This window comes from Urtica dioica, chromosome 3 (genome assembly GCF_054948205.1).
Source record: "Urtica dioica subsp. dioica isolate 48M chromosome 3, U.dioica_male_clone48M_v1_H2, whole genome shotgun sequence".
Classification (NCBI taxonomy): Eukaryota; Viridiplantae; Streptophyta; class Magnoliopsida; order Rosales; family Urticaceae; genus Urtica; species Urtica dioica.
In genome coordinates this window covers 3,798,156-3,862,024 of record NC_142758.1, presented here as the reverse complement: position 1 = coordinate 3,862,024, position 63,869 = coordinate 3,798,156, and the positions used below count along the sequence as shown (strand labels likewise).

The 63,869-nt window shown below is 37.8% G+C and overlaps 4 protein-coding genes across 5 annotated transcripts in view; 1 reads left to right on the top strand and 3 right to left on the bottom strand.

The window, feature by feature from the left end:
- Positions 1 to 9,095: 9,095 nt before the first annotated feature.
- LOC149402124 (putative calcium-binding protein CML25) lies at positions 9,096 to 9,919 on the bottom strand. Its single transcript, XM_089609790.1, has one exon. The coding sequence runs from the start codon at positions 9,797 to 9,799 to the stop codon at positions 9,197 to 9,199; it is 603 nt and encodes a 200-aa protein (XP_089465916.1). The 5' UTR covers positions 9,800 to 9,919; the 3' UTR covers positions 9,096 to 9,196.
- A 10,654-nt stretch (positions 9,920 to 20,573) lies between these two features.
- Positions 20,574 to 23,685, top strand: LOC149402123 (Ankyrin repeat family protein). Its single transcript, XM_089610132.1, has 3 exons — positions 20,574 to 21,126; positions 21,618 to 22,027; positions 22,598 to 23,685. Exons 1-3 carry the CDS (start codon positions 20,820 to 20,822, stop codon positions 23,474 to 23,476), a joined length of 1,596 nt encoding a protein of 531 aa, XP_089466258.1. The 5' UTR covers positions 20,574 to 20,819; the 3' UTR covers positions 23,477 to 23,685.
- A 3,983-nt stretch (positions 23,686 to 27,668) lies between these two features.
- On the bottom strand, positions 27,669 to 38,736 carry LOC149402122 (ARM repeat superfamily protein). Of its 2 annotated transcripts, none has more exons than XM_089610130.1 (20): positions 38,249 to 38,736; positions 38,044 to 38,157; positions 37,878 to 37,943; positions 36,948 to 37,037; positions 36,738 to 36,857; positions 36,613 to 36,644; positions 36,359 to 36,501; positions 36,168 to 36,262; positions 35,734 to 35,820; positions 35,539 to 35,646; positions 35,329 to 35,420; positions 35,127 to 35,208; positions 34,333 to 34,398; positions 33,415 to 33,530; positions 33,142 to 33,262; positions 32,736 to 32,897; positions 32,523 to 32,651; positions 31,868 to 31,936; positions 28,706 to 29,002; positions 27,669 to 28,376 (listed from the first exon to the last, which is right to left on the bottom strand). In XM_089610130.1, exons 1-20 carry the CDS (start codon positions 38,336 to 38,338, stop codon positions 28,275 to 28,277), a joined length of 2,181 nt encoding a protein of 726 aa, XP_089466256.1. In that variant the 5' UTR covers positions 38,339 to 38,736; the 3' UTR covers positions 27,669 to 28,274. The 2 variants fall into 2 exon arrangements, with proteins under 2 accessions (XP_089466256.1, XP_089466257.1); XM_089610131.1 differs by having other exon boundaries at positions 36,613 to 36,641.
- Positions 38,737 to 55,278: 16,542 nt separating this feature from the next.
- The window catches only part of NUP155 (nucleoporin 155), a 13,973-nt gene continuing 5,382 nt past the window's right edge, over positions 55,279 to 63,869 (bottom strand). Inside the window, exons 5-13 of the mRNA XM_089608987.1 lie at positions 59,850 to 61,491; positions 59,545 to 59,757; positions 59,131 to 59,378; positions 58,628 to 59,042; positions 58,253 to 58,452; positions 57,314 to 57,671; positions 56,818 to 57,036; positions 56,378 to 56,706; positions 55,279 to 55,570 (exon numbers count right to left, since the gene is read on the bottom strand). Of these exons, the coding sequence (XP_089465113.1) occupies positions 55,453 to 55,570; positions 56,378 to 56,706; positions 56,818 to 57,036; positions 57,314 to 57,671; positions 58,253 to 58,452; positions 58,628 to 59,042; positions 59,131 to 59,378; positions 59,545 to 59,757; positions 59,850 to 61,491 (3,742 nt within the window). The 3' untranslated portion in view covers positions 55,279 to 55,452. The remainder of the gene's footprint in view (positions 55,571 to 56,377; positions 56,707 to 56,817; positions 57,037 to 57,313; positions 57,672 to 58,252; positions 58,453 to 58,627; positions 59,043 to 59,130; positions 59,379 to 59,544; positions 59,758 to 59,849; positions 61,492 to 63,869) is intronic.

Below are 63,869 nucleotides of genomic sequence, written 5' to 3'. Positions count from 1 at the left end.
GCTTAAATCCATCCGCATAATCCTATCCATAGCTGCAGCTCTCGACTATGAGATCTGGCAAATGGATGTCAAGACAGCCTTTCTGAATGGCAATCTTGACGAGCGCATTTACCTGGCTCAACCAGACGGTTTCGTGGAAGAAGGTCAAGAGACCAAGGTTTGTGAGTTGCTTAAGTCCATTTATGGATTAATGCAAGCATCTAGGTCATGGAATATTAGATTCGATGAAACTGTAAAGAGCTTTGGCTTTGAACAGTCAATAGATGAGCCTTGTGTTTACAAGTTAATACACGAAGGCAAAGTTGTGTTTCTGGTACTATATGTCGATGATATACTACTCATTGGTAATGACGTGGGTAAGTTATCTGAGGTTAAGGTCTGGCTGGCAAAGCAATTAGATATGAAGGATCTAGGAGAAGCCGCGTACATTCTAAGAATCCAAATCTTGCGAGATAGGAAAAACCGGACCCTGTCGCTCTCTCAAGCATCTTATATTGATAAGGTAATGGATCGCTTCTCGATGCAAGACTCCAAGAAGGGCCAAACACCCTTTAGGCATGGAGTTTCACTCTCTAAGGACCAGTCTCCCAAGACTGCACAAGAGATTGAAGACATGAGGAAAATTCCTTACGCCTCTGCCGTAGGAATCCTCATGTATGCCATGCTTTGCACTAGACCTAATATATGTTTCGCCGTTGGCGTAGTTAGCCGTTTCCAATCGAACCCTGGACCCGAGCACTGGATTGCTGTTAAGCATGTTCTTAAGTATCTTCGAAGAACTAGGAACTTGATGCTTACATACTCAGGTACTGACCTGACTATGACGGGATATACCGACTCCGATTTTCAAGCGGATAAGGATTCCAGGAAATCCACTACGGGATCTATGTTCATCCTTAATGGTGGAGCTGTTGTGTGGAGAAGTATTAAGCAATCTTGCATTGCTGACTCCACAATGGAAGCAGAATATGTGGCTGCTTGTGAAGCATCCAAAGAGGCTGTATGGCTTAGAAAATTCATTAAGTATTTGGAAGTTGTTCCAAACGTCGACGAGCCCATGACACTTTATTGTGATAAAAGTGGGGCTGTCGCTAACTCAAAGGAACCTAGAAGCCATAAGCCCATCAAATTAAAGCTCTGTCTGTTCTCTGTCCAATGCCACCGGTTTCGGCTCAAAAGGACATTGGAGCCGCCAGATATGGCGATTTTACTCCGAGGTGCGCGGCTGTCTGAAACTGCAGTTTTTTAGAAATCCGGATTTTCAAACCCCACTACCATGAGTTATCGAACTCTAATGAGAAAATTTTCTTGAGCAAAAATGTTTTTCATATGATTATAAACATGATGTGTAAGATTAAAAGTTTTGATTTTTGAAAGATTAATTGAAATGAGTTTTTACAAAACTAGTTTGAATTTTGAAAAACCGTTTTCACTTTCAAACTTGAAAATATTTTGTCATCCAAATCAAATAAGTTTTCAAAATTTTTTCAAAACTATATCTATCGTGGTTGCTCGAGGTGCCGAGGAAAGAAAGAGAGACGTGCTGCGAGGAGACGAGCGTTGCAAACTTTTCAAAAGCTTCTACAAAGTTCAAGCTTCAAGAAAGGTTAGTAAACTTCTATACTCATAATAGTTTTTAATTACATGTACTTGCTCTTTGTCTAGGTTAGTAAAAACTGTTTTTACTTGAAAAGAAATTTTTTAAAATTCCGCCGCTTCCCGAAGCGTTTAATCCTTTTCTTAAACCCTAGATCAATTCCAACAACAACATCCACCACCCGACCCAAATCAAGGTTGTCTCGAAAATTGGTTTAACTTTGACACAAATTAACCAACTTTCTTACCAAAACACCAAAGGTTTCACGGAATTTGATCCAAGTCCTCAACCTCAATCGCCTTACGAACCGCCCACTTTTCAACCATCGCGCTCCCCCGACCCGATGACGCAGCCCGGCGCACGGCCGGGTGGACACTCCTCACGCGGGCCCGGCCCTCCAACCCATAGGGTTTAGATGGGTTGTGTCTCTAATGCCGTCCCTCGGTCGGCGCCGCCCAGCCGGCGTGCCTCACCTCCGACGCCGGCGCCTACCCGGTAGTCCTTGTCCGGCACCGGCACATCACGCCCGGCCCGCTCCCGGCCGAACGCGGCACCGCTTGGTGCGTGCGGGTCCCCTAGGCCGCCAGCGCCCAACCAAACAGGCCCCGCCGGTCGGTGCGACGCCTCTCCCATGCCGGTGCTGGTCCAATCGGTGCCGCCCAAAGCCTGCGCGCTCGCTTCGCCGAAAGAACCTCCGCCGGGAGCGCGTGTCCCTCCAGATCCGTTGGGGCCCTGCCAAACAGCCCCTCGGCGCGGGTGTCATCCGGGCCGGTGGCGTGCGGGTCTTTATCCCCATATAATGTTTTCCCACACCATTTTCCACCACCCTTCCAAATCCCACCACCACCTGACCATTTTTCACACGAAGGCTATGTCCATGTTGCGTAATTCTTGCACACGCAAGTGCACATGGTCGCAAAAGTAATATATCGTAAGAACGAATCGAATCCCTTGAGGACTAAGTTTAATTAGTAATTCAAATTAACTAGAACGAATTGAACTTAGAAGAGAGAAGAAAATATGTCGCAAAACGTTTTTACAAGAAAAAATGAATTAATAAAGCAATTGAAGATGGTTGTACGGTTATGCGAAGGTAAGGACTATGGTTTCACGAGCATATCTAACGGTTTGGATCCACGGAAATTACGAACGATTTATTTCATTCATACTTTGCTAATCACGTTCACAATACTAATATCACTAAATCTCTCTCGAGCATCTAGCAACCTATACCTATGCCGGAATATCATCTCTCGATCTCAACTCCTAAAAAGATGGTAAGCATTAAATTCAAGAGCGTATACATGATTCTATAACAGCCTAGCTATGTCTAGCCTAGGAATGTATTATGGTAATTCAATCCAAGCATTAAGCAAAGCAATAGAATTGAATTAAGCAAAGCAATAGAGAATGAAAATAAATACTTCAATATATTAATCGTATCCAAGACTCGCTACACCATATAGCCCTTAAGGGGATTAGTGCATGGCATCGAGGAGAACAAAAAAGAAAAATAAATAAAAGTAAAGCATAAAAACCATAATTAAAACAATTACAAGAGTTCCATAATTAAGGAGAAGAAATAAAAACGCTGAATTGATGGTGGTGAGTGGTGGTGATGAACGGTGGTTCTTCTCCGGATTTCCTTCTTTCCTAAAGAGCCAAACAGAAAATAAAACTAAGATAAAACTTAGAAAAAGGAAACTAAAAAAAGAGAAGTAAAGATTGTGTTTTTAGGTTACAAGAGCCCTTTTTATAAGCTTAGGGGTTATTTTCGGAGCTATATGAGCCATTGGATGGGATCGAAAGGCTAAAAAATGCTTAAAATCGAGTAATTAGGAGGTCAGCGGGCCGCGATGCATGCCTTTGTTTACCGCGCTCTGTTTTTGGGTTTCACCGCGGTGCGCTCAAAGTTGTTACGACGCGGTGAAACTTAATCGGCCGTAACTTCTTGCTCTAATGTCCGATTTTTTTTTTCATAAAAACATGCGTTGGAAAGATAAGAAAAAGCTCTATCCAATGGTGGAAAGAATTAATCGAAAATAGTCACTTCAGAATCTCAAATCATGCAGAAGAGGAGTCGTGCTTCATGTTCCGCTCTAACTTATTCGAAAAGTCTTTGAATCACCTCAAAATTACTATGTTACTTCACGTGCTGCGCTATTAACCTTCTTAACACCCAATTGGCTTCTCAAACCTGAAAATCACTTATAAACACACAAAAACTATCAAAAACACCCGATGACTCGCTAGATTTAAGCCTATAAATTGGAGTTTTACGCGTGATAAACGCACCTATTAGTTCCACAAATGACACACCAATTTAAAGATCCACAAAATTATCGAGATGATGATGAAGACGACGATGACGCAACTCAATCTCCATCCAACGATGAAGAGGTGGATGAAGAGATGAATGGCGTGGATGAAGAAGAGAAACCTCACATCAACAAAATCCAACCGCGACGAAAATCCACCACCAACACTCAACATACGCAAGAAGAGGATGACGTCTGACCACAAACAAAGTTTCACATTAGGAATCGATCCGAAATGTTGAAATATTTTGAACGTTGCCTCGGCCCGATTCACCACAGTTTGGAAAGTGTAACATTAGTGAAATGGTCTCCACCGACAGTGAAAAGCATGGGACAAAAATATTGATCTCCCACCACCGCAAGTGTTCAAAAGCTCATGACATCACGGATCAAAATCATGTAAGAAATTTCAATTCCCCCTAGACCAGAGAAGAAAATTTATCAGATATGCAATGGGGTCGGATTTACCTTTGAGTCATATCCAATCAGTTTCTTATCTAGACTATATTAGTCATTTTATTCCAAATGAGCATATGGTTTCCAAGCATACACTAAGGCGTGACATTTTAAAATATTTTGAAAAAGAAAAAAATAAATTAATTGAAATTATATGTTCGGGGTCTTTTCTGTAGCCTTAACATAGATATATGGACGAAGAGGTCTAACGTTGACTGTGTTAGCATTGTTGTTCATAACATATGTGATGGTTGGTTTTTTTAACAGAAGAATTATTGCTTTCAAGTGTATTGATGGAAACCATAGTGCCGAAAATATTTTGAAAATTATTTTTGATGTTATACAAGATTGGAAAATAACTAGAAGAATTATTTCCGTCACATTAGATAACGTCAATCCAAATACTAGAATGATTCATCTATAAGCCGAAAAAATTGAATCTCATGAAAATCTTTTGCACCAAAGATGTGCCACTGATATTATAATATTAATTGTTCAGACGAGAGTTACAAAGTTCTCTCCCACTATTTTAAAAATTAGAGGTTATATTGGGTGCATAGTTACTTCAAATACTACAGTCAAAGAACTAAAAAAAAAGACAATTACATAATGGCCTCCAAGAAAGAATTTTTCAATTAGACAATAACACAAATTGGAATTTCACTTTTTTAATGCTCGCTCATTTCTTGGAGGAAAATTATGTTGTTATTACCGTTGCAACGGCGACTACTTTTCCTCGGCAAAAACGCTCATCTACTAGAGGAGCCACCGCTTTCTGACTAATACGACACCTTACCGGTCAACCTTCTCCGCAATCATCTCCGAATGCAAGAAGCTCATCCTCGAATGCCGAGATCGACCTCTACAACTCAACCTGATGGGTGACAATGGACGATGATAACATAGAGCTCTTGAAGTGGTGGAAAGAACATGAAAATGTGTTTCCGATATTGTCCAAGATGACCCGTGACATCCTAACCTTCTCCGTCTCCACCGTGTCTTCCAAAGCTGCTTTTAGTAGCACGGGGGCGAATTCTTGAAGACTGACGTGCAAGCTTATGTCCCGAATGGTCGAGGCACTCACAATTGAAAAAAAAATGGTCAAGCGGAGAAGTGAATACAAGAAGAATTTGAGATTGCCAAATTCATCGAGCTATTTTCAAACGTCGACGTCAATTTGAATGAGAAAATTTAAACTTGGTCCTTTGTAATTTTCATTTGGATGATTGTAATTTTCATTTGAAACTTTGTCTTTTCTATTTTTCATTTGAAACATTGTCCTTTTCATTTTTCATTTGAACTTTGTATTTCTCATTTGTTATTCATATTATTTCACATTTGAAACTTTTTATTTTAATTTTTCATTTAATTTCTTAATTTTTGTCATTGTTTTCAAAATTACCCAAAACTACAAAATCTTTTCAAAAAAAGTCTCTTAATATAAGATAAAAAAAACAATTGTTTTTTTAAAAAAAATATGGAAATATGGACTTCCATATTCCAATCCAACTTTTTTCTAGAAAATAAAATTTGGATTCAATACAAAGTTGGAAATGGAATCTTCCATCCCATAAAAAGTTGGGGAACTATTTAATGGAATTTGGACAATTTGGATGTCCAAATGCTCAACATTGCCAAAGTCCATGTAACGTCATATTTGAAAACCAAGGTTCGTGTTCGATCAGTGTTGCCGACATAATTCGTCAGAATTCGGCAACGGCGTCGTTGTCGGAGCATAAATGGCTAGCGAAGTACAAAATTTTTGTTTTGCCATCGTTTTTTTTTGTCGAAAGTTATCGTTTTCGCGTAAAGATTTAAGGTGAGAATTGCAGCTCCAGGGATTCATACTCCAGGCGTCCGCATGGGGCGTTCAAACACTAGCACTCAACTACGTTTTCATTTTGTTATACTATGTATAAGTTTAATATAAAATTTGTAAATAAAAAATCTTATACTATCATAAACTTAAGGAGATTTCTAAGTAACTAGCCTATTGTTAAGGGAACAATAAAATATTAGCCTAACTATCCAGTTATTTAAGAGAATAGCCAATTTTATTTTATATTCCAAAATTACCCTTATTTTATCTTCTATCACGAACCCAAACCACACAGCAGAGATTTAATATCGTCATCCTCGCCGCCGAGTCGCCGGACAGCATGTCCGCCGCCGCCAGCGTGGCCGACGACCACCGCCGGTTCGACACTGCGCCGAACGAGAGGCTCATCGGCACAGACGAGGCCGCCGAAGATTTGACAAATGCTCTGTTGGTGGGAGAGACGAGGCGGTCGGGCATCGCGGTGTTTGGCGGCGGCGGGATCGGAAAAACCGCTCTGGTGGCAAGGAATTACAACAGCGACGGGGTGAAGGATTACTTTGAGATCCGTGCTTGGTGTTAGATTTCTGTTCGCAATCGCTCCGAGCTCGCGGGAAACAGTCGCTCCATCCATGGCAGAGAACGGCGGCAAAAACGGCGTCGTTTTGGGGCTCAACGGTGGAGCAACGTCGACGATATGCGTCTGTATTCCTCTGCTTCGACCGTCCGATCCGAATCTCTCCGTCGTTGTCTTATCTCGCGCCGAGGGAGGTTGCTCCAACTACAACAGTGTCGGAGGTTCGAAATCGTTTTCTTTTTCTTCTCATTAAATACTATAATTTGGAGGTGAAATTTATTTTTATTACGGCGGTTGTTTATCAAGTTCGGGGTTTTTTCGTCAAAAGCTTTTATTTATTTGTTTTAAAGTAACAAATGCTGAAGACTGATCAACGTTGAGATGTTGTTGAAGGTTGTGAGTTTTGAATTAAGTTTTCTTGCTTTTGAACTTTCAGATTGGTTCCATTTTTTATCTTCTGTATTTATATAGATACTATATATTTCCGATTGTATTAGGATAATAAATAAACAGATAATAAATAAACTTTTGTGAAGGTTTTAAACACAAAGCTTACACTTTGTTTAATCTTGGCTGTGATTTGCAGATGTTACGTGGAGTAAAGTTTAAGTGAAAATAAGGTGGTAAATAAGATTTACTATTGTTCTTATTACGGTAAATAAGATTTATTGTTGTTCTTGTTACGGTAAATAAGATTTACTATTGTTCTTGTTATGGTAAATAAGATTTACTATTGTTCTTGTTACAGTAAATAAGATTTACTTTTGTTCTTACTACGGTAAATAAGATTTACTATTGTTCTTGTTACGGTAAATAAGATTTACGTATGTTCTTGTTACGGTAAATAAGATTTACTATTGTTCTTGTTACGATAAATAATATTTACTATTGTCCTTGTTAAGATTTATTGTTGTTCTTGTTACGGTAAATAAGATTTACTGTTGTTCTTGTTACGGTAAATAAGATTTACTGTTGTTCTTGTTACGGTAAATAAGATTTAATGTTGTTCTTGTTACGGTAAATAAGATTTACCGTTGTTCTTGTTACGGTAAATAAGATTTACCGTTGTTCTTGTTACGGTAAATAAGATTTACTGTTGTTCTTGTTACGGTAAATAAGATTTGTTTTCTTGTTACGGTAAATAATATTTACTATTGTTCTTGTTACGGTAATTAAGATTTACTGTTATTCTTGTTACGGTAAATAAGATTTGTTGTTTTCTTGTTACGGTAAATAATATTTACTATTGTTCTTGTTATGGTAAATAAGATTTACTGTTATTCTTGTTACGACAAATAAGATTTACTGTAGTTTTTGTTATTGTTAATTAGATTTTACTAATTTTTTTTGTTATGGATAATATTATTTACTATGATAGTTAATAATATTAACCTAGGGGTATTATTGGAATATTAGAATGTTGTTATGATAAATGGGCTATTTTCCTAAATATGTTAATAGTTGGGCTATAATTTTAAAGTAGAGATGTTGTTTTGGCTAGTTGTTTAGCCGACCCTAAACTTAATATAAAAAATAATAAAAATAATAATTAATTCATAAAACATTATAAATTAAGTTCTAAAATAAATATGACATTAAAACTTTAAAATCGCATCTAGATTTCATAAATAAAATATATATATATATATATATATATATATATATATATATAAATAATGCATAGATATATACACACAAGTATATATATATATATATATATATTTGGTTCATGAATAGCTGAATTTAACTATTTTGAAAACTAGTTATACCATTTTATATATAGTAATAATTTTACATATATAATATTAATCGTGTTTAAATTGAGTCGTAATCGTGCTATTACTCGTAATTATTTTAGTTGGGTCATATTCGTGCGAGTCGTAATCGTGTTTCGTGTCGACAATTTAATAATCATGTTAAGAATGACTCATTTATTGAGATCTCAATTTGCTTTAAATCGTGTTGTAACCGTTTCGTGTTTCGTATTTGCACCAAATTGTCATCCCTAGTTTTTAGGGTCATGTGGCTTCCCCCGGGTTTATTTTCGTGTGTAATTTGAGTATTTAAGGAGAGAGAGAGAGAGAGAGAGAGAGAGAGAGAGAGAGTTTATAAATAGGAGGGAACGGTTTGTAAATGAGGAAGGTGGTCAAATGTTTGATTGATTTTGATATTTATTAGCTACGTGGTTCGTTCGACTACATCAAACTTTTAAATCCAAGAAGAAAATAAAGAATCAATTAACAATTGATATCTTGAAAGCATTCGAAAAATATACACAATTCGCAAGCCACCACCGTTCGAAAATGAGAAAAGAAAAAAAAAAATTATAGGTTGAACGAAATCGCAAATCATCAATATAATTGCGTGGTCCTAAAATTAGAAATAACAATAACAATGATAGTAATAAAGAAATGAATTGAATCGGAAGGATCTCAGTTGTCCCTGGGCCTCTGAGTCTCGAGCGCATCGAATCTCGAGCCCGTAATCATCATAACCTTGAATTCGTCGAAGCTGATCATCCCGTCACCGTCGCTGTCAACGCCGCCGATCATCCTTCTGCACTCGCCGATCGAGCAGTCCTCGCCGAGGCTCTTCATGACGGCGTGGAGCTCCTCCGCCGTGATCGCGCCGTTTCCGTCCATGTCGTACACAGAGAACGCATCTTTCAGGTTATTCATCGCCTCGTCGGAGTCCACGCCCTTTGTGTTCAGCTCCACGAACTCCCTCAGATCGATGAACCCGTCGCCATCGGAATCCACTTCGCCGATCATATTCCGAAGCTCCTCCTCGCTCGACGGCTGTCCGAGGCTCTCCATGATCGAGCCGAGCTCCGCCGCCGAGATCTTCCCGTCTCCATTTACGTCGAACCTCCGAAACACCTGTTCGAGCTCCGCTGTCTGAGCGCGACAGTTCGTCGATGGCGATCGCAGAGGCGGTCCCAGGGTCGGCGGAGCCGTCTCGACCGTTGGATTAGGGCTCGGTGATTCCGGTTTCTTTTTCCGACTGAACAGAGATTTGAAACCCATTGATGTCATGAGAATGAGAGAGAGAGAGAGAGAGAGATTGATAGATTGATTGATTTTGAGGGAAATTTGGTTCTGTTGTAACCGACTCTAATTGAACGCTCTGTTCTTTTATTTGTTATTTTTCTTTTGGAAAAGATACAAGTATATGATAAACCAGATATAAATATTTTGCTTATTTTTCTCAGAAAATTCTAAATTTAGAAAGTATACTAAAATTGAGTTTAAAAATAAAAAGAAAAAGGAAAGCGATATAATGCACGCCACGTTTTTTTTATGATAAGTTATGTTCTCTCCTGGTCTCTCGGTGTCAAATCTCCCACAATCCTTTTATTTAATTTATTTATTAATATCTTTATGGGAAAGCTAGCCCAATACTAAACTTGGGCCGATGAAGGAAATGCATTTTCATTTCTATTTTTATGAGACACGAAATTCTGTGTTTAACTGAAATGAGTGTTGATTGAAATTTCACTCACTATGAAAGATAAATTTTCATTCAATTGGTGAAGATTTTCATTTCTATGCATAAAAAAAAAATTAAATAAATATTTGTTCAAATGATTAAAATGTAGTGTTTTTTTAAATAAGGACTAGAATGTAAAAATGAGAAAATGAAGAATAATATAATGAAAACGACATTCTTAATACCTCTCCGAGGGTCTATAGAGGAAATAGTACATTAACCAGCGTCTCTTGAGCTCATCTATCATGGAGAAGCCAATATTTTTCAACAGTTGTTGCCTTCACCATTTCAGGAGCTAGACTACATCTTCTATAATCGATAATGCGACCAGAGCTACTAAATGCGACCTCGGATAAAACAATTGAGACATATATTGAGACTATGTCACTAACTATTCTTGACAAGATGGAAAACATGTTTTCGGGTTGCCTTCACCACACTAGGACGTCAAAGTGTATCTTATTGCATGGAAACGAACCGGGACGTGTTGTATAGTGCGATCTTCTCGTTCCTGACCGAATCTTGAGATGTTCTCGAGAAATTTGGCAATAGACTTGGAGATCTATGCACACCTCGTACGTGTTGATAGAGTTGTTGAAACATGTATGTGCTTCTTGATTGGTTGCGTGGTGGGCTTGGCTCGGATCATGCTCCGATCCTCGATCAATAGGTCATGATAAAAGAATAAAATCCTTCCACAACCTTGGCGTGATTGCTTAAAACGTAATCCTCACCAGTCATATCCACTAAATATTGTAAAAAGTTCATAAACTCTTTAAATTTGATTTGGGGGTCTAAAATGCACCGGAAATAGTATAGAAAAGGAATTTTGCATGGACTCCACTATTTTTTATATTTTTCTTTCATGGCTATAATGCATGGATGAAAAATGGGGAAAGTGGTTGACATCATGAAGATGTTGTACTATTTTTGTTATGCTATGAATTGCTAAATGTGAAGTACGTATATACACAACAATAATGCATAAGTTTCATCATAGAAAAGGTGAAGGAAGTGACAAAAAACTTTAGCCATAGCGATGTTGTTCTCGTCTATGTTAGCATTATCCGTGTCGTTGACAAATGATACTATGACCTCGTAATAACCCGGAGACAAGAAGTTCCTCAGCATTAAGTACGTTGAATTTCACATATTTTTTTTTGTCAAGATGGAAGGTCCTCTTATTGATTTTGAGAATTCGAGATGCAGAGAAAAGGAAAATGAAGAAGAAGAGAAAGAAAGGAAAAAGAATCTAATGATTTCATTAATTGATTTGACGGAAACAATTCGCTATTAAATACAAACATAAAAGACTACAGTTAGTCAAAACGACAGCCGCAAAAGAAAACAAAAAAAAAACTACAAGTCGTTTTGTTCAAACGAAAAATAACTCTATGAAAACTTGTAAAACAAGCAAGTGACAAAAACACTAATAAATAACCAAAAAGCTTCTTCATCAGCTTCAATACTCCTCCTCAAGGTGAACTGAAGATGTTCTTCAAGTTCATCTTGGATGTTAGGCGAAGTAGATCTGGTGAAGCTAATGGCTTAGTGAAAATGCCTGCAACTTGATGCTGAGTCCGGATAGGAAGCAGCTTTACAAAGCCTTGTTGGAGATAATCACGAACAAAGTGTAAGTCAATCTCGATGTGCTTCGTGCGCTTGTGAAATATTGGATTCGAGGCTATGTGCAAGGCAGCCTGATTGTCACAATAAATCACAGAAGTGGTCTCTGATTTGATCTGAAAATCCTTCATCATCTATTGCAGCCATAACACTTCACTCATTGCAGCTGCTAGTGCTCAATACTCATCTTCTGTAGACCTTCTTGAAACTGTGGTTTGCTTCTTGGATTTCAAGGCCACAAGTGACTCACCTATAAAAACACAATAACCAGTCACTGATCTCCAAGTGTCTGAACAAGTAGCCCAATCAGCATCAGAGAAAGCTCTCAATTGAGTCGAGGAATCAGAAGGATAGAATAAACCAAGACTAGGATTTGCTTTTATGTATCTAAGCAAATGATGAACTGCCTGTAAATATGTAGTCCTTGGAGTCTGAACAAATTGACTCAAGCAATGCACCACATAAGAAAGATCAGGATGAGTAATCGTTAAGTATAAGAGACGACCTATCAGTTTTCTATACATAGTAGAGTCAGGGAGAAGAACACCATCATCAAGGGACAAAGAGATCTTAAGATCCATAGGAGTTTTCACAGGTTTAGACTCAATGAAACCTGCAAAGCATATTATCTTTGACAAATAACAATCCCAGTTTTGGACCTAGCAATCTCAAGACCTAAAAAGTACTTCAAATCACCTAGATCTTTTAACTTGAAATTGTTACTTAACATGATTTTGACCTAAGAAATAAGAGTAGCATTAGGACTAGCTACTATGATATCATCAACATAGAGAAGAATATCAACAAAAGAACTACCAGACCCTCTAGTATAAATGGAATAATCACACCTGGATTGTTTGAAACCAGCCTGAATAATAGATTCAGTGAACTTCAAGTTCCACTGTCTTGAAGCCTGTTTTAGTCCATAAATTGACTTATGTAACCTGCAAACTAACTTGACAGTGGGATCTTTGAGCTCCTCCTGTTTCATATATCCCATAGGTAAGTCCATATAGACTTCCTCATACAGATCCCCATTGAGAAAAGCATTACTAATATCTGTTAGAAAATTCTTCGAAATTGAACTAACGGTCACGTCGCTTCGAAACGAGCTATCGTTTGGCCAACGATCGTGTCGTTTGCGACTATAACCGTAGTTCGACCGAAACAGTGCGTCTGTTCGTCGAACCTCTTCGCGAACAGGTACGATTGCTTATATAATCTGATTTCAGAATCAGTAATCAACACAGGTTTTCGAACCAACTTTCTCAACTCCCGAAACACTAATCCAGAAACACAGTTCTTGCTTATTTTCGGATTTTCACTCTGTCTTGGTGCAGTCCGAACCAGGCTTGTCGTATCCTGCGGTATTCTTGTACAAAAAAAAACCTTAAGACACTCTGCTGTACTCGAAATACTATAAGGAAAGCGTTCCTATGCGTGATTCAAGCCTCGAAGTCTTCAATTTCGAAGAATTTTCTAACAATCTTATAGTAACTTGTGCTATGGCTACCGATGCGTCTGTTTCGAGTCTGACAGTGATGAGCCAGGACTTCGTCAAGTTGGACCATTTCGACGGCACCAATTTCACCCGCTGGCAGGACAAGATGCGTTTCTTCCTCACCGCCATGAAGATCTTCTACGTGCTCGACCCGACGTTGGTGCCCATCCCAGAGCCGACGAACGAAGATGATGACGAACTCAAGGCGGACCGGAAGAAGCGTCAAGAGGACGAGCTGCTGTGCCGGGGTCACATTCTGAACACATTGTCAGACCGACTCTACGATCTCTACACCGACAATCCATCGGCGGTCGAGATATGGAAGGCTCTCGAGTACAAGTTCAAGGCCGAAGAAGAAGGTACCAAAAAGTTCCTTGTCTCGAGTTACTTTGATTTCAAGATGTTTGATGACAAGCCTATACTTGCTCAAGTTCATGAATTGCAAGTTATAGTCAACAAATTGAGGGTTGTGAAGATAGATATTCCGGAGTCTTTCCAAGTTGGTGCAATTATTGCGAAGTTGCCCAATTCGTGGAAAGGCTATCGGAAGAAACTTCTTCACAATACCAAGGACTTCTCTTTGGAGCAAATCCAGAAACATCTTCGAATCGAGGATGAATCGAAGATGAGAGAGAAGACGACGGATGCCGGTACTTCCAAGGCCAATGCGGTGAGCACTAAAGGCAAGAGGAAGTGGAATGAAAAGGAAGGAATTTCGGGTTCCAAAAAGGACTCAAAGAAATTCAAGCATTCCGGCAAATCCAAGTCCGGTAACAAGCCGGATCCAAGGGGTCCAAAGGGGGCTGCTATGTGTGTGGCAAACCCGGTCACTATGCTAGAGATTGTCGACACCGCAAGACGGATGTGAAAGAGGTCGACGCCACTATGACCGATACTAACATAGTCGCTACGTTGAGCGAACTCATGGCTGTCAAAGGCAAGGTTCAAGGGTGGTGGTACGACACTTGTGCTACCGTTCACGTCGCCTATGATAGGGCTGCCTTCAAAACCTATTCTGAAGTCAACGATGGACAAGTGGTTCAGATGGGAAACGAGCATCGCTCTCAAGTTGTCGGCATCGGGAACGTGGATCTCAACTTCACCTCCGGGAAGACGGTCACTTTGACCAATGTTCTCCATGTTCCGGATATGTGTAGGAACCTAGTTAGTGGCGATCTCCTAGGCAAACCGAGGATCAAATCTGTGTATGAGTCGGGCAAGCTTATCTTGACCCGTAATGGTGTATTTGTTGGCAAAGGCTATTCCAGTGAAGGGATGGTCAAACTTTGTATCATTGACAATGATATTAATGAAATTTCTCCTTCTGCTTATATGGTTGATTCCGTTTCTTTATGGCATAGTAGATTAGCACATATTGGTTTTAGCACTATGAAAAGATTAATTAAATGTGGTTTAATTTCGTGCAAATCTGATAAATTAGATAAATGTGAAATATGTGTGAAATCTAAAATGATAAAGAAACCATTTTATAGTGTAGAGAGAAATTCTAAGGTGTTAGATCTTATACACTCTGATATATGTGAATTTAATGGCATGTTAACCCGTGGGGGAAATAGGTATTTTATTACCTTTATTGATGATTGCTCTAGATTTACATATGTGTATCTTTTGAAACATAAAGATGATGCTTTTAATGTTTTTAAGGTGTATAAGGCTGAAGTAGAAAACCAATTAGGAATTAATATTAAAGTCCTTAGAAGTGATAGGGGCGGTGAATATTTTCCTAGTGATTTTAATGCTTTTTGTGAAGAAAATGGTATTGTTCATGAATGTTCCGCACCTAGAACACCACAACAAAACGGTTTAGCCGAACGTAAAAATAGGACACTTCAAGAGATGATAAATGTCATGTTAATGCATTCTGAATTACATTTTAGTTTGTGGGGTGAAGCTTTACTTTCCGCATGTCATATTTTAAACCGTATTCCTTTAAAGAAAACCCAAATATCTCTGTACGAGGTATGGAAAGGGCGAAAGCCTTATATTGGGTATTTCAAAGTGTGGGGATGTCTAGCCTACTACAAAAACATGGATCCTAAAAGGACCAAGTTGGGTCCTCGAGGGATACGAAGTGCTTTTATTGGCTATGCTACGAATAGCAAGGCATATAGACTTCTAAACTTAGAGTCTAATGTCATATTAGAATCCCGAGATGTGGAATTCTTTGAGAATCTTAACTCGAAAGGAAAAGAATCTCAAAATTCCACTAATGAAGAACCTCGACTAGGCGAGCTCGATCTTCAGGGAGGATCGACCTCAAGGCGAGCTCGACCAGCAGGAAGGCTCGACCCCAGGCGAGCTCGACCTCCAGGCAGGCTTGATGCCTCGAGAAGGAAGTTCTTCTAGGGTAGTTGTAGAACAACCCGAACTTCGGAGAAGCAAAAGAGTCCGTAAGACTAAGGAAATAGATTCTCGTCTTATTTCTTTTTACCTAGTAGAAGGAAATAGAGAGAGTTTTGCTCGGAAAATTCCTATTATTCTTCTTATTGAAGATGATCCTAAGACTTATAATGAAGCTGTGGCTTCTCGAGACTCTGCCTTTTGAAGGATGCTATCCAAGATTAAATGGATTCTATTATGTCAAACCACACTTGGGAGATTGTCGATCTACCCAAAGGGTCGAGACATATATTTGGTGTAAGTGGGTATTCCGAAAGAAGTACCATAGTGATGGCACTCTTAACACTTACAAGGCTAGATTAGTAGCCAAAGGATTTCGACAACGAGAAGGAATTGATTACTTTGACACATATGCACCGGTAGCAAGGACAACAACAATTAGAGTGTTGTTTGCCTTAGCTTCTTTGTATAACCTCAATGTTCATCAAATGGATGTCAAGACAGCATTTTTAAATGGAGATCTCGATGAGGAGATTTACATGGAGCAGCCGGAAGGTTATGTGCTTCCGGGTAATGAACAAAAGGTTTGCAAACTTGTTAAATCCTTATATGGATTAAAACAAGCACCCAAACAATGGCATCAAAAGTTTGACTCAGTCATACTTTCGAATGGATTTGTTCCTAACGTTTGTGACAAGTGTTTGTACACAAAGGTGCGTGGTAACCTTGTGATCTTCCTATGTCTCTATGTTGATGATATGTTGATCATTAGCAATGAGATGAAAGGAATATTAGAAACGAAGAGGTTTCTATCTTCCACTTTCAAAATGAAAGATCTTGGACAAGTTGATACTATTTTTGGTGAATTTCGGGATGGTGCCGTTCCAAAGTGAGAGCTGGAGTTTCTCTCATGAAAAATTCACGAAACAGGATGAGCACATGGCCATTAACGGTGCTAAGCGTGTGATATAGGCGAAGAACACTAAAGGGTGTGTGTTGAGTAACACCGATTTTATCACAAGGAAAATAGGTTCAAAGCCTGGCTACCTAATTTCCGATAAAGTCTTGTGTTGCTTATACGAAGGATAAGTTCAAATCGAAAGATACTTATCTGTACTAACACTCTTTGTTTCTTTTCTGGATTCTATTTTGAATTTTCTGAACAAGTGGGGGATTGTTGGAAATTAAGTAAAATTAAATAGATGTTTTAATCAGATCAATTTAATTTGTTCACTAAAAGACAAAATAGTGTGTTGTTGATTGAGAAAGTGAGTTTGTGTGTGGGAAAGAGTCTCACATGGAACAAAATACTAAGGTGAGTGACGAAGTGACGAAGTCATTTCAGCTCAACTGGGCGAGGTCGACTGGACGAAGTGTTGAAGTCATTTCAGCTCGACTGGGTGAGGTCGACCTCCAGCTGAGCTCGAATCCCAGGCGAGCTCGACCTCCAGGCGAGATCGACCTCCAGGCGAAACGACACGATTCGCGAGCTTCTCGCGGCGATTCTCGCCAACGGTCGAGTCTCCTCATTTAGTAGTTATTTTTAGTTACCGTTCGAACTAACGGTCACGTCGCTTCGAAATGAGCTATCGTTTGGCCAACGGTCGTGTCGTTTGCGACTATAACCGTAGTTCGACCGAAACAGTGCGTCTGTTCGTCGAACCTCTTCGCGAACAGGTACGATTGCTTATATAATCTGATTTCGGATTCAGTAATCAACAAAGGTTTTCGAACCAACTTTCTCAACTCCCGAAACACTAATCCAGAAATACAGTTCTTGCTTATTTTCGGATTTTCACTCTGTCTTGGTGCAGTCCGAACCAGGCTTGTCGTATCCTGCGGTATTCTTGTACAAAAAAAAAAAACCTTAAGACACTTTGGGGTACTCGAAATACTATAAGGAAAGCGTTCCTATGCGTGATTCAAGCCTCGAAATCTTCAATTTCGAAGAATTTTCTAACACTTCTCTCATCCACGAAGACCTTAGTCAACACTTCCGCAGGGAGCAACGGTGTTGACTAAGACGCCGACTGAGTTCCATGCTCTTCTAGAGGATTTGGCGCGATCTAATAAATAATGTTCGATGGAGAGAAGAATTCTGAAGCCACATCCAGCCACCGCGAATGCCACGACCACCACGTTCAACGTTGAGGCGATGAAAGAGATGACGGCATAAATGGCGAGCCTCCAGAAGCAGATGAAGAAGGTGCAAGCAACTACTCGTGCAATGCATATAGTACCGAAGACATGCTTTTGGTGTAACGGGACTTATCTCACCAATGAGTGCCCTTACGCGAGTGACGGTCAAGCCGAGAATGCAAACTTCGTGGGAAACTACAACCGGCCTACGTTCCAAAACTCCAACTACTACTACACCGGAGCAAGGAAAAATCACCCCAATTTCGAATGGAAGGTGCAGCCCAAACAACAACAACAACAACGCGGGTTCTTGCAACAAAGACCACTACAAGAATTTGACCTCGAGATCAGAGACAAGAAGGGAACGAAGAATTTCATCGGTACAATCTCTCCCGCCTTGAAGACCTCACGCACGTCCCCGATCGAATCATGCATATCGACGACAATTTCCAGGGCGAGAAAGTGATGGTCGTGCAAGTGATCATCCAGCCATGTTATGTCAACTACATCAACTACCTCGGGGGCAACCTCATGCCACCCAAGCTCAAGTACAACTAGCGGAAAAAATTTCTTTTCGACGTGCATCGGTATTACTGGAAGGAGCCGATCTTATACCAATAATGGGGCTGACTTGGTGGTTCGACGATGCGTTCTCAAAGACGTGATGCTCTCCGTACTCTGCCATTGCAAAACATTAGAGTGCGGAGGACATTTTGGGCCCAACCGAATGGCAGCAAAAGTCCTGCAAAGCGGCTTCTATTGGCCAAATCTCTTCAAGGATTGTTTTAAGTTCGTCGAGGGGTGCGATCTTAATCTCGAAGTTTTGCTCCCGCCAATGGCTGGATTTCGAATCGCCGAACGGAACTCATGGCTCGTAGGTAGCACATTATCGAGGAGAGACTTTTCTTCTTCGGCGTTGCCCATGGCTGATTGCTTCTTCGTTTTTCAATTTCTTTTGCAAGTTTTCTTGATTTTCAATTCGATTGGAAGAAGGCTTGCCTACCGTGACGGAGCTGGGATTTATAGTTAAGGGGAAATTTGTTAGAAAAAAAAAACTATTCTAAATTTTGTAAGAGGTGTATTAAAAAAAAATCATTGAGACAAATATGAAAATATATATAACTTTAGGCTAGAATATAAGATTTTAGGTTAAAAGTTAAATTAAAAAAATTACGGTAAAAGTATACTTTTAAAAGTTCAGGGTTGACAGTAGCTCTCTGATAACTCCCTGATAGTGGGGCCAGTGTGGTTAACCTCAAGTATATTTGACAAGTTCAGCCTTATTTAATTAGATTGTTTGCTATGGGTGTCAACCATAACAACATGTAAAATAAAGATTAACAAATACATTTGATCCTAGAGTAACATGAAGTCTCAAAATCTAGAAATGAATTTTAATATAGTTTATATTTCTTTTTCAGCCCTTCACATCGTATCGGGAAAATTACATAACTAGTCTAAAACGTGTGTCACTTTTCACTCATGTTTTCAAAATATTTTGGCATTAATCGTTTTCTTTTTCTCTGGACAAAAAATACCCTTGTGTTCCAAATTTGATCAACATTTATTGAAATCTGGTTAAGAGTTATTGAAACCTGGTCAACAGCTATTGAAATCTAGTCACAATTGTTGAAATCTGGTTAACAGTTATTCAAATCTGGTTAACAATTATTGAAATCTGGTTAATAGTTATTGAAATCTGGTTCAAAATATTGGTATATTGAAATCTGGGTATCAGTTGTTAAAATCTGGTTAACATCTATTGAAATCTGGTCAACATTTTTTGAAATCTGGTTAATAGTTACTAAGAGCAAAATGGACACTTCAAAAAATTAAAACGATTCTTTATGAAAATTAAAAAGTTCACCGGCTAATATTGAATTTTTTATTTTTTATTTTTTTTTATTTTTTTTTTGCGGAAAATGGCTACTGAAAGTTATTTCTACTAGTGTATCTTAAGCTTGAAGTCTTTACGAGTGGGCTAATTTTAATAGAAAATTTTACAAAAGTAACGTTTTGTAATAATAGAGTAAGCCACGCCACGTCAGAGGACACATCAGAGAGCGACACGTCAGTGAGCGAAGTAACGTGACAGGCTGGCGAGGTGGTTAGAGTTTGTTTGAATCACTTAGATCAATACTCTGTATTTATACCAAACAATGTACTACGTTCAATCTAACGAGAATCATCGAGAAGAATATTTTCTCTCGAATTCAAACCTAGATCCAGATCTCATTCTTCCTCCGCAAGATTATCTTATAAGTGTAACATTTTTAATAATATTGATTATTTTAAATATTTTGAAACATGGTAAATAATCAACTTTCTTATAAATGAAATTATAAATAGTAAATAAAATTAAAATACACCTTAAAACAGTAAATAGATAATAAAAAAAAATAAATAAAAAAGCCCTACAATTTAAAAGACGTTATTGGTGATATAAAAATTTGAACACGCTATTCTTACGGTACAAAAGACGGCAATTCCCACATTAAGAAACAACTGCCAGGCAAAGAGAATCTTATAAACATTATGTAATGTTCCAAAACCGTGATTTATCATCTTTCACATGGCTGCTTAACGCAAGAGGACCCCACAGCTCTATCATTAGAGGAATGACTCATGAAGAATGACTCTAAAGTCCAAATTTTCCATTTTTCTTTTTCCAACAAAAGACATGCAATGTGTTGATAATGTTAGAAAAATTGCATATGGGTGTTCTAAAGCGAAATTGAAAAAACCACTCAGCCAATAATCAAAAAGCCCACTTTCCATAGCACTCTTAGACGCGCTATCAACTATTACTCATCTGATTCTATTCTTTTCCGGTAAAACGAGAAGAAGAAAAAAAAAGTGCGATGCTTGGCCACTAGTGACACGGAAGTAGAGATAAGTGGTTTAAGTGTGTTTTCTCTTTCTCTCTTCTGTCAAGCATCATGGAATCGATGTCGGTGAGGTTCTTAGCACACCAGGATTTCTTCACGGCCGTCCGATCGGGCGACCTTGGAGCGTTGACCCAGGTGGTGGAGAGGCTGAGGCGGGACGATGGGTCCAGCGTGGCTGATCTGATGGCTGTCCAAAATGACGCAGGTGAGACCGCGCTGTACGTGGCCGCAGAGAACAATCTGGAGGCCGTGTTCGCTTATTTACTCAATCTCTGCGCCGATGTACGGACGGCGAAGATCAGGTCCAAAAAGTCCGACCTGGACGCCTTTCATGTTGCTGCCAAGAGAGGCCATTTAGGTAAGCCAAAGAAATTCATTGGTGTTTTTAAGAGAGCAAACTATTGAAATCATTTTCAAAATTGAACTGTCGAGTTTCAGAAGTTAGGGATATTGCAGAACAAGTAAAATAAAATCAGATTATATACTTAAAACAAACTCAATCAGACCCCGTGATTTTATTGCGGGGAACGAAATTGATGTTCGTCATAGATTTTTGTTTTCCCGTTTTAGCCTTGATTTTGGGTCCTTTCGGTGTACAGTTTTGGATGAAACTTTGGCCTATCTATATCTGTAAGAAGCAAAAAGAAAGAAGAATTTGATTCTCCGAAGTTCCTTCCAAACTTTCCATTGAAACCTTGATTCTCTTTTCGTTTAAATTTCGAAATGAAAACAAGAAATGTGTCGAATTCGATTCACTTGCCATTCAGATATAAGTCAAAGCTCATCCTTAACTGGCTCTGAAATTTTTTCCTAAGCTCGATATGGTGGGTATGGATGTGATTCAATCAGGTATTGTGAAGGCACTTTTGGTGATTTGGCCAGAGCTCTGCAAATGCTGCGACTCAACAAATACGAGCCCACTTTACTCGGCGGCCGTGAAAGACCACTTGGAGATCGTCAACGCGATCTTGGACGCTGATGTCAGCACGATCCGGATGGTGAGGAAGAACGGGAAGACGGCGCTGCACACAACGGGTCGGTACGGACTCATCCGTGTTGTGAAGGCACTGATAGAGCGCGACCCGGGAATAGTGTCCATCAAAGACAAGAAGGGTCAAACTGCTCTTCACATGGCGGTCAAAGGTCAGTGTCCTCTCGTGGTCGAGGAGCTTCTGAATTCTGACATTTCGACACTCAACGAGCGCGACAGAAAGGGCAACACTGCTGTGCACATTGCCACGAGAAAGTGCCGCTCTCAGGTGTGTTTTACATAACAGAGAATTCTTAACTTTAGACCTGGTTTGTGTAAAGTAAGAGAAGCTCTTTGATGATGTTCCTTGGACTTTGTACAATGCAGTTGCGAAAAGCGTGAGAATTTATGTTTTTTTTTTTTCCTCCAGGTTATAAGCGTTCTGTTAAGCTACACCCTTGGAAAGTCCAAACTTTCCATTTTTCTTTTCCAACAAAAATGTGTTGATAATGTTACAAGAATTGCATATGGGTGTTCTAAAGCAAAACTGAAACAAAAAACACTCAGCCAATAACCAAAAAGCCCACTTTTCCATAGCATTCTTAGACGCGGTATCAACTATTAAAAACTGCGATGCTTCTTGGCCACCAGTGACACGGAAGTAGAGAAGTGGTTTAAGTGTGTTTTCTCTTTATAGCTCTCAGGTGTGTTCTACATAACGGAGAATTCTTAACTTTATAGCTCATTTTCGTTGCGTAGTTTGTATAAAGTAAGAGAAGCTCTTTGATATTCCTTGGACTTTGTACAATGCAGTTGCGAAAAGCACGAGAATTTATGTTTTTTTTTTTTCGTCCTCCAGGTTCTGAGCGTTCTGTTAAGCTACTCGTCCGTCGATGTGAACGCGGTAAACAGCAACAAAGAGACTGCGATGGATTTGGCGGAGAAGCTCGAGTACGGAGAGTCGACGTTCGAGATAAGGGAGGCCCTGGTGGAGGCGGGGGCGAAGCACGCGAGGTTCGTGGGGCAATTGGACGAGGCGATGGAGCTGAAGAGGACGGTGAGCGACATAAAGCACGAGGTCCAGACCCAGCTGATTCAGACGGAGAAGACCCGGCGACGGGTTTCGGGGATCGCCAAGGAGCTGAAGAAGCTGCACAGAGAGGCGGTGCAGAACACGACGAACTCGGTGACGGTCGTGGCGGTGCTTTTCGCCTCCATAGCCTTCCTGGCCATTTTCAACCTCCCGGGGAACTACCTGCTGACGGGGCCGGGGGCGGGGAAGGCCAACATCGCGGACCACGCCGGGTTCCGCGTGTTCTTCGTGCTCAACGCGGCGTCGCTCTTCATCTCGCTCTCCGTCGTGGTGGTCCAGATCACCCTCGTGGCCTGGGACACGCGGGCCCAGAAGCAGGTCGTCTCCGTCGTCAACAAGCTCATGTGGCTCGCCTGCGCCTGCACCTGCGGGGCATTCCTCGCCATAGCCTTCGAGGTCGTCGGGAAGCGAAACTCGTGGATGGCCATCGTCGTGACCCTCGTCGGAGCTCCCATCCTCGTCGCCACGCTCGCCAGCATGTGCTACTTCGTCTTCCGGCAGCGCTTCGGCTTCCACCGCGACTCCCAGACCCGCATCCGGAGGTCCGCCGGGAGCAGGAGCAAGTCGATGTCGTGGTCCTACTCCGCCAACTTCTCCGACCTCGACGACTACAACTCCGACCTCGAGAAAATCTATGCCTTGTGAAACAGAGCTTAATATTGAATCGCCTCTCACTTGGCCGTGCTTTTGTAGATTATGTATATTTCGTAGATTTATGTATAATATAAGAGTTTTTTTTTTTTCTTAACTACCACATTGAAGTTGGGTAGAGAAGTTATACTGAGCTGTAATAACTACACCTTACATTATCATGTAAACATGGAATAAAATGAAAGGGAAGTACTTGAAACATATGTTATGCCTTGATAAAATGTTAAATTTAACTTTTGGTTGGCTCTATTTTGCGAGTCTCTATTATGCCTTGATAAAACGAAACATATGTCGAGTCTCTATTTTGCGAGATATCGGCGGTATTTTAAACGTTGGATGAGACACTATAGGTAGGAGCAGGAGATTGTTGAATTAGAAAAAACTTGGCCAGAAATAATTCAATATTGAGAATTGAATAAACTACAAGAATCTCCTGCTCTGCGAGATTGTTGAATTGAAAGCCACAATGTTGTCAATGATTCCTGCTGTCATCATCTCTAGGTTAATAAGAATCCAAAGAAATGATATGAAAATGCATAATGAATGTTGTTTTTTTAAAGTGAATCGATACTTGTTTTTGAAGCTTTTGATGATGTTTTTTGTTGTAGTTTTCAGTGAACTTTCAGGTTGTTGAGCCACAGAGAATATTTGGAGCTTAATGGAACAATTTTGGAGTGATACAAAGACTTTCGGACAAGTTCGAGCAAAACAATTAACTTAGCACCTTCTTCAGCACAATTTGGAGATTCATAATTGACGATTTTGGGTGAGTTCTTTCCAAAACTGAATAGATTTTTCTCATAGCTTTTCAACGCATGTTCCTTTGCCGAAACCGGAGTTACGAGCAAGGAGTTATGGAAAATTTAAATTTGTTGCGCCTGCTGGACAGAGTCTAGGGCCAGTGACGAACAACCAAACAGGCTAATCACTAAGAAAAGTGAGGCTAGGGCACTGATTCGCCCACATGTAGATGACCTCGTCCTAACCTTAAGGGCTCATTTGGTAGGAAGAATGGAAACATGAGGGGATGGATTTAGTGGGACGGAATAGAAAGGAAAAGAAAGTAGTGGATTATAAGTATTAAAAAAGTTGATTGGTATAAAAGATGGAAAGATTAAAATATATCCATTCATTGTTTGGTACAATTAGAAAAAAGAAGAGGATGGATGATTTTTATTATATTAAATTACATAAATACCCTCTTTATTATAATATCTTCAAATATCCACTAAGAGGATATTATTGTAATATGGTCAAAATTGCTTTGTTACTTTACATAATCCATCCAAATGTGGAAGGATTGTTTTTTGGTGGGCCCCACTAACTTGAATCCATCCATCATTCTATTTTTTTCCTTCCTTCTTTGTTACCAAACAATGGAAACAATAAATCCATCTCATATAATCCCTCAAATAGTTTCCATCCTTCCTATATTCCATCCTACCAAACACAGCCTAAGACATCAATACATGTGAGGTTTCAAGAAAGGGGCCCAATAATTCCGGTATGAGATCAAATCAACTTCGAACAATAATAAAACAGACGCACTAATATTCTAAAATAGTTGGCGGATAATGGCGCAAAGCCTTTTATTGAATCGAATTGGAAAAATAATCTTGCGTAAAATAAATATAATGAAAAAAAAACAAATAATTGTTCGAAAATGCTAGAAATTTGTTGAAATGTTAGAAAATGGAAAAAATGCTATAAAAAAATAGGCGAAAATCTAAAACTTTGTTGAAATCGCTAAATGATAGTAAAAAGTGTTAGAAATTGAGCGTAAAAGCAAATAATTAAGGGAAATAACCATAGCCGGAAAAGTTAAAAAATCAAAATGTTTGGTAATAATAGTCTAAACCATATAAAAAATTTCAAAAATTGGTCGTTTTTTTCTCTGTCTTTGAAATAATAATGAGATTATCACAAACCGTAGAAAATCTAAATCTTTGAAAATGTGTACAAAAATCATCAAAATACTCCAAAAAATATAATAAAAAATACAATAGAAACATCACTATTCCTAAAGGGTAAAGAATACGAACATCACGGACCCTAATAAAAATATTCACATCACGACCCCTGAAATCATAACAAGGAATGACGTAAACATAAGAGTAGTGATATACCATTTTGTTCATGCTGAGAAGAAAAATGATGGCTACGAGGAAGATGGGACAAAGATGAGTTATCTAATATACGTGAAGATGGATGAAGATGAAGACAAAGAACCAAAATGCTACAATGATGTAAAATTGCGGACTATTTGATTGAAGAAAATTAAGGCCTAATTATTGATTTTCGCTTAAGACCTCACTATGTCTAATTAGGCCTTAATTTTCTTCAATCAAATAGTCCGCAATTTTACATCATTGTAGCATTTTGGTTACAAATTTTTTTTTTTTTTGGCATAGTTTTGGTCTATAATATATTGATTTCGTAACATTTTAGTCCATTCATTATTATTTAACACCTAAACCATTTAAACATATTTTCAAATTAAACTATCTTATTATATTATAAAAGAAACTAATCAAATTATATATTAACCATTAAAACACTAAATAAATAAAGATTAAAAAATAGACTTATTAGTGCATTGTTTTATTAAACAGTTAAACTCATTATAATAAATAAATAATAGCAATTATAAAAAAAAAAAAGTTGAATGTTATAAAACTTGTGACGTGAATATTAAAGAATGAGGATATTGGCTATATAAATGATAGGAATAATAATAGGATACAAATCTCAATTTTCATATACACAAAAAAATAGCATAGGATACAAGCCTCAGTTTTCATATTTAAGAAAATAGCATTCACACATTGGAATGGAAGAATAGAAATTTAGAAATTTTGTTAGTGACAAAAAAAAAAGAACTTTGTTCTAATATAAAAAAAACTGAGTAAATATAAGGCACAATTAAATAAATAAATAAATTGGAGCACGTACAACAAAACAAAAGTAGTTGTTTTATGGGAAGAAAATATGTATTTTTTTATTATAGAAATGAAAGATGTTTGAGAGAGAGAGGAGAGCAGGAAATAAGAGAGAGAGAGAGAGAGAGAGAGAGAGAGAGAGAGAGAGAACAGTAAAAAAGCAAAACAAAAAATTATCAAAGAGAAAGAAGAGGGTACGCAGAGAGAGAGAGAGAGAGAGAGAGAGAGAGAGAGAGAGAGAGAGAGAGAGAGCAGTCAAAGCATGGACATGAGCCGCTTTTCAAAATGGGCCTTCTTTTGGACTTAATATTTTTCAAAAAATTGAGGCCTTAAGCGGTGGCTTAAGTCGCCTACTATTAAGGCCGGGCCTGGGTGGCGTAGAGGGAGAGTTGAGCTTAGTTGAACTTTTGAGAGTGAGCTAGTTTGATTGACTATGTTTTTTTTTTTTTTTTAGATTCAAATGGTTACTTCATGTCAAAGAATCTATGTAAAGATGCATATTTCCTACCTTCCTTCAAATATTAGCCCCAGTTTTATTTAATTAAAAAAGGTCCAGCTTTTAGACATTCTCCTGGATTTATTTGTTTAGATGAAAATTTTCTATTACATATACATTATGCTATCTATTAAAATAAATCTATTACAAATTTTGATTTCCATTCTTGTAGTGCATCAGAAAATTTTCCAGGTTCTTTAAGTAAATTAGCATTACTAAAATAATAAATTTCATTCACCATTCGGATAGAGCTTTTTTTATTGTCCATCAACCCGCTCAAGATTCGCAAAGGGATTGAGATTTTTCGTGATTTTCAATTCGTTCTCTCTACTTGTAATTTTCGATGATTCTCTTAATTTTAAAAAATTGTCTCCGTAGTTTTCAATTCTTCACTTTTTGTTTTTATTTTTATTTCTATTTTTCAAGTTTCGTAAATAATCAAGATTCTAGATTCTTTGGATTTATGTTATTTAAATGAATTTTTTTTTTCAGGTTCATTATTGTATATTTATCAGCATAGTAAATTTAATACTACAGAGGAATTTCTGTGGATTGCTTTGATATTTACTTGGAACAAGTATTTTAGAAGAGTAGGTGGACTGCAAGTACTTAGACCTCCGTTTTATCTCTTTTTCCTCTTTTTCGACGGACAAATGCAAGATTATTAAACTAGTGTTAAAAATGGTGTAGTGTGCAAGGAATGTAGTATTTATCAAGTTTCTCATTCTTCCTAAAAAAATAAAAAATAAAATAAAAAAAGTTAATGTAAGGGAATATATATTTCCCTAACATCCTTCAATAAATGATGAAGTATTTGGGATGCCAAAAATCCAAAATTAGTCGGTACAGAAACCAAATAACGCAAACCACTAGTTTATTAGATACAGAAACCAAATAAATAAATACATCTCTTTTTTCGACAATATAAGTGAACATACCCCTTCCCTGGAATGCTTGTTTTATAAACAGAAGAAATACAAGAAGCTAATCTTCTACGATTTAAATATTAAATCTCTAACCCACGTGGTTTCCAAAAAAAAAAAAAAAAAAAAAAAAATACAGAACCACGTGGGGACGACGTATTCCACTTACAAAAAAGTGCAAAGAATAGCTCAGCCAAAAACGCCGAGGCCATCTCATAATACAGAAACCCCCCATTTTTTTTCTTCCCTTTTTATGCCTTTTTTTTTTAATCCAATATTCCAACCACCACCACCGAGACCCCACAGAATAAACTACTATGATATACAATTTTACAAATCATACAAACATCCCGTGTTCGCAGATGTGTATTACATATATATTATATAAATATATATATGCTGAGATCACTGTAAAATTTGAAATACAGCCAGTGTCATAGTTGCAACTGTCCTGGCCCTCTCCTCGATGGTCTGGGTACGGGCCCACCCATCTCCGACTGACCTGGTCGCCCAGTTTCCTCTGGCCTTTGTAACTCCTGTATATACAGAATTCCAAAAACGATGAACGTATTAACGAAGAGTCCGTACCATACAGCACGACAATAAACAACAGACCGTAACTATGCGTGCAGTTTTGATCAGATTAGCTTCAATTCATTTTGTTTTCAATCTGATGGCTAAATGGAAAAAATGGAAAGAAAATAAAAAAGCCACTAACATTGATGACAAAACAGTTTGTGAAATTTGTAGCCAATTCGGATGCTATGAAGACTGCTAAATCCTCTATTGAACAAGTTCTATGCAAGCTCAATCCTAAACCATATATATTTCTGTATGCAAGAAACTGTAGAAGCGGAAACAAGACCTGTGACAGCCCCGAGGATGTGGTATTGCTTCGAGATTGTGCTTTTGCTTTCGCGTGCAATCGATGATGGTTCTGCATTTTCTCAAACTGTTGAAGTCTCAGCGTGAATTTAATTCCGTTATGTAGATTCCTCTCGTCCTCATTCACATCGCCATCTTGCAATCCGCCGCCTGAAAGGTGATGAAGAATCTGATAGGTGTTCCCGGAAGAACTCCGCTTCACTTGCTGGTCGCCACTGAATGAGTATGAGGGTACAGTTTTCAGACGAGTTCGTAGTATCTTGAACGCCGCACTTTGCTGCAAGCAAGCAAATCCAGATTAGATGTCCAGTATATAAATTTTTAACAGATTAAGATACCGGTTGCCGATCGTTGCATTTCACGGAAACTCTGGCTGCCTTTGTAAATTTTAGAGGAATTTAAAATGTTGATTTGAAATTTGTGCATGCCGGACTTTCCAAATTTTTGCTAATTTTCAACAGATGTTTCATTCTTTCAAAACGTAAAAAACTCGCCAGAATTTTAGGGATGATTTGATACGCCCCAAGATATTTCTTGTATTGATTGGAATATGAACGAAAGGAATACAATGAGATATCGGACAATCGAGAGGTCCGTGCTCTCCGAGATATGAATTTCTTTCCTTACGAAATACTTTTCAAATTATTTTTCATATATTTTCCCTTCTAAGATCTCTTTATTTATAGGCTAGCTAGCTTCTACTATTTTCTATTCAATCCCCTGATTGACCCCTATTACTATTTTATTCTCTAAAATCCCAGGTCCTAACAAATTATTAGGGCAAGGGCAATGGGCAATGGTGCTCACATATGGGATCAATGCTCACTAATATATACATACATACATACATACATACATACATACATACATATATATATATATATATATATATATATAAAGAAATACGGAACATTTTATTAATCAAACGGCAACGCTGGAAAGATACAAAGTTAGTCGACGAGTTTAAAAGGGGATGGAGCGCACGGTAAATGAATACGCCACCCCGATACCCAAAAAAACCAAAACCTCAAACGACCAAAAGGATCATAAACACCCAAAACAGAAATTATAAACTGAAGATAAAATAGTATTTTATACATAAATAAATACTAATATAAAGTACAACGAGAGGGCCAATTAATGAGCTCAGAGTGTAATGAACTCCGGGCTGAGAGGGTCAATTATAAACTTAAACCGAAGGTTATTCTAAAGAGAGCTCGGTTAGAATTATATCGAAGTGTGCTTGGGCCAAAGACAGGGACTGTAATTCGAAGATCTTTCACTCCTTAAAGAGCTTAAGGAAAAAAAAAAAAAAAAAAAAAAAAAAAAAAAAAAAAAACCATTTGGAAGATCGAGAGACAAGACGGGACGGTTTTTGTGGGTCAAGAGGAGATAGTCGAGGAAATAACTGGGTACTTCCAAGGCCCATTTTACATTGTGCCCGAACTGCCCGGTTGTCAGGCAGGATTGATCGGAGCCCAATTTCTCTTGGCAGCTCCGAGTCTTTATCTTGGACATTTGAAGAGGTCGAGATAAAAAAATGTTGTTTTCAGGTGTAATAATCCCCGGGACCGGACGGGTTTTCTATCGAAATTTGTCAGGATTATTGGGATATCATCAAAGGAGACTTCTTGAGAGTCTTCTCTGATTTATGTAACAGAGTGGTCAACAACATATCCCACGAAACAGAGTGGTTAACACGTCGAAGAGGTCTTAATCGGCTCTCCCTACATACTTATTATCTACTTTCAAAGTGCCAATTGGTATCACTAAGGATATCGAAAACTGATGCGGGATTTTCTTTGGAAAGGCTTCGATGGGGCCAAGAAGCATCATCAGGTGGTGTGAGATGTTTGTTGCGCAGCTAAGTATAAGGGGGGCTTGGGGATTGGCAAAATAGTAAAAAGAAACGCTACACTCTTAAGGTGGTGGTTATGGAGGTTCTCTTTTGAGTGTGGATATTTATGGCACAAAGTTACCATCTCTATCTATGAATACCAGGCTAATGGTTGGGATCCAGGGGATTTTGCAAAGCACACCGGTTGGAAGGTTAACAATGGTTCTTTGATCGGGTTTTGGGAAAGATATTGGGCAGCTGATCAGCCTTTGGCAGTGAAATTCCCCCTCCTCGAGTGGTTGAAGTTTCAAATTCCCCCGAAATTTATCGGACCGGGAATTGCCTGAAGTTACGGAGCTCATTGAGCCGATCGAGTCGGTGGTGCTGTGGCCAGGTATCCAAGATCACCGAACCTGGCGATGGACTCTTCGGATTTCTCCGTCAAATCTTTCGTTAAAGATCTGTCTTCTTACGCCGGTGCTCCTTCTTTCCCTTTTTACGAGGCTGTGTGGAAGTCCCCAGCCCCTAAGAAAGTCCAAGTTTTCGCGTGGCTCCTCGCATTGATGGCGGAAAAATGCAGTGGAGGTGATTCAGCAACACAACCCTCATTTTTATCTCTCCCCAAATTGTTGCCCTCATTGTATGGCTGCATGTGAGTATTTGCATCAGCTCTTCTTGTATTCATCTCACTCCGGGGAAGAACTCCAAATGGGTGGAGGCGGTTAAATCGGGTATTTTGGCGATTTTATGGTCTATATGGGGAAGTCGCAACAAATGTGTTTTTGACGATGAGGTATGGAACGGTGGAGATGTAACTGAAAACGACAACAATGTAGCGTTGTGGCTCGCATCTTCCTTAAAGGTTTTTTTCTTGTTTTCCTAAGGCTGATCTCTCCAGGGATTGGGCGAGCGCACTGTAGTTATTCCTAAGCTTTTGGTTACTTTTTTGTTTTGTTCAGCGTGTTCGTCCCTTTGATTTTCAGGTCGGCGTGATTGTTGGCGTTCGGTCCTGATTTTCTTTGGGTTCCGTTGAGCTTCTCTGGTGATGTAAAAAGCAATTGTAACACGGATGTTGCCATTTTTTATACATAATACATATTTTCTTCAAGAAAAACTCTTCACCGGATTTATTGTCGGAATCGCCAAAATTCGACTATGACATGAAATAATGGACCTTTGCTGGCTAGCTGGTGGGTGGCCAAAGACAATAATTGATTGTTTTGTATAGAATAAATAGTAATGCAGCAAAACTAGTGTAGTAACGTCTAGTTCAGAGAGAAGAAAATAGTGGATTGTTTAATGTACCTGTGGAAGCAACATCAATAGGCCATACAAAGCTTTTAACAACCATGTGTATCTTCCGGGCTCGAGAAGCTGCCACAATGACAAAAGGTGTCAACGATCTGGATTCTATGAACAAGATATAATCCCGAGTAAAACTTCAATCCTAAATATAACCATATAACATGTAGAGAAAATAAATAAATAAAAAGTGGTACCTTCGAGGACAAACCAAAAAATGAAAGTAAAAACAACGAAAGTTTAGAATGAAAAAAGGGAAATGACAGCTTAAAAAAAATTACTCGAGGCATAATATTATCTTAAAGAACTTATGGACTCCAGTTTCTATATGCTATGGACAAGGATGAGAAGATAAAAAGCATGATATTTGAGACATCGGTATCCCGAACAACATTAATTTAAAAAAAAAAAAAAAACAGAAAATGGAACCATGACAACCTATGTTTCAGAACTACATCACCACTCATAATAAACGTAACAAAAAATGTCACAGTACCAATTACTACTTAATAAACAGAAACCGCAAAATGTGACATGGAAACATATAATACACTGACAAAATTTTGCTGACCTTTAACCTCTTTTTTCTTTTTCTTGTTAAGGAGAAACAAAATCTTTTATTAAAAAAAAATTGCTACAGCAATAGGAATTTGCTGACCTGTAATCTAAGATATGCAAAAGTTGGAGTCTCAAGCAAGCGAATCAATTTATCGAGCTGCACCAGAAATTTAACATTGATATCCTCCTCTACCAGGGACTGAATTACAGCACTTGCATGTTGATATGTCTATCAAGCAGGTGACAAACAATAACAAGATAAAAATTAGAAAAAGATCCATAAGAAATGGGGACTTAATTAAAAGCGACTCACCTGGGCTAATAAGCAGAGACTTATGATTGCCATGGGTGCATGGCACCATGAAGCATACAAGGCAACAAATAGATCCTTCCCTTTAGGGTTCAGAAGCGATTGTTTTAAGAGATCTCGGAGTTCAGACAGTTCAGATGATGTAAGTAAAATCAAGTTTAAAGCCTGAAAAGAGAAGCAAAGGGAAACTCAGGAAAAAAAAATGATCATGAGGGGGGATATGAATTTATATGAAAGTAACAGACAGACTTTGGGACACATGCAGATAATTCAATTAAAATATACAGCAAAACTCGTGTTACTACAAGACATGGACTTGCCAGTAATACCTAAAAGCCACTAACAATTTACAAACAAACACATGTATAAATGCGTTTTTTTACTTTTTAGCACTCAGACAAATGACAACCTGAACCATAACAGATGCGAAATCCAGATCATCTTCTGCTTCTAATATTGTCGAGAACTCACGGTACACCCTTTCGGCGTCTAAAAGCACACAGAGTCGGCGGATTATTAAAGCACCCCGTCTGAGACAAGAAGAAACGAACAATTTAAGATGAAAAAAAAAAATATATATATATATATATATATATATATATATATGTTAAATGTATCAATGACAAAGATTCAAAATTAGCAACTTATAAACTGTTGTTAAGAGAGAAGAAAAAAGACTCACTTCTCAAGAAGTGAATCAAGGGACTTGAAATTATGCACCAGGAAAACCACAAGCTGACGGAAGTGTTGTTGATCTTCGGCGATGCACGCATGAACCTCAAGAACTAGGAGCACAACCTGAGGACGTGTACAGAATGTCATTAAGTTTCAAAATCTAGATGAAAGTATCAAATTAACATTTTGAATGTCAGTGCCACGTAACTATCTTAAACACGTCTCTTCATATTTATTTAACACTGACTGCCTTCTTTCTCTATTTATTGTCAGCTTGAATAACAATATAGTTAGCCAGTCCATGAGTTACAACATGTAATATTTCTCGTCAACATAAAACCTCTTTCAATCTTAAAAAGTCAAATCTCAAGAAACCCATCATTTTTTTTTTATTTTAAGGGACACCCAAAAATTTTAAGCATAGTTATTTCTAATAAGTTTATTACGAGTGTCAGTTTGGTAAATCCCCATATTTGAAAAAAAAAATGTTTCCATAAAAATTATATTTCTTTTTACTCATTGGAAAAATGTTTAGGATATGAGTTCAAATAAAAAAGACAAGGAAATGGTATGCGAGGTCAAGGAAGACTACGGTACTACAAAGTTTTTCCATGATACCCATCATTTGATTAATAGAAATAGAAAGGAAAAAAAATAATAAGTCGTTCGTTGAATGCAACTCTTTCTTTTTTACAATAGTTTCCCCGATTCATCATTTACATTTTCTCCTCGAATTTACCGAAAGCCGTTAAACCCCTAATGTGGAGTTAAATACACACGCACACCATTATCTTATATAACAATCAAATAGTTTTATTTTATAGAAACATAGATGTATTAAATACGAGGATTTAAGAAAGAAAAAAAATTATACTATAAGACTGACAGTAAGAAAATAAAATTATGAAATAGAGAAAAGGTTTACCTCATCAGATGAATCTGAGAGTGGCCGCAGAAGCGTGTCAAATATGTCATTCAGATAAGTCAAAACCTGTTTCAACGTGACAACTGCTTAAATGCTATCAAGCAAAAACAAGGACGAAACAAAGCCAGCAAAGCAAAATCCCAGATATATCAGCAAGGATGAACTAAAGGAAAATTAACATATACTGACAATATGACACAAATTCCTGCTAGTCTTTGAGAACGAAACTCTATCGTTAAAAGACAACTTGGCTGTATGAATAAATGCTATCAAGCATTTATTCATAACCTGGCAACTTGGCTGTATGAATCAAAACCTGTTTCAACGTGACAACTGCTTAAATGCTATCAAGCAAAAACAAGGACGAAACAAAGCCAGCAAAGCAAAATCCCAGATATATCAGCAAGGATGAACTAAAGGAAAATTAACATATACTGACAATATGACACAAATTCCTGCTAGTCTTTGAGAACGAAACTCTATCGTTAAAAGACAACTTGGCTGTATGAATAAACATTGATACAACATGCGCGTTGCTGGTTTTTGGATTCCGAGGTGGCGTGTTCGACTAGCGTGCGCTTCGGTCTTTTTAAACCCCTCGCCGGCTTTCTTTGTATTTTACGGTTCTGCCGTTTATTAATAAAAGGGTCCCTTGTTTCTTTTTCTTTTTAAAAAACATGCGCGTTGCTAGATAAATTACAACCACTACAATATGTTCCAACTCATATACACTCTATATTAATAGCTTAGGGGATACATCTAAAAAAAATTGGTGCCTGCAAAGTCCAAATTACCTTTGCTCGATGTCTGTTCAAAAGAGTTGATATCCAATTCAAAGCTTCAATTTTAGTAGCTTCTTCTTCAGTAGCCAATTGACTGGTCATTGAAGATATCCAAAGATACAACAAATAGTGGTAAGCCATCGTTTTAAATTAGTTAACCAGTCATTTTAACTACCAGAAAAGAAGGAGAAAAACAACAAGGTTAAAAATGCACCTCCTTGCAATGGAGAGAATAGATCCGACGTCAAAGCCTTCAGCTGGATCCCCCTTGATTCCGCGAAGCTCTTCGTTTGTCTCACGAGCAACCTTAAAAAATCATAGGACCAACCACAGATTAGCTTCTTAAGAAACAAGGTAACCGCTGCAAACAATCATGGGACCAAACAGAAACCAGATAGGATAAAAGAAGAAAACATAAACTTACCACTCTGATCTTCTCTTCTTTATCAGATATGCAGGGCAGAATGGCTCCTAATATATCAGCATAGTAAGGAACAAGCTGATCTCCACCGAGTTTTACAAACTCATTTATCTGCACACCAATCAGCATTTTAAATTACTTCGCATAAGCCATTCATCAATCAATAAAAGAAATGTATCTTGATGCAAAGTAACCTACCCATGTAATAGCTGTTAACCTAGTAAACTCATCTGGAGAAGCAGCTCTCTGGACCAGAATTTCAGCCATCCGACCATAATCTACAGACTTCAAGAGTAGTACTACCCGAGTCAGAAATTACAAATGAACAATCTCATTTGCTCCACACCAAAACATTTATATGAACACGGATTTATATGGGACAATTGAAATCAAGCCACAAGTAACCACTGCAAAATACCACCAGCAGCAAGTCTTTCCAGAAAGATATAATAATAATGTTTTCCTCATTTTATTATAGATTACCTACTCTGCCTCTTGCTAAATAACGATGTTCTTATATATGCATTCTGAATAAATTACTACAGCGGGGAACTTCAGAAAACTATAAATTAAGGAAACATTATGCTCAAACACGATGAAAAAGTTTAAGTCAGGTTTAGTATATGTCTTACTGGGGAGTTCTTGATCTCTTGTAAAAACTCTGACAGAGCCGAATCAGCTTGTTGGCGAATTTCATGGCTAGAATCACTTAGCATATTAAACAGCCCTGGAATTTAGTGGGGTACAGGAAGCCAGTGCATTCAGTATACATGAATAAACAAAAGAATGGACTAGTTTTTTCTTTCGATTTAAGGGAAATTACCATCGAGGAAATCAGGGAGAAATCCCAGCATATCAATATCTGGAACACTGTCTAGAACAGTGATCCATCCAACCAAAAACTGGCGGACGTAGGGATTTAGAACATTCATGCGCTCCCTTAATAGTGGGATAAATTCCTCGATGCTGAACAAAAGCACAAAAAGATTAAACTAGCAAAACAACAATGTTAGGGGTCAAAACACAAATGTTCATCCCCAGATCCAGGCATCTCAAATTACAGAGAAGAGAGCACACCTGAATTGATCGCTCTCGGTAACAATATCCTGCTTCAGAGCACCAAAGAACAATATAAGAAAGAACATTCATACAAGAAGACAAAAGGGAACAACATTACTCAAACAAGAGAGAAAGTTTTGGACCTTCACAAGACGATCTAGAAGATGAGCGGCACTTTGTACATTGGCATCAGAGTCGGCTGAAAGCTTACATAAAGCATCGAAAATCTGATTAAAGAATATGATAAAATCCCCTCTTACAACCTGTGAGTCAACAAAAATAAGCATCATGTCCCGCATCATAAACATCGAAATAGCTGAAATAATTTATGTATGTATTAGTGAAACTGCTACCTTTGCAATGTTATATAGAGCTTCACAGGCATAGTAACGGACTCTGCTGTCTTGGTCAGAAAAAGAATTTAGTACAGGAGGCACAATTTGCTGACAAAGTGACATAGAAGCGGAAAACAAAACACTGTCAACAGCTAATATATGGATGGATACAATGTCAAAAAAGGGATACGTCTTCATATCAACATACAATATTGGGATCTTTTCAGGGAAAAAGTGCAAGCTTTAAGTACACTTCTAATCCATGAGATATTTCAAATCCAAATAATGATAGAGAACAACTAAAGAACGTAAAAATAAAAAGCACATCTGTTATGGTTTTCTTTTCTTTTTTTTAAGAAACAGGACTTTATTCAGAAATCACGGCGAGGCCGGAGAAGAGTACACCTGTTATGGTTTTCAGTAATGTAGCAACATGGGTAGCTAGTTGAGATAAGGCCTCGTAATAAACTAAATGGAAGATCTGTGATTATGTATCAACAAACCTAAGAGGTAAAAGATTAAAATCCTGGAAATTTACGTCCATCATCTCTATGATAGAAAATCCAGCAAAAGCCTTCTAAACAATAAAGGTACACCTGTAAGGCATATCAAATTCCCAGCCACCATGTTACAAGTCAGCAAATCTTCATTTCAGCTTTCATATTAATCACCTTATTTCGTAAGAATCCTACTGGTTACTATAATATATCCAGATTTCTACCCCAAATTGATTTTTGAGCAATATATGGATGGGACAGTTTTGAGTCGTCACTAGCTTCAGCTGATGGCCTTTCTTCATCAACCGAAAAAAAAAATCACAATTGTCCCGTTGGTTTTTACAGCTCATTTCTCACCAACTTCTCTCCCGACGGGTGAATTGTCAGAGATCATAGCACCGAAACTACTTATAGTAAGATAAAGTGAAAAAGCGTCAATAAAAATGCTAACCTCAAGGTGCTGAGCAGCCTCCGAAGTCAAGCCAACAGTCACAGCAGCCAATCCTATCAGTCCTCCCTGCAAAAATTGGCAAAACAAACCCAAAATATGCTCAACCCAAATAATCCATGAACGAAAAAAAAAAGTCAACTTGATAACCTCTTAACAATTCTCATACCTTCCTGTGATTCGCCTGCGGTGAGTATGTATATTCAGTTGTCAACAAATTGACAACCGCTGTTATCTTATCGTGATCTCCGCTAGTCGCAAGGTTCTTCACAATTCCCTCAACCTATCCATAAATTATGCACAAAATTAAACCTAAGATCCACAGAAAAATGATCCCAAACCGCTGACAACCAAAACTAGGTGGCCATAGTCACCTCCAAAGCAGCATTTTTGCGCTTCTCGTAGAGCTTGTCGGAGAGATTGCGAAGAACTCCGGCGGGAACCACGGAGAGAGCGTCAGCCATGTGAGAACTCTACCGGACCTCTCTCAGAGCCGAAACCTCCGATTACCGAACCGGAATTGAATACAACGCGATTACGAAGACGAATACAAAGAAGGGAGACTGAAGAGTTATACAATCAAAGCCGTTTCCGTATCTTCTCTTGCTCGAATCGGAACATGGTTTCTCTTTTTAGGGTTTTTGGCAATAAATTCAACGGGTCTGTCAAACACAGACAGAAAGAAACGATTTTTTTTTTCCTTTCTTCCTTTCCAAAACTAGAATCGGAAGAGGAAAAGAGATTGTGAGAAAATCAGATCTCGCAAAGTTTCGGGGGAAAACGAATCTCAATTTATGGAACTTATTAGACAGTATTTTCCCTCTTCGCTTTCTCTCGTCTTCTCTCTTTATTTTGTATATTTTAATTTTTTTTTTTATAAATAATTTATTTATTTTTATTTCGTGGGTGTTGTCTTAATTTCGCTATTAGGAAATTACCGTGAACTTTGTCCTTTACAAACTAGCACACAAAATTGTTTTTGCTTTTGTAATTTTTGATCACCTTTCGAAGGGTGAGCATTGACTTTTGAAAATAATGGGCTAGTTTAGTATTATTATACTTTAAAAAAATGTTTTTAGATTATACAGATATAAAAAAAAATACTATCATAATACGGATATGGTTGATCAGATTTGTTTTTAATAAAATTTGTAAAAATGAATAAATAGACTTATATTTTTATATATAATGAGTAACGTATATTTTTAAGTACATCAAAAAATATTAAAATGAATAAATAGACATATATTTTTATATATGATAAGTAACGTATATTTTTAAGTACATCAAAAATATATTAACATAGGTGTTTAATAGTAAATAGTAAAAAGTGAATTAAGATTTTTAGTAACATTTAAAAATATATTTTTTACAAAAGAATTTAAAGATCTTTGTGGTTAACAATTAAAAAATAAACATGTGAATAAAAACATTGAGGAAAGAAAAGATGTCAAAAAGAAATTACACACTCAAAAACAAAAGCACTACAATTTTTTTTTTAAAATTTTAAATTAAAAAGTACTGTTTAATCTAATTTACCAAACAACTAAAAACAATTAAATTATCAAAAAAAAAATAACTAAAAGATACTCCCAAAAGCAATCTAACTCGACGTCTATATATTCAACTATTCACAAAACAATATAACTTTAATACAATGAGTATTCCCTCAAAAAAAAAATACAATGAGTATTTTAAAATACTAAATTTGTTATGAAAATTGAAGCAACAATTAAGATCAACAACACTTTGAACACTGCAATTAACGACAACAAATTTAAAGAGAACTATAGAGAGAAAAGTGTGGGAGTAAGTGTAAAATAATTTTTTTAAGTAATTGTTTTTACTTTTAACATAAGGCATATGTTTATAGGAAAATGAATGCGATAAAGTTAATATAAATAGAAGAATTGATGCACATTATTATTATTATTATTATAAAGTATAAGATTGATCTTTAGACACAAAGATTGTGTTTGGTATTCATTTCAAAAAGAGTTTTTGACTTTTTGAGATAAAAAAAAAAAATTGGAAACAAAAAAGGAAAGTTGCGTTTGGTTTAATTTTCGGAAAAATTTTTAAAAATTTTTTGAAGTTGTTTTGTAACAGAGTAAATAAAACTGAAAACAAATAAAATGTGTTTTTGAAAAAAAAAAAAAAAAAAAAAAAATTCTTCTCTTCTCTCCTCCTTCTCCTCACCTGCGCGCAAGACTTGAAAAAATAAAAAAAAATAAATAAAAAATCCGACCATCTTCTTCAATCACCACCGAGCCTCACCATCGCCGCCAAATAGTTTTCATTTTTATTTTTCATTTTTTCAAAAGGTGTACCAAATAGTTTTCATTTTTTTCAAAAACAAAAATGAAAACTGTACCAAACAGTTTTTTCAGTTTTTTCAATTTCTCAAAAACAAAAATGAAAACTGTACCAAACAGCTTTTTGAAAACAACTGCAAAATAATTTTTCAGTACAACTACGAAAATTAGAAAATAGAAAACAAAAACTTTTTGAATTAACTACCAAACACAACCAAAAGCACTTTACCGTGAAATTTTTTTTACTCAAAAAGGAAAAATTGTCTCCAAAAAAATTTACATTAATTTTTGGGCAGTGTAGATTTATAGCCATTTTTAAACTTAAAATTGCATTTTAGCCACCGTTTAGGTAATTTATGTTTATTAGCCAGGCGAATTTATTACCATTGGAAAAAGACTTCCTTACCCCTAAATAACTTCCACCATATATAAGTGATATAATTAAGAAATAAAAAAGGAAAAAAAATAATCTTGTAACTAATTCCTTAATTTAAGCAACTATTAATTACTTTTTTAATCTACTCTCGGAAAGAAACAATAAAAAAAAACTACATAGAGCAAATTTAAAGCAAATCAAAATTGCAAAATTAAAAACCTGAGAACGCACAAAATTATTAACGATTATTACTTAAAAAGAAAAACACCAGAAACGATTATTAACGATTATTACAGAATATTACTTAAAAGAAAAATAGCAAAAACGATTATTAAAGATTAGTACCGATTATTTACTGTTTATTTTTTGAATAAAAAACATAAACGAAAATCAATCGGTAGTTGTTCAGTTTGTGATCCCCACCCACGACGCTGAAGCTGATGACGTGGCGCTCCACATCCAGTCTTTCCTCTTCGGTTTTTTTTTTCAGTTTATTTTGAATTCATAAAATCCAGATCCTATAATTAAGGAATTCAAAGAATAATGATGATTTTTTAATACGAAAATCAATTTTATTAATTAACTAATAAGGGTATATTCGGTACAAAATAAGTGGTTTCACTTGCCACATCATCAATTTGGCTAATTATCAATTATTAACTAAACGTTGGTTAAAATAAAATTAATATGTTTTAAGTGGTTTATTTATTAACAATTCTCTTAATTTTTTTCAAACCTAAATACATGTGGACATGTCTCTAGATATTTCTTTCTCCAAATTAAAATATATTAATTATCACGACGCAACGCATAGGACACACTGATTGTGTATACAAGGGAAGAAATGATTACTATTCACCTAGTCGCTATTAAGCTGAACGTAAAACACAAATTTTCTTTTAAATGTCAAGACATTTACATTAATACCAACATCAAAATTAATTCTATATAATAATAAAATACACTAATTAAAAAACATTATCTATGTATTCACAAATAATATATATATATATATATATATATATATATACACACACTACTAAATATAAACAAAATCAGGCTATATACATGTAAATTTATAAATTATTATTTTTTTTAAAAGGGGCAACTAAGCCAATAAATTAACAGCCAATCCTTCTATTAAAAAATAGGATAAGTTTCATTTTATTAAAAAAAATGGCTCGTCAGCTAGCAGTAAATTAAATTAACTATTTAGTTAATTTATTTTACTGCGGGCTGGTGGGCTATTTTTTTAATAAAAATAATATTTTTGCTAGAATAAAAAAAACAGCCAGTAGAATAGCTAATTGCAACAAATTCTTGGTAAAAAAATATTTAAAACAACCCGTGTCACTACTACAAATTAACATATTGGGTGCGGAAGGGTATTAGGTGCGACATGTCGCACCTAATAGTCGCACCTAAGCTCATATTAGGTGCGACATGTCGCACCGGATACTCATCCGGATGACTAAAAATTTCGCTAATGTTTAGTGGTATTCGGTGCGACACTGTCGCACCTAATATGAATTTGTCGCACCTAATACCTTTAGCTTGTTAATAATAAAGAGACAAAAAATAGTGGAGTAATTAATTATTTACAAATTTCGTTTAATTCTAATGAGCAAACCATTATATATAACACTCATTCTTGAGATGTTCACTATGATATTTGTTTATGTCGATTTCAACAATCTCAAATTATAATATAGTATATATATTTGATTTATTATAAGTATGAGTTTCAGAAGACGTCGTATAAGAAGCAAAGGAAATTCAAAAGAAATTGACAAAAATGAATATAAATGCTCAAAGCTTTTATTAATAACCGAAGAAATTACAAAATAAATGATGGCGGAATGCCGAACTCAACAAGGACGAACTCAGAGAATATAGAAATAAGAGATCGAAAGTAAGATTATCAGCTTGCGTGTGCGAAATTTGACATATCGGCTTCTATTTATAGTCGGGGCTGGTTTGTTGAAGTGGACACGTGTTCGTCAGTTCGGCTCTGCCACGTCGCTAGTCGAAGTTATCTCAGATCCGGTCTTCGCGGCGGAGTCTTCTATCTGACCAAGACCGATTCCTCTGGCTGGGCCAACGCGGGCGACTCTTCCTGTGGCGAACTGGGATTCTTATTGGGCTCGGGCCGACCTCCGCGAGTCGAGCTGGGTCTATTGTTGGGCTTTGGTCGAACTAAAGTCCAACTTAAATGATTTTCTTATTATTTATTTTTTTTAAAAATTGACCCCGACAATTAGCCCCCGAGTATTTTTGAAAAATATTTCAAATATTTTTTAAAATACTTGAGCGAAATTTTCGAAATCCCGAAATAAAATGGGGGGGAAAGATTCGAATTTTCGATTTTGGCACGTGGTGCGTATTTCCGAAATATTTTCGACAAGTGGCGCGAGTTTAATGTGCTTCGTCAGTCGAAGTCGAAGTGTCAGCCGCCAGTCAAGATTTTATATTATTTTAACCGACTGAATATTTGATTTGATCCGTAATCATTAGATACTCTCGGAATTCAGTTTTAAAATAAATGGTTATAAATAAGAGTAATTCGAAGGGTCCTCTCATTTCACTTATATTCCGAGCGGCTTTGGCGAAAAGGTAACTTCTCATTCTCTTCACTTTTTCCGAAACACTTTTCTCTCTTTTCTCTCTCAAACATTTTTATATTTTCCGTGACTTCGGCTTTAAATTTCTTCATTTCACCTGGCGAACTGAAGCTAAATTTTATTTTCTGATCACTTCGTCCTTAGTTCTGATAGCGAACTCAGACGAAGTTCCTATCTTCAAACACTTCGCCATCGTTTTCTTAGTTTAACTTTCATAAACTTCGATGTCTGGGTCTGAGATTCCACAGCCGGGACCCAATCCTTTGGGTAATGAGGACATCCTCATGCCCTCGGCTGTCAGGAGCTCGGATCTTTCGAACATCCGCCATAAATAGCCCCTGAGATCGGGCTTCTTCTGCCTCCTCCTCTTGCTACAGCGAATACCTTGGTCGATGGGTACTGTTGCATGTACAAGGTCTGGTTGGAGTCGTGCGGACTTCGGTTCCCGATCCACCCCCTTCTTTTCGACTTCGTCGAAGCCCTCCAGATGTTGCCCAACGTTGTTCGAATGGTCATGGGTCTCTTGGTTGTGGCCCATGAACAGAAGGTTGACCTCGCTCTGACGGACTTAGTCCGTCTTTGCGTGGTCAAGGCAAACTCGAAACACGACCCCAAGTGTTTCTATCTTTCGAAGGATGCGGGCCGGGGAGTGATCTCCGGTCTTCCTTCGAAAGATAAGAACTGGGGACGACGTTATTTTTATTTCGCCGTTAATGAGCAATCCCTCGGGAGCCGAGCTCATAACTTTTCGGCGAAGTGGGCGAGCTCACCGAGTATGCGAACCTGTTATTAGATACTTTTAAACCCCCCTTTTTTATATAGACGCTTTAACCGTGTATCGTCGTCTCTGTTATTATAAGAAAAATCAAGGCTCCCTCAATCGCGGAGTTCGCAGTTAAACTCGACCAACTTCGTGAAGGCGTTGTTGATTGGCCGAGCTTTACTCCGGAGCGATTCACCTTAGCCGGACTTTGGCCTTCCCCTCCTGAAGACGGTAAGTTCGGCATTTATATGATTCTTGTTTGATGAGTTTATCAATCACCACTCATTTCATTTTTTATTACTTATTATTATTATTATATATATATATATATATATATATATATATTTTATGTATATAGTCACCAAGAAAGCGATGAATGTCCCTCTTAGTGCTCGGGACGCGAGGCGCAGTAAGAAGACCGCGGCGGCATCCTCTTCGGCTGTTGCGCCCTCGGGTCCCTCTCAGGATCCCGAGGTCGAGATCACCGGAGAGCGTTCCCAAGCCGACATCCCAGTTGTGGATGTCGAGATTGAGGTCGCCCCTGCGGGGGCCGGAGATGCTCAAGGCGATCTAGCCCCCGGGTCTGTTTCTGCTTCGCATGTTGGGCAGGCAGGCGCCTCGGCTGGAGCTACTGCGGGGCCGAAAAAGAGGAAGACTCCAGAAGGCCGGAGCGAGGGCCGAGATGAAGAGGAGGACGCCCCTCGTGAGGGCGAGCTAAAAAGGAAGAAGAAAAAGGACATGGGTGACAGGGGTAGGGACCCGGAACCCGTGGTCGCCTCAGGCGAACCAGAGAATGCTCCCGATGTCGGGGCGGCGCAAGGGGAGAGCACCCCGGCCGGTGAGAGCGACGCGGCGAGGGTTCGGGGTGGTCTCGCGAGGGCGCGAGGAGGTGATCCTGGTGCTTCTTCTTCGAAATCGAAGAAGAAGCAATGCGTCAATTTTCATTACAACCAGGATCACCTTCTTTGCGACGACTTTTATTCGTCCGCGGGACTCGTCAGGCAGATGACCATAGAAGGTCACGGGCTGCCTAAGGTTCCCGAGCTGACGGAGTCGGACTGGTACCGATGTATGGAATCACCATCACCGGGGTAAAGTATATTTTTTTTGTTACGATTTTTATGGAAGGGTCGAACTAAGATACTTAATATCTCTCGTACTATTTTCTTTTCTCTTTTTTTTTTGTAGCTGTGTACCCAGTTCAACCGGGAGGTCTATCGGTACCAGAGGCGCCTTCGAAAGACGAGTGCTTTTCTCGCCGAACTTGACTCGGTGAAGAAGGGGACAGAGTCTCTTCGGGCCGAGCTCAAGGAGGTAGGCGGGAAAGTGACTTCCCTCGAGGAGGACGTTGCCGCCAAGGATGCACTCTTGGGGAAGTACAAGGCCGCTCAGGCCGACCTGGTGGCAAAGGCCAAGGGTTTGGAAGTCGAGGTCGGGAAGAAAGAGGCCACGATTTAGAAATGGGGCGTTCACGCGGCCGAGCTGAAGATAAAGCTGGACGTGTCCGAGGCCAAGGTGAGGAACCGGGATCGAAATCTGGCTGCCGCTTTGAGCGAACTGGCGAAGATCAAGAGGTCGGCGAATGTCGAAAAAGCTCGGGCAATCCTGTCGGCATGGAAGGCGACTTCGCTGCGATACCGGGAGCAGATACTGAAGTATCATGCTCAGAAGGAGAAGATGGACGAGGCCATCATCGTCTTGAGGAAGCTCAAGCAATGCCGGGGCAACAGAGAGTTGATCTCGGAGGCCCTGAAGGGGGATATTTCCGACTGATCGGGCGAGCTCAAAGATACTGAGGAGACATCGCTCAGTACGAGGCGGATTTTGCCGCCATCGCCGTTCCCGAGGTCGAAGATATCCCCTTTACTCCTTACTCTGGCCGTTTTCCTCCCGAGGTCCAGCCCGACTCCGCTCCTGATGCTTCCGCCGAGGTCCCTGAATCCGAGGTTCCTCCCTTTGACGAGCATGGGTCGATGATGGGCGTGACGGATGAGACCCTAAACCCGATTCCCGAGGTCGAGGAGGAGGCGCATCGATTCACCCCTTCCCCCGAGCGTCCCGAAGCTTGAGCTCGGAGTTGTTCTCATTATGGTCTCGCCCTTCGTTCAGCATTTTTGTTTTCCAGCATTTTTATTATCTTTATATTTTAGGCCCGTTTGTTTTGGGCGAAACTTTTATCTGTTTCGAAACAATTATAGGGGGCTTCGGTACCCCTATTTATTTTGGATTGCTTGTTTTGTTTACTATTGTTTCTTTTTTTATTTTATTTTAATGCGGTTTTCATTTCTTAAATATTTGTCAAGTCTTTTAGCTCGCCAAATTCTTTTAAGAGTGGATGAATGTGTGTGTCTTTTGTCGAAGTTATTCAGGTCGCCCTTTCGTTCGGAGGGTTTCCGTAGAATGTTACCTGGTCAAATTCTTTCAACAATTTTGGGTTTTCTAAAATCTGTTAAGTCTTTTAGATCGCCGAGATCTAAAATTTTTCCCTTAAGATTTTAGGCCAAGGTCACACGGCGGTATTTTCAAATTGGCTAAGTCTTTTAGATCGTCGAAATATCTAAAATGTTTCCCTTAGGCCGGAGTCGTGTTGACACATGTTTTTGTGGTTGCTAACTCTTTCAGATAACCAGGATCTAAAACGTTTCCCTTAGGCTGGAGTGACAAATGAATCTTACCTGGGCGTTGTCCAGTCTTTTCAGATCGTCGAGATCTAAAAATCCTCGCTATGTATTTCCCGGGCGAGGTCCTCTCTGGTGAGGTACGTCCTCTTATTCAAGTGTCGCATGTGATGGCGAGGTGAGACTTCGGATCTCGCCCTGGTCGTGAGGTATTTACACTGTGGTCCTAGGACGAGGTGTGGGCTTCGGAGCCTTGTTATTATGCTTCGCAATTGTCGCCCCATGAGTGACTTAGGTTATTTTATTTTGGGGACTGTGCCTTTGCAAAGAGAAGTTGCCTACGTACCCTTATGCAGGGATCAAGTCATTCGTGGTTCGATTCTTGCTTTTTTTAAAAACTTTTTAGAAGTAATGTTTTTTCAGATTGATCACGTTCCATGATCTCAAAATGGGAACACCACTAAGTGTTTCGAGTTCATAGACTACGGGATGTGCCATTTTTGTGACCCTGTAGGGGCCTTCCCAATTTGCACCAAGTTTTCCCGCGTTTACTTCTGCAGTGTTTTGGAAGATTTTTCGGAGAACCAAGTCTCCTATGTCGAATCTTCTTGCGTTGACGCCCTTAGTGTAGAATCTGGCAATGGATTGCCTATAGAGGGATAGTCGCGCTAGGGCCGCATCCCGCCTTTCTTCCACAAAATCCAAGGAGTCGCATAGTGATTCTTTGTTTCTTGACTCATCCTCGGGTGCATGCGTCACCCTAAGGGTTTGCACATGGTGCTCGATCGGGATGACTGACTCGACTCCGTGAACCAGGGAGAAAGGGGTTTCTCATGTCGGCCTGCGAGGACTAGTTCGGTATGCCCAGAGCACACCGTGCAATTCTTCTGTCCACCGTCCTTTCTTGGCATCGAGTCTTTTCCTTATTGAGTCTATTATAGTTTTGTTTGTCGCTTCTGCATTTCCATTTCCTTGAGGATACCGTGGTGTTGACATCCTCAACTCAAAGTTATTGCGTGAACAAAAAGTTCTGAACGTTTTTTATATGAACTGTGACCCGTTGTCCGTTACGATCTCGTAGAGGGTTCCATGCCGACAAATTATATTCTTCCAGATGAATGCGGTTACGTCGACATCTTTTATCAAGACGAAGGCGCCTTCTTCGACCCATTTGGAGAAATAATTTGTTAAGATTAATAAAAACCTCAGCCCGCCGGGGCGGATGACATTGGCCCCACAATGTCCATAGACCATTCATGAATGGATATGGAGACGAGATGGAGGATAACTCTTCCGCGGGTCTTTTTATGTTAGGTGCGTGGCGTTGGCATCGGTCGCAGCGGCGCGAGTATGCCTCGCAATCTGCCAGCATGGTAGGCCAAAAGTAGCCTTTGTTGGAATTGATCTAGGGTTTAAAAAAAAGTTTAACGCTTCGGTAAGCGGCGAAATTTTAAAAATTTTCTTTTGACAAGTAAAACGATTTTACTAACCTAGACAAAGAGCAAGTACATGTAAATAAAAACTAATATGAGCATTAAAGATTACTAACCTTTTTAGAAGCTTGAACGTTGAGAAGCTTTTGGAAAGTTGCAACATTCGTCTCCCTCGCAGCACGTCTCTCTTTCTTTCCTCGCCAACTCGAGCAACCACGAAAGTTTCTATCACTAAATCACTCGAGAGAAAAAAGAATTAGTGTGTGGGCACTTTTAAACACGACGACTCAAGAACAAGTCTTAGAGTCGAAGAGCTAAAATGCTAGGTCAAATGAGGACCTAGGTGCCAAAACAAAAACGAAAAGAACTTAGAGAGGGAAGGGGAGAGGGGCGGCCAAGCTAGAGAGAGAAGCTCTCAATCTCTAAAACTAGGGATGAATGAAATGTGAAGAATAAGGCTCCTATTTATAGGAGAGGTCTCACCTTCAATAAGGTAGTTTCCTCTTCTATAGAATATAACATATTCATGAGCAAATATTGCCTTATTCTTCTTAGAGTCACACGGCCAAGACTTGCCAAGCAAGTCATTGGATTTGTTTCCTCTTTTATTTGCTTCTCCCTTGACCCATATGGCCGAAATCCCTCTTGCCTCTTTGAGGAAATTTGTTTTCTCTTTTTCTTTTGGCAAGTATCTTTATACATTCATGCACAAAATATTCTCTCTTTTCCTTTGGGTAGTGGGCGCCTAAAACACTCTAGAAAGGGCTTCTAGAAGCTTTTCCATTTGTTCATGACAACATGAAAAATGCCCATTAATAATTTTCAATAAAATTCTTATGAAATGAAATTAATCCACAAGGCCCAAAAAGACTAATTTAGGTCGAGTGATACATGTCATTAAATGACCTTGTCAAAAAATTTATTGACATTCGTTTCATCCTATATCTCAAAAGACAAAAATAACATTTTTACAATTTTCGTAAAACTTGTCTCGTTCTTGTTTTGACTTAACTTCTAGTTTAACTATTCCTACTCGATGTGATTCGTGACAGTGAACTCATGGATCCAAATGAACAAAGCTTGAGCTAAATACTTGGACTCAAAAGTTCACAAACCTTTTCCAAGTTTAGCTTAATGTCAACTCACTCCACTAAAGAGTTGACACTGAAAATCTCTCAGTTCAAATGAATTTATTTTCTACTCAAGAATTCAACCAAATTATGATGAGCGGATCCACTGAATATTATCTATGTTTACCCTTCATGAATATCATCAGCTAGTCGGGATTTATGAAATTACCATTTTACCCTTCTATCTGTTATTTCCTCAACTCGTTTGTCGCTTGTGAATAAGTTAGAAACAATGTATTGACGAGGAGCTAACAAGTCACATTGTTTCATCCAAAAGAGTCAGGACTCAATTTGGACACTGGCCAGTTCATTTATTCACATTCCAAGGAACAAAGCAAGAGGTGATATACATTGCATTTCAACAATCTTGTACATGAATTCCATATCTATGAGAACTTCATAAAGTTACTCATGACATTCTCACAACTTAGTACTTCACCAATATGCCATGTTCAGAATCACATAGTGAGTCCGAACTCTGACTTTCTCAAATGAGAATACGTAAGTTGTGAAATGGCATGTCTCATTTCAGGATTAAGGTAAGCACGATGCAATTCATATGTAGTGACTTCGAGACATAAGAGGTTAAATGGTTTGTTCTTATTTTGTCTCTAGAAGTGCACTGGTCAATTCAGTACCTTCGGAAGATACCTAGAAGAAATATAGAGTCTCCAACTCTCAATGCCCCATAACCAGACATCATAGATTCTCCTAACAATCGTACTGAGGTCAATAGTCATTTGACCCTTAGATTGCGAATATATCGTTTTAAGCAAACTACGAAGAGTTTGTTCATGCAAATCTACATTTGTCTCTTCGTAAGTTGTTTAGTTTGTTTATGGACTAAAGACTAATGTTTTATCATAAAGCTTCAAACAGACAAGGAATGAACTTTTCAACTTTTTATTAATGAATAAGCAATTACAAGCAAGAGTCTTCATGAGACTTTATTACATCAAATGTACAAAATAAAGACTACAACTCTTCTTGTGGGCACCACTGACAACAACACCAAGCTTCTTCAGAACTTATAGTAAACGTTGTAGAAACACCAAGCTTCTACAACGCTTAGCCATAAGCGTTGTAGAAGCTTGGTGTTTCTACAACGCTTAACCATAAGCGTTGTAGAAACACCAAGCTTCTACAATGCTTAACCATAAGCGTTGTAGAAACACCAAGCTTCTACAACGCTTACAACGCTTAGCCATAAGCGTTGTAGAAGCACCCAGTTTCTACAACACTTATTTTAAGTGTTGTAGAATCTCCAGTTTCTACAACACTTAGCCGTAAGCGTTGTAGAATATGAGTTGTAGAATCCAACATTTGTAGTAGTGTTGGTGTCAAAAAATATTTAACTACGTAATTTTGGCTACGTTGTTAAAAATGTGAAATTTTGGCTATTTTACTAAGGGCAGTGTAGCAAAATAGCCAAAATGAAACTATGAAATTTGTTTTTAGCCTATGTTTCACAATTTTTAGGGAAATAGCCAACATGTTTATGTGGAATAATTAAGGTCTGATTTGCCCTTATTTATTAACAAATTCGTTATTTTCTCTCTCCTACTTTTTTCCTACACTTTTTTTACATAAAACTTCAAAAAACCATATCTATCTCATATTAACTCGAAATTGAGTGATTCCAAATCATATGGATTCGTGACGCTGAGATCTTCAAATATAGATCCATTGTGTTTGATAAAAAAATCATGTTTAATACCATATATGTAGAAAAATCACGTTACTACTTTAAATATGGAAATAACTGAAATTTTTTGAAATTATCAAAAAAAAATGGAAATGTAAATATGATGCATTAAACATAAATTTTCATCAAACACAATTGGTCTATTTTTGAAGATCTCGATGTCACGAATTTGTAGGATCTGAAATCACTCAATTTCGAGTTCGTATGAGAAAATACGAATTTTTGAAGTTTTGGTGCAAAAAAAATCATTTGAAAAAAAAATAGGAGAGAGAAAGTGACGAATTTGTTAATAAATAAAGATAAATGAGACCTTAATTATTGCCACATAAATCATTGGGCTATATCCCTAAAAATTGTCAAACATATGTTAGATCCAAAATCACATGTTTAAAGTGGTCTAATTAGTTACAAATCTCTTTTATTAATCAATTAGTTTCAAATGACTATTTTGTACAATTTTTCCTTTATAGTTTTTACAGAAAATCAAATCTCTAACAAGAATCGCTTATTGTTTAGCAACCAACAATCTATGAGTATCTAATTAAGAGTTGATATGCTTTCTTTACACCATTAGATCAAGATCTCAATTCTAAAATTACTCTCTAGTCTCTTATATCATAATCTAAGAGAACTTTATATTAATTTAAGATATCCTTATAGTAGATCTCATTAAATCTAAATCATTATATCATACGTATTAAAATTCTTTTACTCACATCCATCATAATAATTATCTAAGGATTTATTTTGTTCCTAGATTTTCTTGGAGAACAATAACAAATAAAGAGTAAATTCGGGGTTACTGATTCCCTTGATTGTCGCCCATCCATATGCCCCTTTGAGCTTGGATTTTTATTTTCAACTTGCTAAAATCCCAATAAGAAAATAATTTAAATAAGTGGTTAACTATTCAACTATGAACAAACGTTGTTTACACTAAAACTAATTAATTAAAAAAAAAACTATTTTAAAAATCAGAAACTTATGCAATTGAATCACAACTATTTGTATATAACTAATCTTAATCATTACAAGTTTCTCATAGAGAGAGAGATCTTAGAATCTTCTTTACAATTTTTGGGTCTCTCTATAGTTTTTCTAGAGTGGAATAAGAATTGATTAGTTTAGTGTAAAACTCATAAAATGTCACGAATTTCAAAATTATCCAATCTAGTTGTTTGACTCTGTATGTCCTTCATTAGCTAATATTCTAAATTTATCCATGCTTCTTTTCCCTCAACATAATTTGAGATGTGGTTGAACTATAAGTGATTTACATACTTTGAAATCAAGTTTAGTCTTTTGGAGTTCCATGTTGCATTTACAAGATATTTGGCTACTCATTATGTATTGGGATTACCGATCTCAACATTGTCAACGATCTTCTTAGAGATTTTCAACCTATCGCAATATTTTTCAAAGCATGTTCGCCAGTTAAGGTAAGGAATGCCTTCATCCAATTTTTTTTTTTTAAAAGTGTGGTTGTTCCTTCAAAGAAAGGAGGTCTTTTGCTAGATCCTATTTTGTTCATTTTCTCTATAAGTTCTTGAATCCCTAGATCGCAATACAAATATACAATGACTCTGCTTCGATACCACTTACTAGAACCTAGGGCGCCACATGTAACCATCATGTTTGAACATACGACTTATTTGCACAACCAAGAAAGTATATTCTTTAAAACACAATTAAACAATTCAGTGGGTATTGTAAGTTCATGATGTTATTGGCCTCTACGTTATCCTTCTTATTTATGCTCATAATGGTTCCTTGTTCTCTTGTCAAGTATATATAGCAATATTGAAATATGATATGGCTATACAATATTTCAGCACAAATAAATACGACTTAAAAGTATGGATATTCAACGTGGCGCATACCTTATAAGTAAAAATAACGACCTTTATTATTTTGAAACCATCTTATACAAAATTTGACTTTTACATGTCGATCAAACTTGGCACCACTTGACATTCATGATAATTTTGATTATAGACTCTTCAACGTGGGTTTATGTAGACTTCAGTCTTTATTGCCAACCTCTTTCATGGAATATTAGAATTGCGCGAACGGATCGCACATTAACACTTTTGCAAGCCTCGTGTTTCGCTCATCGCTATGAGTATTTTCTTCCATTTTACATACATGCGAAACTTTATGAACTCCGAGTTATTTGATATTCAAAACAAACTCTTGGAAATGTGTCTCTAATTCTAACTCTCTATCCAACCAAACAGAGTTAGATTTCCATATGTAGTGGCATAGAAAACTAGCCCGCATAAGATCGTGGACTCAAATCTTATTTGAACCTCCTAACTAAGTCTTGGAAACTATATCTTGACATATGATCAAGTGAAATTAATGAGATCTATTGAAGAAAATCATAATTTTTCCAAATCGCAATTAGATTGTTTCAATAGATTGAGCATATTTTCTTGAAACTTAGAGATCAAGGGATATTCGATTTTCGAAGGATTAGATACAATTTTTCTTATATTTGAGAATCCTTAAGTTAGTTACACCGGAAATACTCAATTAAAAAAAACTAATTATTAATATCATTTACAAGAAATAATAGTGTCAATCACGAAGAAATAGTGATCAATTAATTACACAAAGTCGTCTATCTAAGTAGATTAGTTTTTAGCATCAAGAAACCAACAAATTACATAATTTGTACCTTCTCCACAAAATTTTGTATTTAGGAGTGAGGCCTACACCATTGATGGAAAATTATGTTAACCGTCATATGATTAAGTATTGAAAACTAAAGATATGTTGTAGAGATTTATCGGATCAAAACCTCTTCTAGTTACACCTAGTGAATTATTTTTGGGAAAATTATAGAAATAATGTTTTTTTAAAGCATAACATTTTTAAAATAATATTTGTTTTAAATCATTATTGTAAACAGTTATTTGAGATTATTTTCCTTATAAATAAAATTGTAAACAATATACAAAGCTAAATAGAGCCCAAAATAATAATAATACAAAATTAAAAAAAATCAACAAACGTCAAGCAAATGACTTGAAAACACTAATTACGTAATAAAAAACATTAATCACGATATTCTTACGATAAGTTTAAAAATTGCATTGTCACATGCAATTTTCATATCAATACCCACATTGGTATATGTCAAGTATATTTTGATCTTATCGACAACAACGGTTGTTGGCATAGTTGTTGGAATTGTGCCCAGTATGTAGCGTATGATGCCTTAGTTTTTTGTTATAACGTATTTCAAAGAGTGTGATGATACTGAAATTTATAATCAAGTACAACATATTATCAATTTGCTTAAAGTGAACTTATTAATCATATTTGTTATAAAGTATTTCAAAGAGAGTGATGGTACTAAAATTTATAATAAAGTACAAAGTATTATCTACTTAAAGTGAACTTATTAATCATTCATACCCTTAAATTTTTTGCTAACATGAGAAGAAGAGTTGTAAAAAAATCTCTTATATAAAAAGTTCTAATTTTTTTGCTAACATGGGAAGAGTCAAGTGCAAAATTTGCATAGTGTGAATACAATTAATCAGATCAGAGAATAAAAAAAAATGCATCATCAAATAAAGCATAGTGAAAACATAAGAGATATCTTACAAATACTTTTTTTTTTCCTTATTTACAAATGGTAAAAGAGTTGAGAAATTAACTAGAATTATAAGATATTCTAAAAAAAAAAAACATATATACAATACACTTGTGAACAAATGTAATATCGAGAGATTATATCTGACAAAAAAAAATACAACACATTTAGATTGAAAGATATTTTATTTCAAACCTTTTGCCTAATTTTTAGGAGTCGCCGTATTTGGTAGAAAGAAAGGGATATTGGATGCAAAGAGAATGAGCGTTGCTATTTGGCCCGATTCACGATTATGGACGATCTACTCACGTGTTGACACGTGGCAGTTCGTTGCCACGTGTCAACACGTGAGTGGATCGTCCATTAATCGTGAATCGGGCCAACAATCAATTCCCAAAGAGAATATGATGGATTTGTTTTCTATGGAGCCCACCATAAACTCTCTCTTCTAATTAAGATGGATTAAAAATCATGGAAACTAAAAGAAATTATTGCATTAATCAATATAATTATTTTACCCAAATAAGGATAAAACAATCCACTCTCCTTCCTACCAAACAAAGACTTCGTAAAAACATTTTTCTACCGATAATGAGAAAAATTCTTAGTTAATTTTGATTTTTCGAACAAAATATACAATGCACTTTTTACGACATGTTCTTTTAATTTTTATTATCTTGCATGAAAAGGAACCAACTAAGAATTTTCATTTTCTCCTAATTCCAAGGATAGATTAGTCAACAACATAATATGTATTTTTCAAAAGGGAAATTTCTTAATATTCTAACCAAAGTGGTTTAAGTTGAAAGTCCATAATCATATATTTTACAAACAAAAGGTCCATTCTAAATAATATTTTTCTGCTTCTAAAGTCTGCATTAAGAAATTTCACTTTCGAAATTACACCCATGAGAAATTAAAATATTTATTTGAATAATTTACATGCAAGGAAAACAGAGGGAAAAAAAATAATCAAAAGTCGACACATGATACATCAAATAGGGAAAAGATAATCAGTAACGGTCAATAGCAAGAGGACTAATTAGTGACTCTTCAAGTTCTCGAAAGCCTCTGTAAACAGTTTCAGTCTGACTCTGTTGAAGGGGCAACCTCCGAACTTCAGTCATGTATCTGCAACATTCGGGTCATAAACAAACTGAAAGCTGTAAACCGATGCAAAACCTTTTTTTTTTTTCTTTTTTTTTTAACTCCAAGTATTATATATATTATCCTAAGTCTTATTTTCTTTTTTCTTTTTCTTTTTCTTTTTGTATCGGTTGCCCCTGCGCTTGTCGGTTAGATGCACTTTTAGTCTACTTAAACACCTCCCAGATCTTTTCGTTTTTGGTATATTTAGCACCTCTAAAAAAAATTCATTAAATATTTTTTTCATTGATATTTTAAACAAATAAACATGTAATTTATTTTTTAAACCAAAGAGCAACTACCTAATAGAAACAGGGCTGCTAGTGTAAAGAAAAAACCTCTAATAAATTAATGTCGATATTGATTTTACGACAACCCTCGAACTATTGATTTTGTGGCATTTTAGCCCTTTCAACAAAGAATTTAATTTATATTTAATGAAATCCAACATTTCACTTGAAAGATATTCAAAAACTACAAACTTGTTAATGATTCAAAAAAATACCATAAAGAAACAATCTTACCCAACGATTCGAAATTGATTTAAACTTTTATTTGGTGTTTTTTAAGATGAAATTGTAATTTAATTGTTATATTTTATAAAATTAGCAAGTTTTTTAGGTGATAAATTCCATTAAAAGAATTCAATAGACTGGCACAAGCCTAGACTAACCCATGTCTGAGTTGAAAGAAATATAGGCAACCCGAGAACATAAAATAACAGAATATTAGGGTATGGTGAGTACATTTTTAGGTAACTAATCATACTAATAAGGATAAGAAATATAGTACCTATTTGCTGCACTCGTGATCTTATCACGAACCCCTTGATTAATGACTGTTGTTTGATTGAACGAAAATGATCCGCCTAACACTAAAGAAGCTCCGACAGCACTTGTACCCACTCTTTGTGCAAGTACAGCCATTGCCCACTCTCTGAGTACGGCCAGTACGGATCTGAGAAGACGTAACCGCATCTTGGCTGAGGGCAAAATAGCTCCACTTGACAACAATTGATCGTAAGTGTTCAATACAGGTTCTGTCGCACCCTTGCAAGCCACAAGAAGAGCCCTCGGAATATCTTCATCTCCGATAGTCTCAACCCCCGACTCCGATCTCTCCTATAAACAGATAAATCAAACAAGTAAACAAAAAAACAAGCATTGTGTTGATTTATTCGGTGTTTTCAAGTATAAATGAAATCGTTTACACGTGTAGTTCTTACTGCTTACCAGTGCAGCCTTTTCCAGGTGAAGACAGAGAGTGTCTAGAGGTAAACATAGTCCGTCTCCTGGGTAAATGTGGGACCCGACCCTTTTCAGTACTGAACAAGCTTCAGCAATGCCACCGCTCGAAAGAGCTTGATCGATAAGTCTAGCGCAGGTTTCTCTGATAATGCTACTATCGGCATCGCCGGAATAGTTGGCAAAGTATAACATTTCCAGACAAATCTGAGTACAGCACAGAAAGCAATAACCCAACTCAGTTAGGTTATGCAAAAGTCTCCGAATATGCTACATTTGTTATTCGTAAACTATTTCCACATTAACATAGATCAAGAGAAGGAAGAATCCAAGGAGATTTTACCACCCTAACATAGCGGCATAGAAAAATAAATAATAAAAAATAAGGAAAAAACTAGTATATACTTTTCTCTACAGTAACTATCTAACATAAAAAGACGGAATTATATGAATTTGGGTCCATAAATGGATTAATTACAATTACCTCCCAGAGCTCAAATGGAACTGCATAGTCATTGTACAGCTGAGTTATGCTCTTAAGATCTAAGGATAGCTCTTTTGCCTTTTCTCGGGCACTGTTTGCAAGAGCGGTTGTTTCTAATGATGCACTTTCTGGGTCCATTCCATTTTGCTCCGAGTCCGGAACATTTGATGGAGCTTCTAGCCTGGATGCCAGGGCCTCGAGTTCATCTTTGATCTTGATCTGAAAGCGAAGAACAACAAGCTTCCCTTCCAATAAATCTAGCAGTCCGCTGTCAGTAACACCCCTCGTGGAGCTGACCAGGCCATCACTGGAACTCGCATTCTTGGCCTGTAAAACTGCATTACTTAAATAGTGACACCTGAAACTCACACGTAAAAACCATCAGGGCATAAAAGGTTGAGATAGTAAGATCATATTTTACAGACTAGAAGTATTGTTAGAAGTTCTGGTGATTTGATCAGCATACGCTCGATTTACTACTAGTGAGTAAGAACCTACAGTTTATCAGTGAAGTGACTAACATTAGAAAAAATATTATACGGATGATCATTTCAATACTGAAAGTTCAATTATTAATAATAATAATAATATGAGAGGAAAAGAACAAAAACGCAAGGAAGAAGAAAATGAATATTTATACAATAGATGAATAACTAGTCACCTCAATGGAAAGTGTATTTTTATCTTAAAGAGGAGAGAAGAAAACACAAGTGGATCTAAGAAAAATGGTTTCACATGAACGAGATGCAATAGAGAAACTCTAACTTACAACTATTTGTAATCTAAAAACATATTTTTGACACTAAGAAACTCACAATCAGTACTCTATACTTCAGTCAACATTACAAATACCAAGACAGATATCTGAAAAACTAGAAGAAGCTTCAGGTAAACATTTAAATTACCGAAAGGGAAATACAGGAGAAAGTAAAGATTAACCTTTGTTCTAAAGTTGGGATATCCCCTGCATCACTTGACCGCCTCTCAGCCAATCTTAGCAATATATGAGATGCGAGAAAATGTTGCCGCTTCAATACATAGTACCGTGCCAAAAGATCAAAGAACTTGGATTGATTGGCTAAAATAGGTGCTCCAAAATGACTCGCTGGAGAGTTTCCTGTTGTTACTGCAGCTCGAACCTAAAGTAGTGAAAGAAACGTGAGGAAAGAACAACTAAATTTAGTGGTTAAAAACACGAAAGCAGTACTACCTGATCCTTAACCTAAAAATAAAAAAATTCTCAAAATCTATCATGAATAAAAGAAACATCGTAGAACAGAAGAAAGACAAATGTTAAAGAGGTAAATAGAGAACCTCCTCTATAGGTCCACGGCCAGCACTTTGTAGGAAAGGCACCAAATCAGGACCCCCATACTCTAACAATTCATTTTCAAGGCCTGAATCAATCATAGCTCGGTATAAGTACTGATGGAATAATCTATCAGGGGATTTAACGCCAAGCTGAACAATCTGGCTAATGTACTTATTCCGAGAAGCCTGATCAAGGGCTGATCTTGGAGCCGCAGGTCTGGCTGGAGAACCAAATTCTCCACGTGTCGGCACACCCTTTAGGGAACGTAACGCATCGATGATTATCTCATAACACATTTCACGCCTAACAAGTGCGTGTTCTCTAACTGCTGCGTCAATCTGGTCATTAAAAGCATCACCTGCTGGGTCAAGAGCCTGTGCCTTTTGTAGCGGTAAGTGAACCACTGCTTCATAGAACCTGCAACCCATTCATTTAAGTTTCATGGCACTGATTGAAGGAGTTAACAACAAAACAAAAATAATTTCTTATCTCAATTTGAACATACCTCAAATCCTCGAACCGCTTGCATACAGTTTGCAAATCAGCAGACTCTGGAACTTTACTTAGGAAAGTAAAGGCCTCTCTAGCAAGATTCTCTTTTTCCTCGAGATCTGGAGTCACAGCAGCTCTTTCAAGACACTCCACAGCAAGAAAGAATTTGTGATCAGACTCCTTGTAATAGCTAGGACAACCCTCTCGTAGTCTTGCACTAATATCCTCAACTGTCCCCCTGCCATCAGGTCCAGTATAACACTGGGCAGAACAATTGACGTCAGCACAATAACTTAGCAACATTTGTTAATGATGTCTCATAAAACAACCAAAGCAGAAAGAGGAGGGAAAACAAAAATAAAAATAGAAAACAAAGCTTTGTATTCGTGAGTGTGGTTCACGGGAAACTGGCTTGGAACTGCATTACCTCCATTAGACCAGATATGAGCCTCGTAGCAATACTATCACCCTCTTCAGAACAAACTAGCTGATGAAAAGTCAACTGAACTAATGCTTCTCGCAGATTGACATCAAACGCTTGAACCAATCGAGTTACATGATGTTGAGAAAGAAGTCGTAGAAGAAACAAGGCTTCACTGCATCTAAGAAGAAGCTGTCTGATACACTCCATCGCCCTCACCTGTGAAGCATAAACACAGGTAGTTGAAGTGAATCAAAAGAAGTAGTTTGATTGGTAATTGGTAACACCAGCGATAAATAAGCATAAAGTACCTCCATGGCAGCCAGCTCCGCGGGACTATATGGCAATCTCTGCCTTTTATTAGCTGCACTGCCACTACTAGATTCAGCTGTACGTGAGTAAGCACCAAACAAATTTCTAACCATACTTCGATCATCAGCACCTAACTCGGAACCATTACTATAAAGAATAGAACTAGTCAAGTCTCCCAAACCAGCAACGCACCCGTAAAGTCCCCTCCTCTGATTTCTTCTAGACCTCAGTAACTTCTCTAAGGACCGGAGCTTGTTTTCGAGTACCTGCATAGCTTGGATAGACAGTCTACATAACACTATCCCATCGTCAGCTAAAGCATCTGTAGAGCCTCCTTTTACAACCATCACAGGGAGTTCCCACGCAGGAAAAAGAAGCCTTGAAGAACATAAACAAAGCCCTTCATAAGCACCTGAAAAGACTGGCTCAGCCTCCTGTACAACCTGACCCATGCTGAATCCTCCAGCAGCTGTTCTGGTGTTTGCCAATGCACTACTACCCTCAAGTTGGGGCATTCCAACGAGTCTTGGATCTTCGAATGCTTCTGCAGCCTTTTCTGCGACACCGTGACTTATAAGTTCCTCTGAGTATACTATCCTTGATGCTAACATTAAGCACATTGCTGCTGCTTCACCAGCGCCAAAACGGTTAAAGAAATCTTCTAGGATCGACCTTGGTGAGCTAGACTCAAATAACCTCCTCAAAATATCCACCGGTCGATTAAAAGCTATTTCCATCATTCCCATAGTACTGAAAACAACAAGTCTCCTCCTGGGCAGTATGTGTTGGGCTGTAAGGTCCCCTCTTGCCCAAAGTTTTAACGATGCCTTTTCTGAGGATTCCCATGAACTTTCGAATCCGGTAAAATCGATGTCTGAATACAGAGACTGAACTGTTTCCGTGATATCTGGACTGGGGGGAACGTCTGCCACAAATAGCATCCGCCCTTCCACTGATAAGGACGAAACAGATTCCCTTAATGCCCGCGAACTTCTAGAACTTGTGCCTAGAGTACCTGAGAATGGCTGTGTGCTTGAATCTCGATTGACAACAAAAAGACAAGACATGGTCGGTGGCGATGAATCAGAGAGTACAAGAGTTCCAGAAGAATAGTACGATGTCTCAACCTTAAGCGAGAGATCGTCATTCTGAGGTAGACCACCATGAGACGTGACTCCAAAGGGAAGTCCACTGTTGACCCCCAAGGGCGGAGAGGGCCTAGTTGTAACAACTTTTAGACAGCTCGGTCTATGATTGCTTGCATTGTAACTGCCCATATTTCCACTAGATGCAGATGTTGTGAGATAAACCCTCCTGCCATCTGACAAGACAGCAACAAGATGTAGGCCTTTTGACTCTAGAGTCGATAGAGGCGATATGGAAACTATAGTTGGTTTGGACGTCCGATTTGAAGCTCTTTGTCCATTTGTTTGCCTACCCCCATGGTGAGTGTCCCTCAGACTGATCACATTTCTTTCTTCAGCCAATTTTTTTAATTGCCCATCACCCGTCTGTCCCAGAATGAAAACTTGAAGTTTCATTTCTTCAGTTCGTGAATATAACATGTTTCTTTCGTTATCAACAACCATTTCAATAATCGGGTCAACTGCTCCAAACTTGAACACATTTGGCACCACCCATCTGAAAAAAATAAATAAATATATAAATAAATCAATAATAAAACAGTAAAGCATTTAAGATTGAATGTGGATGCTGTATCTCATTGTAAGCTGATAAACACCAGGGAATAGGTGATGCATAAGTTATTAAATCACATAACAATTAACTCGACATTAATTATGCACTCAGCTTCCTCCTGGGTCAACCTTTAGATTAGAGGTTAAATGAGTTTGGTCTGGTCCATTCCCCTTTTAGTAAAATTTCGGTCAAACAATTTTTTTTTTTTCAAATTTAAAAGTAAGAACTTGACCAGTTTCCTTCAAAAAATTGTTCAAAGGAAGGAAATTAACAAAAATCGGGTTCAGAGAGTAACTGTAGCATGATTTTTTTTTTTTTTTAAACAAGAATCATTATATTAACAGGCTGAAAGCCACTTTACAAAAAGGGAGTGCAAAACGCTCTCCAGACCAAATCATAACCTCCCACAACAAACCGGGAGGTTGGTCAGTAAAGGAATTAAATTTACAAAGGAAATCCTGAAAATTTATATCCAAAAGAGTTCTATATTATCCGGGAGGTCTATATAGCACTACTCCAGTCTCTCTGGAGGTCCGCCAAGGAGAAATTTTCAAATTCCTTGCTTGCATTGTGAAGCCAAAGAGCAATGTTCCGATTGAGAATTTCCAGAACGCCTTCTTGACACCACTCCTCGTTCTCAAAAACGCATTTGTTCCTGCTTAACCACAGAGCCCAAAAGCCTGTCAGCACTCCCGTTTTAACCGCTGCCTTCCAACGATTGTTCTTCCCCGATGTCGCGTGAAGCAAGAACAAATCAAATAGGAGAACAATCGATGAGGCCTCAATGTTTAGCTTCCCGAAAAGCCACTTCCATATTCCTGGAGCTGCTGAACAGTCTACGAAGAGATGGTGAATATCCTTCGTTGCTATGTGACAGAGGATACAATAGCTCGGGGAAAGGGCTCGATGAGGGTTCTGCCTTTGAATGACATCTGTCGTGTTTATTCTTTTGAGTGCCAATCTCCACCCGAATATTTGTACTTTTTTTGGGGCAGCACACTTCCATACTGTTTCATGGAAAGGCACTTAATTGGTCGGTCCCGGAGACGCAAGTGCAGCGTGCATAGCTCTTACCGAGAACTCCTCCAAGTCATCCAACCAAGCTCTTCGATCCTCTCCCCCGTCCCCGAGGGAAATTGACTCTAGGGAGTCCATCAGCTGCGCATATTTCGAGGCCTCTCTGTCAGTTAAGTTTCGTGAGAAGTTGAAATTCCACTCGATAGAACCTGTAAGAGGGTTAGAGACCAACTGCCTAATTGGCACATTTTTTAGAGAACATAAACGGAATAGACCAAGGAAGCGTGATACCATAGCCACGCCACCACACCAAACATCCTCCCAAAACCTGACCTTGTTACCGTCTTACTATCCACATGCATTGATTAAAAAATTCTTCTTGGACCGAGAAAATGGACTTCCAAGGACTTCTTAGGATGCGTCCCGTTGCAGGCCCCGGATCCCATCTATTTTCTTGAATACCGTAGATTGCTTTGATCACCTTATGCCACATCTCATCCGGCTCGAGTGGAAAGCGCCAAAGCCATTTCGCAAGCAAAGAATTATTTTTCACAAGTCTCTCAATCCTCAAACCTCCCGCCTCTTTGGCTTGTAACACTCAACCCATGAGACCGCTGCCCACCCTTTTTGGTTTTCGAATCCTTCCCAGAAGGAACATTTCATAATTTTCGCAATTTTGTTGGCTACCCCTGTGGGCATTTTAAAAACTGACATGAAATAGGTCGGTAGGGCAGATAACACCGACTGAATGAGCGTCAATTTCCCACCTTTCAAAAGGAAGCCTCGCTTCCAGCCAGCGAGTTTCTTTGCAACCTTGAGAAGCACGGGGTCCCAGAAAGATTTACTCGGGTTGTCTCCAAGGGGTAAACCAAGATAACGCTCACTTTCCTCTGCTTCGTAGTTAATACCAACCAAACTACTTTTCTCAATATTAACTTAAGGCCCGAGTCTTTGCAAAAATCACGAATGATATCAATGAGATTTGCCCAACTTTGAATATCGAAATCCTCGAAGATGAGTGTATCATCTGCGAACTGTAGATGGGAGAGTCTCAATCTCGGGGAGCCTACCTCAAGGGGTCTAAAATATTCGTTTACCACACCTCGAAGGATTCTTCTGGACATCGCGTCAGCAACTACGGTGAAAAGGAAAGGCGAGATCGGATCTCCTTGACGCAAACCTCTCGAGCTCGAAAAATGATTTCTATCTTTCCTGTTAATGATGATAGAGAAGGAGACGAGGAGAGACATCCTTCAATCCATTTTCTCCATCTTGCGTCGAAACCTTTCATTTCCATCACAAAG

Bases quoted from the DNA above. Each gene is read 5' to 3' on its own strand.
- LOC149402124 (XM_089609790.1), bottom strand. From the start codon at position 9,799: ATGACATCAATGGGTTTCAAATCTCTGTTCAGTCGGAAAAAGAAACCG.
- LOC149402123 (XM_089610132.1), top strand. From the start codon at position 20,820: ATGGAATCGATGTCGGTGAGGTTCTTAGCACACCAGGATTTCTTCACG. The intron at 21,127-21,617 runs GTAAGCCAAAGA...TGATTCAATCAG, and splicing joins TGCCAAGAGAGGCCATTTAG to GTATTGTGAAGGCACTTTTG. The intron at 22,028-22,597 runs GTGTGTTTTACA...TTCGTCCTCCAG, and splicing joins CGAGAAAGTGCCGCTCTCAG to GTTCTGAGCGTTCTGTTAAG.
- LOC149402122 (XM_089610130.1), bottom strand. From the start codon at position 38,338: ATGGCTGACGCTCTCTCCGTGGTTCCCGCCGGAGTTCTTCGCAATCTC. The intron at 38,158-38,248 runs GTGACTATGGCC...ATTTATGGATAG, and splicing joins GCAAAAATGCTGCTTTGGAG to GTTGAGGGAATTGTGAAGAA. The intron at 29,003-31,867 runs GTACATTAAACA...GCTTGCTTGCAG, and splicing joins TATTGATGTTGCTTCCACAG to CAAAGTGCGGCGTTCAAGAT.